This window comes from Sceloporus occidentalis, unplaced genomic scaffold, assembly GCF_023333645.1.
Source record: "Sceloporus occidentalis isolate IW3139 unplaced genomic scaffold, rSceOcc1.0.p SCAF_11, whole genome shotgun sequence".
Taxonomy (NCBI): Eukaryota; Metazoa; Chordata; class Lepidosauria; order Squamata; family Phrynosomatidae; genus Sceloporus; species Sceloporus occidentalis.
This window is the reverse complement of record NW_028316991.1, coordinates 11,607,971-11,680,059: the sequence shown is the minus strand read 5'-3', so window position 1 is coordinate 11,680,059 and position 72,089 is coordinate 11,607,971. Positions and strand designations below refer to the sequence as shown.

General features: G+C 41.1%; 3 protein-coding genes across 4 annotated transcripts; 2 read left to right on the top strand and 1 right to left on the bottom strand.

Annotated features, from left to right (window-relative positions):
* Positions 1-18,491: 18,491 nt before the first annotated feature.
* LOC149305575 (phosphatidylserine synthase 1) lies at positions 18,492-35,164 on the bottom strand. 2 transcript variants are annotated; one of them, XM_089477378.1, is made up of 13 exons: positions 34,986-35,164; positions 29,095-29,186; positions 28,694-28,738; positions 27,874-27,998; positions 27,601-27,759; positions 26,260-26,411; positions 25,714-25,855; positions 25,037-25,149; positions 24,522-24,587; positions 22,069-22,168; positions 20,987-21,055; positions 19,663-19,735; positions 18,492-18,583 (listed from the first exon to the last, which is right to left on the bottom strand). In XM_089477378.1, exons 1-13 carry the CDS (start codon positions 35,162-35,164, stop codon positions 18,492-18,494), a joined length of 1,407 nt encoding a protein of 468 aa, XP_089333504.1. The 2 variants fall into 2 exon arrangements, with proteins under 2 accessions (XP_089333504.1, XP_089333505.1); XM_089477379.1 differs by having other exon boundaries at positions 19,669-19,735.
* A 1,862-nt stretch (positions 35,165-37,026) lies between these two features.
* On the top strand, positions 37,027-56,023 carry LOC149305574 (transcription termination factor 3, mitochondrial-like). The gene is made up of 7 exons (XM_089477577.1): positions 37,027-37,336; positions 37,480-37,632; positions 39,416-39,605; positions 53,198-53,345; positions 53,582-53,653; positions 54,597-54,758; positions 55,829-56,023. Exons 1-7 carry the CDS (start codon positions 37,027-37,029, stop codon positions 56,021-56,023), a joined length of 1,230 nt encoding a protein of 409 aa, XP_089333703.1.
* Positions 56,024-57,320: 1,297 nt separating this feature from the next.
* LOC149305573 (cytochrome b-c1 complex subunit 7-like) lies at positions 57,321-61,939 on the top strand. The gene is made up of 4 exons (XM_089477458.1): positions 57,321-57,339; positions 58,424-58,495; positions 60,271-60,437; positions 61,862-61,939. The coding sequence occupies exons 1-4, from the start codon at positions 57,321-57,323 to the stop codon at positions 61,937-61,939; spliced, it is 336 nt and encodes a 111-aa protein (XP_089333584.1).
* The last annotated feature ends 10,150 nt before the right edge of the window (positions 61,940-72,089 follow it).

Below are 72,089 nucleotides of genomic sequence, written 5' to 3'. Positions count from 1 at the left end.
ATCCCCATAAAAAGAAAGAAAAAATATTGGGTGATTCCCATATTTAAATGCAGGCTTTGTAGTATGGAAATTAAAAAATAAAAATAAAAAAAAACTTGGCTCTTCATAATACACAGTGAAGTCAGAGTTCTGAATCTGCAACACATTTAAGTTAATAAAGCCTTCTGATTTGCAGTTTGTTTGTACTCATGTTTGCATGATGGTACCTTCACTTCTCCCTATTTCAAACCATTTTACATAAATGTATATTTTATTTATATTTAAATAGTTTATAGTGTGGGTCTACTGATTTTGCTGTTGGAAAATACTTTCAAAGGTTATCTAGAAATGTTCACTATTAGTAAGGCGTTAAATTTAATTCCTCTCTCCCCATATTTTGAAGTTTCATTTTGACCTTTATTTGATACTATATCTGAAGGACTTCTCATAAAACTTGCTTTAAATTATTTATTTTCACTCTGGCTTTTTTTTCTTATAACTTTAGCTATTTCCATAGCCTGGTCATTTCTATATTGACAGACTATAATTTTCCTCGCTCGAAATTTTAAAATTAACATAATCTAATAACTTTTAAATTCAGCCATTTTTGGATTTTTTGTCTGGTTTATGTAATTTTTAGTACTTTTTAAATAGGCCCTGAACCTACAATATAATGTCCCCCTGACCAGATCTCCTTGTTATTGCCATTTGGGCTCTCTCATAACCATAGACTTATTATCCATGGAGCACAAAACATTTCTTAGAGAAGAATCCTGCCTTTCCGGAATCTAACTTTATTAAAAACAAAAAAAAGCTTAAACAGTATTTCAATTTATATATTCCAATATAAAGGGAAAATTTTATATAATGTTATTATTAGCCATGGGTAAAATTGTTTAACAAAATCAGAAAGCATGTGAAAAATGGCAGTTTTCATCTTTAGTGGAATTTCCCATCGTCTCCAGAGTCAAACTGTTCTATCTGCCCAATAATATTTTCTCAGGAATCTTCTACAACAAAAAAATATATGAAATTGCTGTAATACAAAAACAACATAGGTCAGCTGCATACTATCCTAGTTTTTGCAGGACAGTCCTGAGCAATCTCTGCTGTCCCTTCTAACTGCTACGCCGTCCTGATTTTACAAGCAGTGGGGATCAGGGGCACATTTAAGATCCTCTGATTTCCTCCTCCAAAATTGATGAAGGTCTGTGCTGTTACAGCTCCCACAGGTGTGGGTTCTTCAGGTAAGGTGGGTTTAAGTCCACACTTATGGCACCACCAAGCCCACCCTGACTCTACTTCAACCTCAAGCCACACAACTTAACACAGGTTACCTGATTTGGACACCTGAAATGTTAGCAGGGCAGGGGCGGGCTGGGCCGGGGGGCACGGGGGCAATTGCCCCCCAGGCCGCCCTGAATCTGGGCCGGCAGGCTGGCCGGGCTGCCGGCAGACGACCATTCATGGCAGCCACAAAGTTAAAAACTAAGCGGCTGCCACCGGGAGTGGCCGCCGTGCCGGTAGCGTACCTGGTGGGGGGGCGGTCCGCCTGGAGTGCCGCTCACTGAGGGGTGCAGGCACGCCTCCGAAAACGATGCGCGCGGCAACTGTGGCTGTGCGTCAGGACTTGATGTCAAATCCCGGCACACAACACTGAAGCCACGCCCACCATCTTCCGCATACCGGAAGGACAGGACACAGAAGAGGAAGAAGAAGAGGAAGAATGAAGAGGAGGAAAAGTGACAGTGCCAGAGGAAAGGTAGGAAAATATTAGTAAGTGTGTGAGAGTGATGGGTGTTATGCTGTAGTTTATGATGAATGTTTGTGAATTAGGGTTTCAGATTGCATGGAAGTGTGAGGGGATAGCATGGCATAGGGAGGCTGTCTAGGCATGATAGGAGTGTGATTGCTGTTATCAATTTTTTATTTTTTTTCGTCCAATAATTCATACAGTATTAATAGATATATATATGGTTGCAAACAGCAATCACACGCCTATCATGCTAAGTCAGCCAGTACATGCTAGAACCTGGGCATGATAGGATTGTGATTGCTGTTAATTATATGTATATATGTATATATATATATATAAATATTGTTATTGATTTTTTTTTTGTCTAATTTTGGCGTGTTACTTTTAATAAAGTATTTTAAACAGTTTTTTTAACGGTTTTGGCCAAATTAATGCTGAATTTTCAGTTTAGGTCCAGAATTTTAATTTCGGTGCATCCCTACTATATACTAAGCCAGTCACTGAAGTGTTAGGCCTACACCACATCAATGTTTGGCGTAGTATATAGTGATAGGGGTTGTACTGCAGTATTGTCAGTGTCTGGCTCGAAGTATAGGCACACATTGACGGTGGTACAGCGTAATCCCTAAGTATATAATGATAACAGTTATGCTGTACCACCGTCAATGTGTGCCTCAGTATATAATGATAACAATTTTGCTGTACCCCTGTCAGTGTTTGCCTAACCATAGAAACTATGCAGTTTTAAAGTGTGTGTGTGGGGGGGGGTGCCACATACAGGATCTGCCACAGGTGCCAAATACTCTAGGTACGCCCCTGCATCATGCAGCAGTCAGACCCAATGGCCATTCCTCAGCTCTTCGTCCCACGTCTTAAAAGGGGTGGGATAAAGAACTGAGGCACGGCTATTGGGCGGCGCGGTGCGTGCACGCTGGCCGCTTTAATTTCATTAGGCGCCAGTGGAGTGACTGCTATCAATGTCGCTCGCAGCCGCTTTGGTGGCGCAATGGGCCACTTGACTAGACTTGCCCCCCCAGGCCTTAGGCTGCCAGCCCTCCACTGTAGCAGGGTATGAAACTTTAGTTATATCACGCCTATTTAAAAAAATGCCCAAGCATCATTTCCTGCATCTACTGTAAATAAATATCATATCTGTGCCTGGCTCTGGTCTCACATCCCTTATTCCTCTCCTCCTGGTCTCCATATCCCCATGTCTGCTTGAACGGGTACCATCCTCCCCCTACAGCCTCAGTCCCCAACTGCAGTCCTTTGCCATCTCCTTTCTCTCTTCTCCACACACCCCAGTCACTTAAGCCAGTCACTTTAACAAACTCTCTGTCCCAATTTATCCATCAGTCAATCTGTGTGATATGTGCAAATGTTTTATGTGTAATTACAAACGCGTCCGGTGTCTCCTTCCCTCTCACTCCCTCTCGCTCTAAACATCCTCAGCTCCTTAGCCCTGTGTTGTAGCTCAATCAAAGTCCATACACGGTTTTGTCTATTGGTTTTGCAGTTTATGTAGGTTATTTGGAAAGGTTGTTGCAAGTTTCCTATCACAGTTGGCATTATGACCACCTGCCTAATATATACGTCTAGCCATCACAATTTGGCCCTTGTCAGAGTCGCTCAAATCCTTAGGTTTGCCCAATTTTTCTTGCTTCTAACATATCAACTTTGAGGAATACTTCCTGCCTAATATATTCCCCCCACTGACAGGTGCCATGATAACAAGATTATCAGTGTTATTCACTTCACCTGTCAGTGGAAATAATGTTATGGCTGATATGAGTGTATATATATATATATATATATATATAGATTAGGGCTGAAACAACTAATCGATAAAATCGATAATAATCGATTGACAACGATTTTCATTATCGATTAGTCGAATCGATTTTTATCGATTATAAAAAGAGGTTTTTTTCAGAGCAAATGCTCTGAAAAACTCCTCTCCTTATATAATCCGACCTCAAACAGAGATCGGATTATAACACTAGAATCCAGATCCCCCGCAACGCTGCAGGGGACCAGGATTCCCCTCACTGTCAGCCGGTGGGTGTCCGTGCGATGCGCACAGACAACTTCCCCCTCTCCCCTCCACTTCCGCTGGGGCTCCTACGATGCAGCGCCAGCATCACATGATGTAGAAGCCCCAGCGTAAGTGAAGGTGAGTAACGGAGGCTGTCTGTGCACATCGTGCAGACCCCCACCGGCTGACAGAGAATCGAGGTCTCCTGCAGAGGATCATCCTCTCTGTTAGCTAGTGGGGGTCTGCACGATGTGAACAGACAGCCTCCGTTACTCACCTTCACTTACGCTGAGGCTTCTGTGAAGGTCCAGCGAAAGTGCCTGTCAGCATTGGAGGTTCGCAAAACACCAGGGAGTCGGGAGAGAGGCAGAGTGGTGTATGGGAGGGGGGAGAGAGGCAGAATGGTGTATGGGAGGGGGAGGAGGCAGAGTGGTGTATGGGAGTGGTGTATGGGAGGGTGGAGGAGGCAGAGTGGTGTATGGGGAGGGGGGAGGAGGCAGAGGGGGGAGGAGGCAGAAAGGTGTATGGGAGGGGGGAGGAGGTAGAGTGGTGAGGGGGAGGAGGCAGAAAGGTATATGGGAGGGGGGGAGGAGGCAGAGTGGTGTATAGGAGGGGGACTAGGCCAGTGATGGCGAACGCGTGGCACGCGTGCCGTTGTTGGCACGCCGAGCCGTCTCTGTGGGCACGCCGTGACTACAGTCATACACTGTAGTCACGGCGTCGGCTCCCGCGCAGGATCGGCCTTTGGGGTGTGCGACTTGTGCGACCGCACAGGGCGCCACACTCCAGGGGGCGCCGCCGCGGGGTCCGACGCCGCCGCTCATCAGGGGGGTGCCAACTTGCGGCACCCGGAACCCCTCCAGAGACGGACAGTAATGTCCGCCGCTGGAGGAGCAGCCTCGCAAGGGAGCGGTATCGAAGGTCTTTAACAGATCTCCGGCTCCCTTGAGTGATTTTAAGCCGGGTTGAACCCGTCTTAAAAGCACTCAAGGGAGCCGGAGGTCTGTTAAAGACCTCCGATACCGCTCCCTTGTGATCCGCGCGGCAACAGCTGCTGTGCGCCGGGGTTTGTTGTCAGATCCCGGCGCACAGCACTGAAGCCGCGCCCACCGCTGTCCGTGCCCTCTGACCCGGAAGAAGATAGAGAAGACAGAAGAACTGAAGAAGAGGAGCGAAGAGGAGGAAAAGAAGCTGAAAGAAGAAAGGAAAGGTAGGAAAGCATTAAGTGAGAGTGGATTGGTATGTGTGTGGATTAGTATATATGTGTGGATTAGTATATATGCGTGGATTGGTATATGTGTGGATTAGTATATATGTGTGGTTTGGTGTATATGTGTGGATTGGTGTATATGTGTGGATTGGTGTATATGTGTGGTTTGGTGTATATGTGTGGTTTGGTGTATATGTGTGGATTAGTATATATGTGTGGATTGTATGCGTGTGGATTGGTGTATATGTGTGGATTGGTGTATATGTGTGGATTAGTATATATGTGTGGATTGGTATATATGTGTGGTTTGGTGTATATGTGTGGATTAGTATATATGTGTGGATTGGTGTATATGTGTGGATTGGTGTATATGTGTGGATTAGTATATATGTGTGGATTGGTATATATGTGTGGTTTGGTATATATGTGTGGTTTGGTATATATGTGTGGATTGGTATATATGTGTGGATTGGTGTATATGTGTGGATTAGTATATATGTGTGGTTTGGTGTATATGTGTGGATGAGTATGTGTGTGGATTGGTATATGTGTGGATTGGTAAGTGTGTGAGAGTGATGGGTGTTATGCTGTACCATTTCCAATGTCTTTTTCATGATCTAATTATGCTCTAAAAGTACATCATAACTCCCATCACTCTATACTGTTCCATACAGTGGCAGATCTGGGAGGCAGAGGCCTTGCACCCCCACCGCAGGACTCCTGAAAGGTAAGTGAACTTCAAAGAGGGAGAGGGTAGATAGTTAGGAGGGGGTAGATAGGGAGAAGGGAGTGAGACGGGGGAAAGGGGGTAGATAGGGAGAAGGGAGTGAGAAGGGGTAGATAGGGGAGAAGGGAGGGAGAAGGGGTAGATAGGGCAGAAGGGAGTGAGAAGGGGTAGATAGGGCAATCATACTCCTATCATGCCAAGTCTGCGAGTACATCCTGGAATCTGGATATCCCTGGGCATGATAGGAATGTGATTGCTGTTCCGGCGCTCAGCTGTGAAGCACGCACCACGGGAAGACGGACGCCTCCCGCTCCCACCGCAGATATTGGAAAGAGCTAATACTTAATTCTCTGTTGTTATTATTTAAGCTCAATAGTTTGCATCTCTTGTTTCCCACAGTCCTCTGAAATGTCCCCTGGGTCCCACTGTCTTTCCTAAAATAATCTCTTTCTATTAATATGTTATATTGATGCATACTGTTGTGTATAGTCATTTTGTACCGAAAAAACATCCTCTCCATGTTTAATATGCAGTGTTGGCACTTTGAGGTCTGCAACTTGTTTTGATGCTCAAAAATGGGCACTCAGGCCCAAAAACGTTCGCCATCACTGGACTAGGCAGAGTGGCGTATGGGAGTGGTGTATGGGAGGGGGGAGGAGGCAGAGTGGTGTATGGGAGGGGGAAGGAAGCAGAGTGGTGTATGGAAGGGGGAGGAGGCAGAGTGGTGTATGGAAGGGGGAGGAGGCAGAGTGGTGTATGGGAGGGGGAGGAGGCAGAGTGGTGTATGGGTGAGTTATAGTGGTGTATGGGGGGTATAATGAATTTCAGGGTAGCACAGTGGTGTATGGGGGTGTAATGAATTTCAGGGAGGCAGAGTGGCATATCTGGGGGAGTTAGAGTGGTGTATAGGGGGAGGTAGAGTGGTGTATGGGGGGGTATAATGAATTTCAGAGTGGCATATCTGGGGGAGGCAGACTGGTGAATCAGGGAGTATAATGAATCTCAGGGTGGTGGAGGGCATTTATGGGGGACGGAGTGTCATATCAGGGTGCACAGTGGCATATAGGGAGGTATAAGGCATAAATGGGGCGAGTGGCATATTAGAAGTTATAAGGCATATCAGGGGGCACAGTGGCATATAGGGGGTATAAGGCATATTGATATTAGGCATATCAGCGGGGCATAAGACATATCTGGGGATAAAAGGTATATCAGGGGGCTCAGTTGCATATCACTGGCATATATGCCAGGCATAAGGCATATCGGGGGCACAGTGGCATATCAGGGGGCACAGTGGAATCTCTGGCATATAGGAGGTATAAGGCATATCTGTGGGCAGAGTGGCAAGCTGGGGGTCAGATGTGCATAACTGGGGGCAGTTTGGTAAATAAAAGAAAATATAAACAAGGCTTCTCATAGTTTTTATTAAATATGAAAAATAGTTCACATATGAATTAATATTTACTAATAACTTTTTATTAAAACCTAGTTTGAGAAACACTGTGTTTGGGTTCTTGTAGCTTTTATTATTATGTCAGTAAAATAAGAAGGTGAATAGAGAAATGCCATTGTGATAAAGAGATGAAAGTGTAAATTGTAAGTTTTTTAATTACATTATTTTAAATAAAAAAAATGTGCATTTTTTTTTGATCCGATTAATCGAAAAAATAATCGCCCAACTAATCGATTATTAAAATAATCATTAGTTGCAGCCCTAATATAGATATATAGATATATAGATACATATTGGTTACTACAAACCATTCATAAAATTTAAATATTCTCCTTGGCACATGTAAAATAAAAACTGGAATAAGGATTTAAATCCGCCCCTGCATTTTAAAGCCAGTGGCTGATAAATTAAGTATGTGCAGCAATCTTCTGGATAAACGTGGCTGCACACTGAGTTTTATACTTGTGTAGCATGCGGACACACATTAAAGTACTGGATTCGCTGTGAGAATGACAGTTCACACCCCTGCCCTATGTAGACCATGCAATAAAAAGGATTAATGGGATATGTTTTCTGCTTTCACAGATGTCTATGGGTTAAATGTTTTTAAATTGAATGAACTATAAACTAAGGCAACTAGATGAAATTGTGACTGTGTATCAGAACAGAAAAAGTGTGAGAAATCCGTTTTTCATTTTCGAAAAAGATCAAAGGCTCAAAAGACTAGAAATTTGGGCAATTAACACCATATGAATCTGAGGCAGATATAAAAAAAAATCCCAGATTATATATTGTGTTAAAGAAACAAACGTTTTCTTGCATACAAAAGATTACGAGAGCATATAAAGGCAGCAGTAAATTAACCATGTGAAATTAAAGCATAAATAATATGTAGCCAGAAAAGGGGTCATTAGTGAATCATGTTTTTATTAAAACCAAGAAGAAGACAAATATAAAAGAACCGCCGTAGGAGTTGTAGCACATCAAACATCTTGGTTAATACAAGACGTACCTACATTTTCTCTTTTGTCATAAACCAACCATGATTATATACAATGAGGTCTCAGCAGCAGTGAATAAAAATATTTCAAACTTTTTGATTAACTCTGACTTTCCAAATCATATTAATGAAGAACTGAGTGAGTGAAACGTGCCTTTTCTTAATCACGGTTTTCTTAAGCACAGATGATCATAGCGGAGAACTCTCCATGTTTCACCCCGAGACTCCGGGTGAGGTGCCACTTTTGCAGCCCCACACAAATGTGTGTTGAAATGCAATGGCTGATGGTAGCTCTAGGTCACTTTAGAGGAACTGAAACACACAGTGCTGGATAGAGATTACCGGCAGGACCAGTAAGTGTGAAGACCAAGACAGGACCAAGCACGGAGAAAGTGCCAGGCGGGTCGAACAAACTGGAAGGAGGAAGGAGGCAGACAGGACTGTAGCTGGAAAGTCCACAGAAAAAGTGTTAAGCGGCATACCCCTCGGACAGGGCGATGGGCACATGGCAGTATACCACTGGGACAGGGTGCTGGGCACATAGCAGCATACCCCCCGGACAGGGCGATGGGCACACAGCAAGATAGCCCTCGGACAGGGAGCTGGGCACACGGCTGATACAGACAGGATGCTGCAAAGAGCAACAAAACACAGCAGAATGTCACAACAGAATGCTGCAACTCACCCAACGCAAAGGCTGGATTGTAAGCTTGCAAGAGCAGAGCCCCCTTCTCCAGAAGAGTGGCCACATTAGTTTAAGAGTTTCACTTTACTTGTATACTTATTTGGATCTCCACCTGCTCAGAAATCTTACAGCATTAGCATGTTGATATGAGATTCTTAGCTTTGGGTTCTGTTCATACATGTTTTTGAGCTCTTATGCCTTTAGACTATCATTACAATGTAGTCTAGTATAACAAATTACAAGTATTCTCAGTTCTGTACATTTCCAGGTGAGTAAGTGTTAATGCTTTCCAGAAAGGGCGCACAGAAAGCGTAGAATTTTCGTGTAATATTACGGGAGCTGATGTGGGGATGTATAGGAGTCAATATGAAATGAAGCGACAATATCAAAGTCATCTTTTTAGTATGTACAAAAAAAATTGATTATCCCCTTCTCTCCCAACATATAAAGTATTCCGATAGTACAATATTGCTTTCTCAGTAGTTAACTGGGTATCACTGTTTTTTCCTGATCTAGTTTACTTTATTTACCTACCCACAAACCTAATTAATGCTAAACTATACTTTCTGTAACTATGTATAAACTATCTAGAATTCCATTTAATGATGCGTTGAAGGATTTTTGTTCCTTGGTGCATACATATGATAAAATATCTATAATAATATGATTTTGTGGAAAATATACAGTAGTAAAGTACCCATATTTTCCTCATGTTAAGGGAATATGAGTATTTATATGTTAAACAAAAGTCCCTATGTTATCCTCATAGAGTCTTCTAGAATAACAAAATTAGTTTCACTCAATAACAAACACTTATCTGGTTGTAAGTTTTCATTAATGTTTATCACAACTTGTAGAACTGGGGATATTATTGCCATGGAGTACCAAAGATCACATTCTGTGGACCTCAGAAGTTACACAAAGAAGCTGAAGAAAGGTTTGGTCTGTCTAATTAGTCAACAGACGCCAATGGTGCCAAGCAAACTTCTCACTGGCGACCATATAGAAGCCGACTGGGCATTGGGAGTCTCTGTAGACCTCTTTAATCAGTGGGCCTCATTTTTACTGTTGTGCCATTTCTTACAATTTGCCAAAATAGTCCCAAAAGTCTGATATTTTTCAATCCTGTAGAAGGATGAGGATTATAAAAACAATAATAGTAATAAAATAGTTGCGGAAGCAGAAAACATCAGATGGCAACCTTGAAGGGGATAGGTTAAAATGTAAATCTAAATATTGCCTTTGGCTTTACCATTTTTCTGTCATCTGCAATGAAAGCGTTTGAAGGTTATGCCTTACAAGTACAGATCTTTTTCATTAAAGTGTAACAATTTAAAGTGTTTTACCGAAAGCCATCTGGCATTTGAAAAATACATGAAAAAGACAAGGAGAATACAAAAAAACTAACATTTTGAAACACTGTTACAGGCACAGGTTTCTGAACTCTTGACAAATAAAATACCGTATTGGCTCGAATATAGGCCGGGCAGGCAGCGGGGTTAGGATACAGATCCCCCGCAGCGGTGCAGGGGACGTGCATCCTACTCCCCGATACGCTCAGCCTCCCCTGCCAGCACGCTGAGTGCCGGCACCGGAAGTTGTATACGCGTATTGCGTAGATGTCCCCCGCCGGCCCCGCAAGACACCCGGGAGTCTGCTCTGGTAAGCCGGGGGGGGGGCAGAGTGGCAGCATATCTCGGGGGGGGAGTAGGACAGTGGCAGCATATCTCGGGGGGGGGACAGTGGCAGCATATCTCGGGGGGGGAGGAGGAGGACAGTGGCAGCATATCTCGGGGGGGGGGACAGTGGCAGCATATCTCGGGGGGGGAGGAGGAGGACAGTGGCAGCATATCTCGGGGGGGAGGACAGTGGCAGCATATCTCGGGGGGAGAGTGGCAGCATATCTCGGGGGGGAGGACAGTGGCAGCATATCTCGGGGAGGGAGGACAGTGGCAGCATATCTCGGGGGGGGGAGGACAGTGGTAGCATATCTCGGGGGGGGAGGACAGTGGCAGCATATCTCGGGGGGGAGGACAGTGGCAGCATATCTCGGGGGGGGGTGGCAGCATATCTCGGGGGGGGGAGACAGAGTGGCAGCATGTTTTTTTGGTGCTTTTTTAAAGCAAAAAACTTTTTCTTTAAAAAAGCACCAAACTTTTAGGGTGCAGCCTATATACGGGGGTGGCCCATATCCGAGCCAATACGGTATGTATGTATGATATCCAAGATTATCACCTCGGCACATCTGTGTGGCCCAGTTTTTTCAGATCTACCACCTGCCTTCCCATTACAAGTTACTTAGCTTTTAGTTTTTCCCTTTCTTTTTCAGTAACTCAAATACCGAAGGTGCTTTTCTTAACTGGAAATATTAGCTTTAAGACAAGACTGCTTTCAGGGGCCTAAAGCAGCCCCTTTTGTCCACTGTTGGTAATGAGGTGGCATTTGGCAATTTAGTAATCCACAAAGCTAAGTGTGTAAAAAAGAATACAGGTTAACGAAAGAGATGGAGAGAGAAGAGTGAGTGCCCAAAAACTATAAAAGCCTAACTATTTAGGCATTGCCTTAAAATAATAAACACAGCTTAAAGCATGTTTGGCATTCTATGGTCTTCTTCAGCGGGTTTATAGTTGGTCAACTACTTGGCGAATGGAAAGTGTTTTATGTATTGGAGCTCCTCAAACATCTTTTGCCTAGGCGTATTTATATGAAATATGTGCACGCATACAGAATCTGCTCTCCATTGTGCTGTCTCCTTCACCTTCAGTTTGAGGCCTTTTCCCTTCTAAATCCAACTTTTGTCTTGTAGTTATGGAAGAATCAGCTAAGTTTCCCAACCTATATAAAAGGCATCATGACAATTCTTCTCCAAAACTTGGATATTTGATATGAAGCCAAAATAGTAGACAAGGCAAGGTTGGCCATAATCAGTCAAATGTGGCCTATATAGTTTGACAAGTGGAAAACTCATAATACTAATATTTTTTATTTGACTTCTTTGACCACTAAATTAATATTTTCAATCCACTCTCATGCACTAATCATAGTTTTCGTATTCCTTCCATGTGAATTATATATTTTTGTAAAATCTTGCTGCAGTGAGCACTTTCAATAGAATAATCACCATACTGCAGTCTAAGCAGACTTGGTGGTTCTACAGTGTATTTCTCTAGGGGAAATGGGTTAGAGTATCTTGACGCTAGTAGCAAAAATACTTTGGCATACAAGTTAAATATTATTATACTGAAACTGTATCTCACCTATGGCTTATTGTTTTTTAAGGAGCCAATACATATACGCTATGGAAACAAACATTTCCTTTGGAACCAAAATTCCTCCTCAGAACAGGATAAAATTCTTGAAAGAAAAACCGGATGTTATCTTTGAGGGGAAGAAAAACTTTAAAGTATGCTGCATATGGAAAACAGCTGAAGCGACTCAAAAGATTTAGTTCCACTGACTGTAAAACTGTATGGCTTATTCAGAGCCAGAAGCAATATGTGGCTCTTGACAATTTGATTACTTAAAGAGCGCCATCTGGTGGAGACGCGTCCTTTGAAAATAAATATTCATTGAACGCAACCAATGTCCACATGCAATGGTTGATCAAAGGAGTGGACGATGGCCAGTACTGGGTGACTGCCATCATATATACACAGAGACCAATGTACTGGCATGCCCGTCTTTCAATGTAATATATTGCTGATGTTTTAAGGACAGAGGAAAAGAATTTAAGTTTTCAAGTATACCATATATAAACTAGAGCAATCTGCTCCTGTGAATAAGATATCCTTGGAAAACATCTTATTCGAAGCACGATAACACGGAAATGTCCCCATTACACAGCAATAGTAAAATAGTAAAACATAAAAGCAGAATTTGATGGTAGGTGGTTTGGGATGGAGGTTTACCTCTAAAAAGCCTCCCAGATACCAAACAGAAAAACAACTCCCAGTGCACTTTGTATTTGAATAAGCTGATGCACATTTATTTAATACACTGTACAAAACAACATGCTACTGTGCGCTTCAACCCTTTAAAATCTTCATCAGGATAACAAAGGATAAAAAAAGGTCTGTTGCTAAAAAGAAGTACTTGTAGAAAGGGAGGACACGTAAAATTGGTGGGGTTAGGAGGTAGGGTGGATGGAGGGTGGACCTTGGTTGAAGACGATGGAGCTACCCTTAAGCTCCAGGCTTTTGTCTAGCGGGTAATTTGGTGGAGAAGGGAAACGTTTTGTGTACAGCAGTACTGTTATTTTCCACTATATTAAAAATGTCACCTACCATTTTCAGGATCTTTTAGAAACAAAAGACAAGCTGGCTTTCAAGTTAAAGATTTTACAAATAAATTATACATTGTCAGAAGTTTAGCAGATTGAACTTTGAAAACAGCTCCTAGATTTATAGAATGAGTACATCAGGATGAAAACTCTTTTTGATTTCAATTCAGGAATGCTATTTTTGTCTGCTGACTTTAATAAATTGTTCAAGGTCATTTTTTTTCTCTTGAATTTTACAGCTGATGATGTAAAGGTTCTGATTCACATTCATAATTACAGTCTTTTTCTAGAACACCACAATCCTGAAGCTAATGAGTCTCATGATAAAGTTGATTAGAGATGAGCTACTTCACACAATTGCAATCACACCATGCTGTGCTCTCTCTGTCTCCCTATGCACCGAGGGAACAAAATCCAAGCTCCTTTCTTCTGATATAATGGGTAATAGAAGCCTATATTCATTATTCAGTCACAGACTTCCCCATATGGAATATAAGGGACAGTCTACTGCCCCAAACATGAATATTAAAGTCCTTAGTAAACACTTTAATATACATTTTAATTGCTAAAAAACAAAGAAAAAAAACAACTTATGTTATAAAAATGCTGCATGCCGCCAATCAATGGCAGGAACAGCTTTCATTTAAATGGATGAGTCCCAAATACATATTAACTTGGGGTCCTCATGAGACCCCCTGAAAATCCTACATGAGCCAACACTGGAACGGGATAGAGGTAAGTAGTTTCCACTTATGCTATATGTTCCTGCAGGGCAAAGGACCTGGGTGTCGGAGATTCTGATGAATCCCTCTCTGCATTTGGATGTAAATATCAAGGTAACGGTCACTCAGAGTATACCTTTTGTGTTTGCTGCATCTGCTTTATATGAAACCAAGTAGTAGACACACATATACTTGCAGGTGAGGGCTAGCAAGAGGGGAATTGCCCCGTGGGTCAGTGACTACAGCGTTGTCATCTGTTTTTACCTGTAATTCCACATACAGCCAACAGGGCGGGCGTATGGATCATTTAGCACTTGGCTGCCACAAATAAATAGTAATAAGAGAAAAATATTCTCTAGCACTTTATGTGCCGTCCACACGTTTTATAATATACCGTAAAAAGGACACTTTTCTCAAAACGCCAGCTTTTGCGTACAAACCGTAATACTCACTGCCCTACAAGTGTTTGATCTCGATTCAAGAAACCTAAGAAATTCTTGTGTCTCTTTCAATCTGGCGCCCCGGTGGAGAAAGCTTTGTAATCAGTCACAGGTGGAAACATTTAAGGCTAAATATTTGGGTTTGTACGCAGCTGGCAGATAAACATGGACTACGAGGAATCCGGGAAGATTTAATATGAATCACTCCAAGTTTGGTATTATTTCTCTGCCTCACGGACTCCACTTCTATGTGATCATCTCGGCGTTACTGTGACAGCTTTATTTCTCTGCATAAATACAGTTCATTGTACATTTATGTAATTTTGTCGTATTTCAAGATGAACGCGCGAGGGTTGGTTCTGGAGGTGCCCGAATGACCACGACTTTTGAAAAATAAACACATCAGGAATATGTTCATCAAACATTCATCATAAGTGTCCCTCTTTGGCAGAGAGAATCAATTTGGCACCGATATCCATGTGTCCCCTTTTCTTCGCCCGATGCCCCTCTTTTCTAGGAGCTCATGATGTTTGCTGGTTATGAGTGTATCACAGTGTTACAATAATGCGTATAGAAACGTGTTTAGGAGCGGCATAAATACATTTTTTCTTCTAAATCCCTTAAATAATAAGAAAAAATAATGCATTTCTGGGTAAGTTATGTGAAATGAAGTAAAGCCCTGAGCTGTAGCCATGCCTCTGCCCATAACAAAATTATCACATTTGCACACTTGTTATATACAAAGCATACATGCTTAAAACATATGTGTTTGATCAAAGGGTAACTATCATTATGTGTACCAATTAATGAAGCCAGTGAATGTGCATAACGGTAGAAAACAGACGACCAGGAAACAGTAGAATAGTAACCTGGCCTGGACTGGCAAACCGGGGAAATGCCACTTTTTGCTTTAAGCCATGTTTGCCATGGCTGGATATATTTAGCCCCGCGCATACATCTTTTTATTTTACATCCAGTCTAGCTTCACCGGGGCCAACGGCAGGATCTTACAACAAAATAAAAGTAGTAAGAATTCCCCTTAAATTAATTTAGTTACCTTATATTAAAAAGTAGCTATTATCAAGTATATAAAGAGACATGGATAAATATTCAGTTTGCTGGTGAATCCCACGATCAAGTAGAAATCATCTATTTTATTTTACGTGGAAGACCGACATTCACATGACAGAGGCTCATCCTCCCCTTATGCAGGACAGCATAAAATCACAAAAAAGGGTCTGAAATATATATATATATATATATATATATATATATATATATATATATATATATATATATATATATATATATATATATATATAATGTCCAAAATTAACAATTGCACACCAATCACCACCTTTTTAGCCCGGTGCCAAGTAGCTGCAACAGCAAATCATAAAACATCCAAAATTAGTTACCGGCACTCCAGGGACTTCTTTAAAAAAATCACTCCAGAAACTGCAGTTTTCCAATCAACGTTTCAGTCTATTTATTAGACTTTCATCAGGACATCCTGGACAAAAGGGTCTGAATAATATATATATATATATATATATATATTAGAAAGACATGACATACAGGGCTATAAATAGAATTATATTTTAGAGCTTCTAGATCCAAGGAGAAATCCGATTGCCTTTTGGAGTCAAGAAGGAATTTTTCCCCCTGATGGCAGAATTCGAAGTAGCTTAATTACGTTTTTTTTTTGCCTTCTTTTGGATCAAGAATAGGAAGGTAAGGTAGAAGGGTTGAACTTCATGGGCTTAGTTCTTTTTTCAACCTTATTTACTATGTAACTATGTGAGAGTTTAACTGACCTCTGGATGACTGAACCGCCATAAAGCACAGCCCTGAGTCAGTATACCAAGGGCGATGATATCTTGTTTTCAATATCTGATCTGGGACATAGGGGAGGCATACCTTCATCAAATCGCAACATATGCTGATGGAAATGCTGTATTTTTTATCATATTATCTGCAGTATCTGCCGTTTGTGTGGGAAAATATTAACATATGGGTGGAAGAAGTTGATTCTGAGAGAAAAAAAAACAAAAAAAAAAACTAAACCTGTACCTGGATAAGCATCTGAGTATGAAGTTAAATCTTATTCCGTGTCTTTAGATAATTTAGTCACAATGCAATCCGGCACAATCAATACTCTCAGTGTAATTGCTCAGAAATCACCAGCAATTTACCTGTAAAGGAAATGGGGACTGAAGAGAACAGGAAGTAAAGATGGCCGCAACGTACATACATTGCATCATCTTTACCACTACCTAGTTTAGTGTAGTACATGCTAACACACACTTTGGAAACGTAGTTCAAAATTCATACATGGATAATCAAAGCCTCCCCTCATTCATTGCACAGACATCCTCTCTATATGTATAAATCTGTGTGTATAATATGCATAAAGACATACATGCAATACATATGATGTCTGCTGTCCCAGCCGGTGTAAAATCTGGTTTATACGGATGACTATACCACATCTAAAACTCCTATCCAGATACTCACAGGATAACGGTTTTGCATATGCCTCCATTTCCATCTTATAATCTTGGCCCCTACAGTTATGAAGCTGAAGTTATTTTGCAGAAAGCAGCTTGTATGGTCAGAGTTACCGGCTGCTTTCTCGGGGCTGCTTGTGAGGGAAGCGTCTGCGGTGAGCAGCGTCCTTTTCACCAACATTGGGGGATCAAACAAAACTGTTGGTTCTGGTTTTCTCCCTCATTGTACAAACCCTGAGGGCTCTCACACCGCAGGACTCGAAGGGTAACTCCTCCAGAGAACAGAAAACGACAACCTTTTAACAAGAACTTTCACCTTGACAGCTTTCTGCGTAATTAAATTCACTTACAAGTACCATCTAATTAATCACAACATTTTCTCTATTCCCCCTGAACAACAAGCATGACATTAACCATAGGGAAGGAATAACTTAACGAAGAGGAGATCCCGTAAATAGGAAGGTAAGATGGGCACTCCCATGGTACACATACATATTTATTTAATTTGTGAACTCTCTTACATGGTTTATATAACAAAAACTCTCTGAACTCTACCTTTAAGACATTTTTCAATACAAATGCAATCAATATCACCTAACTGGTTAAAACGTAAATAATATAAATTTTTTTTTTTTTTTTTTTAATAAGTCGATTTGGATGTTCCCCCATATTAAATAAGGCTACCAGGCATTTTTTTAAATGATAATTTATTTTTGTGCATTACATTGTAAGTTTGTCTTTTCCTGTCTACCAAAACATTGCAACCTAAAATCAAGCAGGGCAATATCAAAGTTTTTTGTTCTCTTCTATATTTTACACAGTACCATGTAGGATGTGTCCTGGCATCTGTATTATGCAGATGTGTGCGTTCTGAGTGATCACCTACCGACTCGTTCCCGTGAGCAGGTAGCAATAATAGTCAAACACAAATCTATTTACAATCAAAAAAAAAACCCAGTATGGCTGTAAACCTTGTATATACCATTTGTAGGTAGAAACACTGCTTTAACCTCTTCATTCCAATCAGAAATACATAAAACTCAATGTAACGTATGTGAACATGTATAGTACTCTTTGTAATGATTGTAAATAAAAATTTACACGAGACAGAAGGAAAACAACACATTAAAAGCCGGCCATCCTGACTATTACCTCCCGTTTCATATCTGGAATCCAGGAGGAGTAAATTATGAACAATTAAAAAAAAAATAAAGGCAGCAAACAATCCAAGTCTTAATCTTAAGAATCACAACACAATAATAAAAAAAACCAAACAATCTTAAGTGTTAGCTCTTGGCAAGAAGAAGCATTCGCATTCAACATGCTTAGCAAGAGAAGGAGACATTTTGCCAAAAATACCGCATCACCAAGGGGAGTTCGCTGCCGGTCAGTGACCTAATATTTTCAGCTGTAAGCAGCCGTTAGGTTTGCCTGAACAGCTTAATGGTGACCGCGGGTTCCAAATTCTCTAAAGATTCTATGGAGCAGATAAGATCAGGCTGTGAATCGCAAGTCAGGGTTACACAGGATCTGGCATTTAGCATGAGGTTCCCTGGAGAACCCCCGACATGAAGAAGATCTGTTTGTACCCCATGCATTCTCTACCCTTCTAAAGTTTAACAACCTCAGCAGAATATTCTCGCTGCTAGGTTCAGCCCCCGGCTTCGTTTCCAACGCTTGCTCCGAGTCTCCCACTTATTTTTTGCCAACTCCATTGGTAACTTTTGCTCTGGAGCGGTTCTTCCTCCTTGAGGTCGTGTGCTCGCTGTGCTTCACCGGGGCATCAACTGCAAATGTAAGAAAAAGAGACTAACACATTGGATCCTGAAAACCTTTTGAATGTCCTACTTTGAATGACAGAGAACATGACATAAAAATAAGCGTTCTTATGTGCCAGAACTCAATAGAATAGTCCATGGTCTCATAAGACATACCGCATGCAAGAAAACAGTCAACTAACTCATCCCTCGGGGGACTCGTGTCTGGCAAACATACTGCCCAAGTCAAAGACTGAACACGTATTTATATGAAATATATTAGGAATGCTAGACATGTGACTGCCATTGCTTTTAGTTATTGAAGGCATTAATAAGTTGCAAAATAGTTTTCAATATATTGACTTCAATGATCACCCCAACAGTAGTACTAGGGCGCCATCTTGTGGATAATATTAGAACACTTTGTAATTTGATACAAAATAAGGGGGTAGAAGTATTAATAAACACTCATCTACAGACACCAGACAAGCCAGAAGGCTTGTTTCTCCTTCAGAAATCTCATGGTGCTGCCACAACCACAAGGGATTCTGGGTAGGCGCATGCAAATAAGGCCAACAATGATCCCCTTTATCCACTTTATACATGGATCCCTTGAAAGTAATTGCCTGCTGTACAGGACAGCCTTTAGACAAAACTCGGGTAAGAGGTGCAGTAGTAGCCAGATCACCACTAATGGACAGCTGTTTCGTCCTTAAAGGGACTCGTCAACATGAGGTTGGGATACTGGCTTAATACTTGAGGTTATGGTGGGTAAAGGTGATGGAATCCCTTCCACTTAAAATTAAGGGGGTACTAATTATACTGCATAACGCTGGATCTTTTGTGAATATTAGCTAGCTTTTTTCCCTCTCTTTTTTCTTTAAGCCAGGCAACCACAGATGAAAGCCGGCATTTGGCAATATGGGTTAAAGCATAAAAAAGACCTTCTTCACAGCATACAAGCCTGTATTTAGTTGGTAAAGGCTAGCTCAATTAATTGTAAATTAAAACAAATGGTGGATGCACCCTGATCAGGACTGTCTAGTTACTGTTGCTGCAAAGAGCTAATCTCCGAATCACTGCAGTCAACTAAAAATCAAACGCTGGACACTTGCCTATTTTTTCAGAATGTTGCCAGGGGATGTCTGTATTATAAGTGCTGTCTTCACATTCTGAATACGTCTGAAAGAAGAGAAATCAAATGTTTGTTAAAAATATTTAAGGCAAATTGGAACGTATTCTGTTTAAAAACCCCAAAAAACAATTTTCCTTCAAATAAAAATACTCCACGCATAATGTTGCCCTTGACTTTCCCTACAATAAAACAAGTCCAAAAAGTCAGGCAATAAAGTCATGGTATGTTTGCTTTTTGCCAGTGGGGATGTCCACTTATTAATATATCAGGTGGTGCTTGATGTGGCTTGCTTAACGTTTAAACAAATTTGTTTGTTGTTAAGGTTTGGATATCTCATTTCCTTGGACTGTGATAAAGTTTAATTTTAGATAATAAATCACCCACAGTGTCTAGGCTGAGCAGATTATTACCTTATGAGAAAAGGTTGTAGGGCACGACTTGTTATTCTACAACATTTCAGCAGCTAGAGGGGGAGGCTCATCACGAACGGCATGGTTGACTATTAAAATAATTCTAAAATGCTGAAGGCAAAGTCTTCCTCTGTAACCGTCAGAATACACGCTGCCCCGGGTGTACGAGTACGACCCAACGTATGAGTAGATCACGTAGACTTGGACTTTGAATGGGAACTGTCGGAACACTTTAGCTTGTGCTTTTTGACTTTCCCTGGTGTAATAGATTTGGAGATGTTGCTTTAAAGGTAAGGCGCTATTGTAAACCCGAGATCTGCGGCCAAATGATCGTATCAATGAGTTTCCCTGCGCCTCCCCCACCCCTCGAAGGCTGCCTTAACCTTCCAACAACAATCACCAATGTCATAATCAAGCCGATCCAGAGACCAGCAAGTTTGTGGTTTTAAAGCCCTTTACCTTTTGGCTTCATGCTTACAGTTTCTTACACAGTTTTATTTGTATATTAGGCTAAATACACAAAGAAGCCACATAAGGAGAGGAGCCACCAACCTCAAAACCATTTGGTTGGGAACTACGTGTATACTCCATAACATGTTTTTTGTTGGAAAAGTATCTCTGTTTGACCATATAACAATATCAGATTTCTTTACTTTTAGACCCTTTACCGAATTTTCAGGGCTGGATAAACTTATTCTTGTGGCTGATGCAGGGCCCATATGTTTAGTGATGGAGGTTAAAGGAAGCCCAAAAAATCTGCTCATTTCACTCTCCCTTCTAACTTTTAAAGTACCCCCCCCCCCACAGTAATGTGCCGAAAGGTCCATGGAGCATAAACCCGTCTGCAGATAAGCATTAGATCACACAGATAAAAAAGGATAAGGTTACCTTTTGCCGTGGCTCATAGTGCTCAGCATACCACACCATGCCATACAGGCACAGGAAAGTAGTTATAGCCTGAAAGATAAAAATGATACACATATACATAAAAAATATGATTTATTAATATTAATACCCAGTTGTTAAAAATCTGACCGCTTTACGAGTATCCAAGTCTTTAGTTGAAGTTGATACCTTTTATTTGGCCAAAAAATGTAAAGCTTGCTCCATCTTCGGATGGCAGGAGAGAACTCAAGAGCTCTCATTCAGTTTCCACTTGAAGAAGAGACCCCTGAGGGCTAGAGAGCGTTTGTAACTTTACAAGTTTTTACATGGGTCCCATTAAAAGGTATTAGCTTCAGCTACATGCTCCATGTTCTCTAGAGCCGATACGGCTTTATCTATTTTCTTAACAGCATACTGACAAACCCAAAAACAATAAATGCATGCCCTATATCTATACGCTGGGGTTTTAAATGAAACCAAAATTACAAGTGGGTAGGTAGCGAGCCTCTATGTAGGTTCTAGAGCAGAAGGATGCATGGACTTACATTTCCAGTGCAATGACGTATATTTGACGTTTAAATACAACGCTGTACACAGGAATATATTATACAGCTTTACACACCAGTTAGGCCTCCTGTGTGCCATTGAAAAAGGAGAAATGAAATATGTATTCTACACCTCTCTTTAAGGACTCTTAAAATGTAACCTTCTTAAGTCAATATTTTCCTTGGTATTATTACAATACACAGGACAATGTCGAGTGAATTATACGCTCTCTAGCTGTGTGGTTAGGCAGGGGTTTTAACCTTATGTAAGACAGTCTGCAGGGTAAAGTAAATATTAGTTATCGTTTTATATAGCGCCATCATATACTGTAGCGCTGTGGGCAGGGGACTCCGCTCCGGGCAAGAGAGCCGGCAGGGAGGAGGTCCAGAGTACGCGGAGATTGGGTTGAGTCCTTGTCTCCATGTATTAAACAATATCCTTCACCCTAGTATTCTTTTTATAAGTAATTGTAATAAAGTCGTTCGTTTTTCTGCTTAAATGAGCGGTACGGTAACTCAAAATGATAATCAGCCACTTACAACACAGAGAAGCCAGAGCACCACGTACAACAAATGGGTTTTGTTGAAAAGGTCTTGGCCAAACTTGATACACACTATCGCTTCGAGGAAAGCAATTGCACTGAAAACAAGAAACAGAACCATCAGGCAAACGAATCATTGAAAATGCTTAAACATTTTTAAATTTCCTATTAAAAGCTAAACTATCAACAATAAATTATCTTCCTTTATTTGAAATCCCTCTTCACTCTTCCGTGCAATGTTTTTTGTATATCCTACTGAGGATCTCAGCAAATTTATGTCGCTTCCATAACGAACATTGGATGTTTTGTTAGTGTGTTGTAGTTTTTAGCGACAAGCAGAGGTGTAGACAAAAATGTGCTGGCATGTGGTGGGGCCCAAGTACATGTCGGTGATTTCAACTTCTTGACTTCATGAAAGTCCAACCAGAGGATTTCTCTTGGAGGAATAGCTTGGCTGCCCCATACGACATACAGTTAAATCAGCGGACTTCTGTTTCTCTAAAGTCTCCTTCCCCATTGAACTATTCATTATACAGGGTCAGCTTTATCATTAGTACCCCCAAAGACCCCAGTAGTTGGAGATACGGGCTTAATGGGCCAGGAGGTTGGCGGAAGCCCATATCTTACAAGTTTGCTCATCAATAGACATCCTTAGTACCAGCATCAAAGATTCTACTTGTGTACCAAAGGGCTTTGGGGGCTATCTGGGACCCAGGGGTCCTGCAAACAGCAGTGATTTGTTACGTCCTTGTGCAGTGATTTGTCCTTGTGTCTGTCTACAACCTAAGACATTACCAAAAACCTTTCCATGCCAAATACAGTAAATAGAGACTCCTTTTACCAGTGTGGGCCTCTGAACAACCCTGGGTTTAGGAGTAAGGATTTAACCTCAGTAACCACAGTCTGAGATTCAACTGGAAACCACTAAGCACAGAGATAACCACGTAGTAAATGCACGCTTTGTGACACGGAAGAGAACTTGTGCTCTCCGAAGAATGAATTTGACAGTAGTTCCCATTCATAAAAGGGGAGCAATAAGTGTTCCATATTCTCCGCTTTTAATGTCCTTTGTAATAAATGAACAAATAAATCTAGAATTGAGTGCTATCATGTCTGAGATAGACACATCATGTTAGAGGCATACGCTGAATTCATATCAGTTGATAAAAAAATAAAATAAAAAAAAATTAAAATGTGGAACACTTACCACTTGAGTAAAAAAACAAAAAAAATCATTTCTGAATATCAAATATTAATATACACTTTATTCCAATCTGGAAAATTGCAGTCATTGTCAAAAAAAATACAGAAAATGTTAAAATCAAGAATAGTTTCAACATTGCCCACAACAGCCATCAAAAGTTAAAAGGCATTAAACTTAAAAGGGAAAAAAAAAGCAGGAAACCAACTAAAGAAGCAAATAGAACTATTCTTATAGAGCAGGGGGGCTGTAGGTCTTGATACACAGATCAGCAATTTAACATGGGGTAGGTTTAGCAAGGCAGCAGCCTTTTCAAGGATATGTATACATTTCCCTTGTAGCTGACCAGCACGAGTGCCCTGCAGTATGTGTGATGTATAAACTCACAGAAAAGAAATCAGTCACTTTATTACAAATGCCACATACTGTAGGGGGCAGCACTTTGTATCTGCTGGTCAGCAACATGTGAAATCCATATAAAAGTCCAGAAAATAAGCTGATGCAGTCACCCTGGGAATGGCAGAATAACTACATCTATGTCAATACCAGGGCAACAGCTCTCTGTTATAGAAGAAATCTATGTGCTGGGAGCTACATGCAAAGTGCCAGACCGCTACAGCTCTGTCCTTACCTGGCTAACAGAGACTTTGCTAACGCCATCTAATTCACCCATCCGATGCCATTTTGGCAACAAAATACAACAAAAGAGAGAATAAAATGGTGCGGCTTACAGAACATCTTAAAAGCAAAGATTATGGGAAATACGATGCAGACTTGTAAGTCATACAAACAGAACACTGTAGACGGTTTATAGTACCAAGACTCGTGAAACTCAAGGGACTTAAGAATTATCATGTTGGGTTATTAATATAAGACAAATCCATTGTGTTCAGTGCCTTTTGGTTGTAGGGAACAGAGCGGTATCACAGAATGAGAGTCATCAACTGAATAACTTTTATTTATATATACATTTTCAGTGGGATTGTGGGTAGCCATCCCCTTCGGCTCTGCTAGTTTTTAACCTATAGCTAAAAGATGAGTATTTAACCCGGGCCCTATGGACAAGGCTTCCCCTACGGTGACAGATGTTTGATTATCGTTAGAAACATTCAACACCTTGGGAGATTTCTCGGGGAGGTGCCATTGTGAGCCACGTATCAGCGTTACATGGAACAATTCTGTACGCTCCAACATGGATTGCCTAAATAGGACCCTATGCAAGAAAGAAAGATGCAGCAAAAACGACTTACCCGAAAACCCAGCATTGGGTCCCAACGCGTTTGCACTGCGTGTCTGTAAGGTATGCATAGTACTGCCTGCAGAAACATTGTCCAGAATGTTTAAATAATACTACTATTAATAATAATAATTAAACTAAACAGGTAATTGAACAGCTAAAATGCAGGATTTTACCAAAGAAATACACTAAATTCACACTGCTAAGGTGTCATAGTCGCCAATTATTCTCTCCTTTTCAACATCATTAATTAGAAAGCAATCCAGGCTTGATTGCCTATTACAAGGTTTTTTGACATAAACCGGCATCTAGCTATGAAATTGGGGATTTTGGAGTTATTCAGAATCAAGAACATTTTAGACAGCGGAGAGGTGAATGTTATAACATCTTTATAATCTATATAATATAAACATCAAGTTCAAGGCAGAAATGTTATATTTCGTAACTAGACCAAAATAGCACGAGCCAACATACAAAGTTCAAATATTTTATCATTTGTTTTCAGCAGAGATCGTTGGGATTTATTACCTGACAGTGGGTGCCGTTATCACCCCAATAAAGAGAATCCGACAAAAGCTCAACGGGTGACTTGCTTGAAACACAAAGATATGCTTTAAGAAGAACGTGTTTAGTTCAGTCAGCTGGAAGAAAGATAAAAAAAATACTTTTACCGTCTGAACAAAATGTCACTCAAAGTTAAAAGTACTTCTAAAAAGATGTAAAAACACCCGGGTGTAACCTAAATTACAGAATAAAAAAGGCTCTGTGATACATTAAAGCATTGGGCAGATTTTTGGAACTATATATAGCTTTTTACAAAGTTTGCCAGAGGGACAATAAAACAGATCAGACCAGCTTGTCGGGGAAAGCAGGCTTCTTCTATGAGTGTAAATACCCAGCGCTATGGAATCCATTGGATATCATAACTTTCCGCATTACCGCCTTGTATGTGGAGATTTAAAGCGTCACATGCAGTCCGCAGGAGGTCTGCTCGGAACGGCCACCAAACCTGAACAATAGTTAAAGGAACAAAAGCCTTGCTGGTGTTGATAGAACTGCTGAAAAAGCACTGATCTCCATCTCCCAGAGGAGATCTGAGCATCTCTCTAACCAGCTCAAAAAGCAGAACAGTGCCTGCAGAGGGCGGTTCTATAAAACACAGGACTGTTGGGAGGTATACACCCCCGTCCCTTCGTCTCGGTTACCTGCCAGATTATCATGAAGAGGTACACGCCAGCTACTCTCTGAAATGACGACTTCGGGTCAAACCATCTCACGTAGATCCAGCTTGCGGGTGTGAACTGCAGAACAGCTCGTTTTATTTTCCCAGTAGTAGTATGAATGTCCCTGTTAAAAAAAATATATATATATACATACACATATATTTCTGTTTAATCCAATCTAACCAAGTAACAAAGAAAAATTATTCATTTTATGTTGCGTTTCTTCACTGAACCTGGCCAGTTACATGATCAAAAACAGTAGAAATATGTGAGATTATACACAAACGGGGATACCATTACCTTTAGATATTTGGCCAGATAAATGTCTTAAAAGGGAATGTAAAAACGTTTATTTGGTGTGTTTTGGTTAATGCTGACATTACTTTTAGAATCAATGACGATAACGATACGATAAAACTCTTATAGAACAATGAGTGTCATTTAACCATAAATATTTATAATATATTATATTAAATTCAGCCTGAAATATACACGGACGGTATCAGTGATAAATGCATATGGACGTACTTGAAGCTTGCCCAGTGATAGCTTCTCATCTCCAAAAAGCGACAGACAATCATGCCCAGCAAGATGCCACCTCCATTGCACAAAAGGATATCCAGAATGACTTGATCCCACCAGCATTCAGCAAAGTTAGGAAGAAGATGCATGAAAAAGAGCTAAATAAGAAAGGATGCACATTATAAGAGGAGGCACAGAGGAGACAAGACTTTACAGAGAATGTGACCTGCAAGTTCCTCATCCAAGCAAGTCTAATGAACAATATAAACTAGAAATGGACATCATACATTACGGCTTACAGAGTAACATGTATTCAAGTGCTTCACTAGACAGTCGTTAGAACAAGATTTTGCCTTAAAGCAACACAATCACAAGACTCCCTCAAAAGAGTAAAGTATATTTGTACACCAAGTTGGCATAGGCTTACAATATACCGCATGTTGTTCATGCCCTAGCCAGTACTGCCTGGTTGGGTACCTGCTATCACAAGCCCCATGCCTCCTGATCCAGAGCTAGAAATAATTAAATGCCCAGTCCAATGCGGTTTGTCCTAGAAATATATATATATATAAAATAAATACACACGGGATTTGAGGGACAGCAAGAGCTATTTGGCTAATCTAGTCTGTATTTTTTTTTTATCAGCTTTAAGATTTCAGACCTTAGTTGGCCATTGGTCGTCACTGACTCTTTTGTGCATCCTTATATTCCTCCCTTGTATTAACGTCAGCTTCTTCTGCCGAAGGTCTATCACATCTATCACTCTTTGGCAGGCCAGCCTTCTAAGCTTTCCTAGCACTATACGCAGACCATACGCAAACCGAGTCCCTGGAGCTCCCTGCATGCACGCAGCTGCTGGCTAACATGAGAAAGACCCACATGGCAATGCCCCTACCGGCCATGTATGAGACAGGCCTAAAGCTACCCTCAACATCAGACTAAGGCTAAGGTTCAATATATTATCTGCCATCAAATTCTATGGTTCTATATTTTTTTACGCTGCAGGGAAGCATCTAATTATTGTCCTAGCATTTCTCCACTAATGTTATTCTTCTTACTTATTTGAGTTTCTATAATATCGCTTTCCAAAGTCCTGCTATAAGGATTTTCTCAAATCTGAAGTAGAGGTTAACGGAGGTTATTAAACAAAAATAAATGAAACTTAAAAAGGTGGCTTCGTCCTGACCTTATTCACTACAGAACAATCTTGATATAATAATGTGTGATTCACGTTAATTTTTCTGATCATAGCGGTAAACTTTATTTCAAGTTGTATGTAGGATCTACCGGAGCGATTCCTGTGGTGTAATATTAATATACAGTCCAATCGTCTGTCTAGTAACACACCTCTGTCAATTCCCAAGTGATGCTGATGGTCCAACAGAGGCCATAGCTGCGGATTAGCAAAGCCTTCATGGCCCAACCCCAGAAATGGCCGAACGCAAACACGTCAAAGTGGCTGAGTATCCGCTCCCAGGTAATAACGTGGCAGTTAACAGCGTATTCCTGCAAGAGATAGGTAGTTTGCATAAAATAACTGAACAGTATGAAAAGCTTGGCCGGTCCGTCTTAAGAATCCTACCGAATACTTTGTATAGTAGGGGCCGATTTACCACCTACCATGATGTCGGCTTCTCTGGTGGCATAGCGTAGGTTGGGGTCCAGCCAGTACATAACAGCCTTCACTTGCTCAAAGTTTAAGAACAACAAGAACACAAGAAACAAGAAATAAAGTACACTGAGACCTAAAAGAAACACAGACGTATATTAGATCAGATTTAATGAAACCAGCATTTAATATATAGAATATGCAAACTTTAATGAAAAACACATCTTAATAGTGTTTTGATTTCTGCTGCTTAGGTCTACCCTGCGAGAGCTGAAATCTACAAAGTTGAATTTTTTAACCTTTTTTATTAAATAATAAAAAAGACAAAAGTTTTGTTTTTGTCTGTGCTGCCAGGGAAGGGACAGAACATTCTGCAATTTTTCCTGAAGGGCGCAGCCATACAATTTACAAACCGCAGCCAATATTACTCATGGAGTGCAGACACAAGAGCCCCGTTTCTTTGGGTGCGGATTCCATATTCATTTTTATGTTGGGCGTTCATTTGAACGGCTTTCTGTGTCATTATTGGAATTAAATTCACAAAAAAATTATTTTGAGCTGACATATAGTGCCACCTACTGGTAACTATGCTGTAAGTGCAGCATTTATCTTCCAGAATAAGGTCCGTCTGCTAATTTTTTATTTTATTTTTAAACAGTGGTCTGCACATTATTTTACAAAAGACACATTTTTAAAATACTGCTATGGGTGATAGATGTAAAATTAAGTTTTGTTAACTTTAAAAATGTAATGATCCTGCATTAATGGGTCCATTAGCTTGAGCTTTACATCACAATGCCATAATCTAAATCCCTAGTGGGGCACACTTACCAAAAACCATTCGCCAGAGAGCCGGATGTGGCCTTGTAAAGGGACCTGAAATAAGAGGGCAAGGAAAAGAAAAAGTTACAGAAAACATGCATATATCACAGATTTCCCATGACCCTCTAATAAATGCACATATGTTACAGATTATTTCCCATGACCCTCTAACACACGCCTATGTAATACAGACCATTTCCCATCATCCTATGTCATCTACAACCATCCATAATCTATAGCACTATTGAACATACACTACATCTGCCAATTTTGCCAACACCCCCCCCCCCCCACACACACACACACCTTGCTAATATCCTCCAGAAATTTTGCCAAGTTTGAAAGTTTGCTAAAAGAACTGAACCAAGTGCTTAGCATCTTCATATTAAATACACCATGTGAATAATTACCATTTGGGAAAGCCAATACGCTGATAATTAAGAAGAAAAAGATCACAGAGAGGATGCCCTTCCAAATGTTATCTTCTTGGCTGGTGTTCTCCCTGAAAACAGCACATTAGATGAGGTTACTTTGTGAACGAAGTTACAAAAGAGAGGAAAATATTCCCAGTAGACAATCGGGAAAAGACAATAAAAGGAATATACATCCCCAAAACATCAGCATACTTGCCAAAAGAACGTACGGATGGAAAGCGTGTTCCCAATGTGCACCGCAGGAGCTCCCAAAGGTCTCTGGCAATGTAGTTTGGCTTTAAAAAGCTTACAAAAGTTATTTCTAATACTAAGACTGTAAGCTCTATGGGACAGGCATCTCATTTTAATGTATTCACATCTACTGCACCCCAAATGGTCTGTAGACTACTGCACTGATAATAAGACTGCATCTATTGGGTGGAAACTGAAAGGGCTCTTTAAACGTGTTTTTTGTGATTGAACCGTGCTGCTAAGGTTCTATAGTTAACATAGCAGAAATATTGAACTATTTTAATCACAAGAGCACGAGCAGAGAACTCAAGTCATACGTTTATCTTGGGTTCCTTAAAACTCGTTACATATACAGCGTTAACTACCTACCTACCTACCGTCTGGTATAAAAGAGTGTTGGCAGCGCTCAAGGCTTTCTGGTCAGGAGGTCTTTAGACGCGGAAACCATGACTCCCAAACAAGGTGCAAAACTGGCCTTAAAGTCCAGAACGAGAAAGTATCAGAAAGGTAGAAGCCAGAAACGTTGCAGGCACGAGCTGAAGTACAGCCAGGAGCTCTCGTTATAAACATTTACGATATAAAAAAGGATATATAAAGCCTGCATTCATTCCCTATTCTCTGGGAGGACTAATTCCCGGCGCTCAAATCCAATCCTTCAATAAACACAAGGCTTTAGTACTGTATTTAGGCCAAAGCACCTGCCACGTCAAGGCCCCCCAAGACAAGTGAGTCCCAACTTCCATAGAGTTCCCTATTAAGGGTAAACGGGTGAGGTATATAAAGCCGGTCCTCTTGTTGGTTTGAAAGCCCACCTGCGGTGTCTTGATTCAGTGACACTCTATGGGGGTCCTTGACGTGGAAGGTGAGCTTACGTGCTTTGGCCAAGATTCAATACTAAAGCTTCGTGTTTATTGAAATTAGGAATTTGTACGCCGGGAATTTACAATATTATTCTGTTCCAAAAACTATAACAAAATAGTTGGAAATTGAATGGCAGGAAGGAAAAGACTTTAGTTGGTGGAGCAGCAGATAGATACGTAGACTAGTCACAGCCCTAAGAACAGATCGGAGGAAGCACCAGGAGGGGATTCTCACTTAGGCCTAGGTGGCAACCCGGTGCAGATCGGTCCATTAGGTGACCGGGCTCCCAGCTGAGTAACTTCTCCTTGGGCTAGCTGGGGAGATCTCTCTGATGCCCCTTATAACCACCCCAAACAATGGAGCATTGCACCTAACCGGCACAACCTCCTTAGTAACCTTACTGCACATGACATCATAGCTCTTAGAACGGTACCCGCTGTCCGTGGGGGTAAATGGTAGGGGGCGGCTGGAGCTACCTTATTACACGCATTTGGATACTTTCCCTTTAATGCAGAACAATCCATTTCACATAAATCCATTCCAATGTTTCTTTAACAGAACGGCATTTGATTCAGCATCTTTACAACAATGAAAAGTGCCGCTTTACATAGCGGTCTTCGCATTCTAAGGGGGGGCGCGCAATAATTTCTGTCCGATCAAACTAAGCTGTTCTAAAAGGAATACACAAATTCCGGAAGAAACGCCAACTTACTTTTCCTCCTAATATTTAAAACCTGCAGAACACCAGAAAGAAAAGCTTCTTATCGCTCAATTACATATTTCCCACGATTAGAGAGTTCAATGCTTGCCAAAACAGTCAATGAAAGCCAAACGAATAAGAACCAAAAAATACACATTTTAATCTTTGTTTTACCCCTTGTGGCTCTGCATATAAAGAAAACTAATTATATTATATAATTATATATAATATATACCTATATACACAGAGTCAACATTTGATTTGTGACTAAAAATCATTATACAATCATAAAAAAATAAAAATTGAACCCAAATCTCTGATCGGATCCTGGCATCTACAAACTAAAGCCACGCATAAAGAGAGTTAAAAATAAAAAAAAGTTGATAAACCAAATAAAACTGTATTTCAAACAATAAAACTCCCTTCAGTTTTGGTTTCAGCTAACCCTTATTTCTGACATCACAATCCTAACTCCCACCACATTCAAAATGCACTCTGATTGCCGTTTGCAGCCCCCCAATATCTCCATACACACATCGTGCGGTCAGTTAGCGAGGTATCGTAATTGGGGTCTGTAAATTTCTGCTGTATGAAAGGGAATATTCTGATGACATCAGCGACGACATCACCAGGGGTCGGCACCAACATTGCTCATGGTGGACATCTCCTGGTACCCATGGTGGACAATTTAATGATGTTCTACGGACCTTCACAAACCTTGCCACGGACACTTTGCCCACCCCTGGGTTCAGGCATGTAAATGTAAACCCGATGACACTCAGTACATCGTCACATTCAATCTGACAGCTCAGGGCCACTAATTATTTGACTCTCTGATCTCCCCTTACTGGTGTACTATTATTAACTTTTATTTTTATAGCGCCAACAATTCACACAGCTCTTCTTACAATACATACAGTACATTCAAAGGGTATGACAAAACTAGAACTCACACACTGAGACAAACTGATACATGGGGCCACGGACGGCCTGTTCAAAAAAATGGTGTGCAGAGCGTGCCACGTGCCTGGTTCTTCTGTGGTCCACAAGGGGTTAATGGGGGGCAGCATTTAGAACTCAATCACTGATCCTTGGATGCTTTGTCTAAGTGGAACTGCATCTTTAATGGTTTTGTGTGTCTAATAGAGTAAATAGAAATGGATTTATCTACCACTAACCATCCCCTAGAAGCTGGGAGACGGTGGACATGGGGCGCTCCTGTCCCCCCCGGCTGGTGCGGTCCCCCCTCTCCACCACGTCCAGGAGCCTGACGGCCTTTCAATACCAGCTTAAAACTAAAGGGCTTTTCCCGTTTTAACAAACGGTTCGGATTTTTAAAACGCATGCAGATTAACCATTTGCGTGCCAATACCTTTCACCTGACCGTGCCTTGGGTCAACACGTGTCAGGTTTCTTACGCTGGGAAGCAGCAGGTGGAAGTTAAGGTGACACGGCCCAGCGTTACGCACACAATGAATCATTCAACGCACAGCCACCGGCCTTTCTAATCGATCTATCAACCCCCGGCCGTGTCGCAGGGTACATCGTCGCCGGCTGTCTGAATGACTTCAAACTCTTCTATTACAGGCACGTTAAAAAACATTAAAGATGCTGTCCCACTTAGACAACACAGCCTTCAGTTTTGATGAAGGTCTAAAGACCCGAACTCTTGTCACTTTTCATAAAATGATCAAGATGTTGAACTTCTAGAGAGTTACTCTACTACTACTAAAATAAAGAGTATTCAGACAGCCGAACGGATCGCAACGCGTGTAGCTTGGAGAAGAGGAAGGAGAGATGCGGTAGAAACATTTTAATGCTTAAAAGGGATTTAAAGTACTGCATTTCAAAAGAGGAGAAATGTTAGAACAAGAGGCCATAGTCTAAAACAAGAGAGTCAGGTTTAGATGTCATGTAAGGAGGTTTTACTTTTACTAAGAAGGTGGTAGAAAAGTGGAAGAGCCACCCAGCAGACGTGGTGAAGGTTAACACTGTAAAGCTTTTTAAACACGCATGGGATTGGCATAAAGCCACCACGAACCCAAGTACCGATTAAGAGTCTTGCAGACTAGATGAGCCGTCAGGTTCCATGTTTAATCCGAGCGGGGATGTTTATTATGTATATACCGGTATGATATAGCGGGGCGCCTATACATATACTGTCCCGTGTGACTGTTACCATGCACTGAAACTACACACAGCATCCGGGGGATTAAAAGGAAGTTATTATATGGCACTAACGTCACGTGAAAGCTTCCTTGTACAACAAATACTGTATAATAAAGATACTACAATTGTTTGCCTTTTAAATAAATATTACAATAACTAAAATATTTATCTACAATCAGTTATTAAAGAGAGGAGATGATGTCAAATAAACATTAAACTAAGTTTACAACAAAAAACAAATGCGGATTATAGATGAAAGTCAGACCCCCCCCCCCGAAATGGTGTCTCGCTGAGGGGAGCTCTCCAGCTCGTATCAGCAACTACAACTCCCACGATGCTCAGACATCACCGCGCCTTTCTTTTTAGAACATGACTAGACCATTGTGGGAATCGCAGTCTGACAGGAAGCTGCGTATAGAAGACGAAATACTTAAATTCGCACAGAATTATAAAATACAGGCAATTTTCATGGTGGCAAAACATGACAAGCGGGATCCCCGTTTCTGTTCACTGTAGATAAAGCACTTGGAGCGAGAGGATAAAACGGATTCCCGTTAGTCATTAAGAATAAAGGAATTAAGAGGAATCTTAAAGATTTGGTTTTAACCCTTTAAACACAAATGATTATGTTAAGTAATGTACAGTTACTTGCCGATACGGTGTATGCACCCCTAAACGAGACACGGTAACCCCCTGGTATCACTTTGCTTACATTTTGAAAGACAATCCAGTGATTTTTTTCTGCATACAGGAATATGTGTATTAAAAGAGAGCACCATTTAGACATTATGGTCCTCATACGGTAATGGATTTCTCGTATATCTAAGCCTGCAGTATATCGCACCTCCTCACCAGAGTAGTTTTAGGACAAGTATTATTATCTTTTATCCACGTCGCACCCGCAACATACGTAGCGCTCCTTACAATACATACATTCATAAAATGACACACTGAGACGAACTAACAGATTAGGTACAGAGGGCTCCGCTCATAAGCTTACAATCTAGAGGGGGTTCTTGTAGTTATAGGAAGGCATCTCCACTGGGTGGGTTATATAGATGCATCGAGCAGTCATCGGAGCAGACATGTTTATAGGGCGGCATTCAGCCTCCTGCACAAGGGCTGACCCCGGAGCATCTCCTCGCAAGCAGCTGCTTATATGGGATGGACGCTGCATGACCTGCAGGTCACTTGAGGACACCTGCTGACCCTTGGAGGATCCGCTGCATTCGCCTTCTAGTAGAACGGTACCGATTTAGGATCAACATTTAACCCTAACACTGCTGGGGTGCACGTTTGCTAATGTAGAGAAGAGATGTATATAGAACCACGCACCATTAAAATATAATATATATATATTTATATCTCACACACATACATGTATACTAGTGTTCAAAAGTTTGAGATCACTTCGATATATCCCTGTTTTTGAAAGAAAATCCGATTTTTTAAATTAAACCATGAAATGGATGAGAAATCCAGCTCAGACGGTGTTACTGTTATAAATGACTATTGCAGCTGGAAATGGCTGATTTCTAATGGGATATCGTCATAGGCGTACAGCGGCCCTTTATCACTCCCATCACTCCTGTGTTCCAATGGCCAAGTTGAAGGTTAAAAGGCTAATTGCTCGTTAGAAAACCCTTTTGCAATTACATTACAGCTGGAAATGTCCTTGTATTCCATGAAAACAGCTGTGACCCCGAACATTCGAACGGTAACGTATATCTACAGTATATAAAACACACATCTCTCTCCCTGTCATAGATAGATGCATTTCTATCGCGCTGTTTGTCGCTCCAGCAGGGAAGAGGTTAATTAGAATCGCCCATCCGAACACTAGCAATCATTTGTAACGGTCGGGCTGCTCTGCGAGGAAATGACATCGTCTCCCAGCGACACTTACCGCGTGAAGGCGAAGTACATAAGGCTGATGGTGGAGAAGGTCAGCAGAGTGATGGTGTGGGGCTTGTAGAAGAAGTCGATGGTGATGTCCTCCACTTGCTGCTCGTTGATCATCCTGAAATGCAGCTTATAGTTCACATCATCCTTGCTGAGCGTCCTGGATCTCATACAGGACGCCATGTCCCTGCAATCGCCCTCTCATACCGAGCCCAGGAAGCGAATGCTGTCACAGGCACCCGCGCACACCCCCCCGAGCCTACCATTCCTTCACAGGGGGGGTGGGGCGGCGATACCATGTACGAAGTACAAAAATATATCTAAAACATAGAGATTAACTATACGAAAAAATATAAATATCATAATAATGCAGTTTCATGGAAAAGGAAGGACTCCCGGTATTCATGTCGCAGCCATAGACGGTGAAACAGTAGGTGTCACCCCCCTGTATATGGAAAGTGGAGCCGTCCGTAAAGGAAGTGCGCTTGTGTGCTATACACCCACGTGGGTTAAAGCTGCGGATGGGGTTACTGTTGTGACATTGGTAAGTCTAGATAATTCCCGATAAATCCCGGTCTTTTCCTGTACCCCGTGTTATTGCAGCCACCCGGGAAGTTTTACCTTACTAAGAGGGTGGTAGATAAGTGGAATAGCCATCCGACTAAAGTGGTAGAGGTTAATACAGAGAGGGTATCTCAGAATGCATTGAACAGGCATAAAGTTGTCATGAATACAACACAAGACAAAGCAGAACATGAGGTTTGGGTCATGCAGCATGAGGATAAATGGACAGACTAGAATGGTTCATATCTGCTGAAAATGTCAGTTTTTTGCTACTGCTCGTTAGGCTTTATTTATATTGTTACCTGCAGTTTTGGGTTTTTTACATAAAAAGTTGGTGTTTTACATAAAAAGTGACTGGTGCAAAGTCCTAAAACTGGTCTTTTTCTCATATGTACATTTGTATGTTTTTATTTATTAAGGGTAGCAGATGTAATATGAATAATAATAATAATGAAATGCTGCAGGTAGCTGGAGCCGGTAGTTCCCAGCTATTCCCACGAGCTTATAGTGTAAGTAACCGATGCAGTGGACCTGTCAGCAGGAACAACCTCTTGGTTGCTATGGTGATAAGTCCACTTTAAACTTTGCACCACAATCATCATCATTTTTCTACATAAACCAAATGATTTGATTATTTGTGTAACGACAGACTACCCGTTATCGTGTTACAGGCATAATGCGGTTTAACCGGATTGCAAAAACATTAATATATATATATTTGCTTGATTCATTCAAACTAAAGCTCCTCGCTTGTACTTTGCCAGCCCAAAATAACACGATTGTTTATGTGTTATATAAAATATGTTATATGGATACTGAATAAATACATTAAGTAAAAAAAAAAAAAAAAGCACCCGCTTCTCTTATGGTAGAACGTACAGAATGGGGCCTATTCACTAAATGAGGACTTGCGCTGCAGGATGATCTTGGTTGGCCCTGTATAATGCATAGTTAAATAAGTGTGATTTCTCCACAGTCACCTATTGAATTATTTATTATACAAGGCTAGCTCGGTCCTTCTTTCTGGAGAAACTTGACAGTGTTTGACCCTTGAATTGTAAAATAAGGAAACTGTAACCACACTCCCCTGTTAACTCTCCCCTTAGTGAATAAACCCCAGTAGGAGCTGCCATCTTTATCATGGCATACAGTGCTCACTTACATTAATCCTGGAATTATTTCCGTATATACAGCCGTATATGTAAAATGTTACATATTGTCTAATATTACAGCTCTGTTACCTCCAATCTTCAGTCCTCTCTATTCTAAGATCCTGTGCCACAGACGTTTTACAGATCTGCTAAATGGCATGTATCCTACATTTTGGACTTCTATCTGTCAAAGTTACAAGAAGAACTTCATAACTGACCTCAAAAGCCATTAAATGTCTACATTTAAGACAAAAGACATTGCAAACATTTTAGCGATACAGATAACACTATGCTTTTTTTTCTCCTTTAGATTGGCTGAGATATTGAAAGATGACCCTTGCGGTTTGTCGAATAGGAAGAAGATGTCGGCTTTTAAATCTTACGAATTGTGTACGTTTTTCCAACACTCTAAAAGACCCAAAGGAAGTATCACAGATCTTGCTAAGGAGAACTGAAATAGCTGGGACTCGGCAGCTTGCCTTTGATGTGACGCGTAGCTGCATTTTGTTGCCTGGTGGAAGAACTGCTCGATACAGCACGACGGTAACGCAACCACACAGCGATTTGCCTTCTGTCACCTCCGATCAGCAACAGGAGAAAGCCGTGATACTCAATACAGATATCGAAGCTGATCTGCAAGGTATAAACTGTAAATGTAATAACCCCTTTAAAACTCTTTTTGGTATTTCATTAATAAATACACAAAGCATGAGTTGAACTATATTTTGAAACTGGCCAATTTTCATGTTTATTTTGTTTCCTAACCTATTTTTCAATGACAAGATCTGGAAAGTCTTCCTCCCTTGTCTCCGCTGGAAGAAATTAGTGAAAATGAAGCTGTTCAGATTGATGCAGATCCTCCAATATCCCCTGCATCTTTCTCCCTTAAAGATTACGTGGACCGATCGGAGACCTTACAGAAACTTGTGAACCTTGGTGAGTGAAATGCCTGGGAATGACCATTTAGAGTGTTTGTTTCTGAACCCTCTTCCAGAATTCTTTGTTTATAGGCTTTGTTTGGACTGAGAACATGTTTTGTAAGGAGTGGGTGAAGGCCTTTTCCAACACTATTAGGACATCATGTTAATCCATCTAGTCTTTCCTACTGGTCCAAGTGGACCATACCATATTGTCAAGAAATGGTAGCCTGTTTTCCTTGAAGAAAATGGTATAAGTATGGTATACTTTCATACAACTAGTACAGGCATTCTATGGTGGAGTCTTTTCTTGTATTTTGAACAAAAAAAAAAGGTGATTACCACTGGTTAAAATGACATGGGCTATCCAGGACATACAATGAGACACATTTTGAGGATTACCTCAAGTAGAAGAGTGGGCAGACTAGTTCTTCTTTGCCACCAAAACCTATACTTCTGAAGAAGAGACAGATGATGTCCCCAAAGCTTATGTGACTTTACATGTTTTTCTATAAAACAAAAATAAACATACCAAATTATCACAACGATAAATTCTTGCTATGATGATTAGGAAAAGTTTTATGACCCATTAACCCCTTCCGTACCGCAGACGTACCACCTGGTACTTCCTGGTTGGGTGTCACCCACAGACTGGGACGTACCAGGTACGTCATCGATGATGCAAATTCCAGCGTCGCTATGGACCCTGGGATCGCGAGGGGCGGCTGCTACTGACCGCTGGGTGTCCCCAGCGATCCGTAGCAGCCACTCCCCCTCAATTACGTACACGTGATCGCTTTGAAGCGAATCACGAGCACGGAATTAAAATATTTAAATAAAACTGCAGTCTTCAAGGGAAGACGCAGTACAAGAACGCCGGTCCTGAAGGGGTTAAAACTTTTTTTCCTGCTGAGGAAAGGCCATTGTTTCTCTAACAAAGCAAACATTGAAGTTGTTTTTAGGGACATTTCCAGTGAAGCTATCGCCTTATTAGTAGAAAATCACTCTCAAATGTCACTTAATGAGGAACTGACAGAGCTAAGATAAAACCATAACCACATAATCACTTTCTGCACTGAAAACATCTATAACATATAACTGCGCTTATACTTTAATGTTCCGTTATTCAGATGTATATTATCAATCTGAGACTGTATACAACCATATGGTTCCTCTTATTCTAACATCAACAGAGGTCACTTGTATATACCCCTCTCCTATAGGAACATATCAAATATAAACATTCTTTTAAAATGTAAATGTGAATAACTTATATGAATATTTTGTGTATTAAAGAAAAATGCACTGTATGCCTGCCCATCCTGCCTCCAATAATGCATATAGAATACAGTGTTGACTTAATGGATGCCAACACTTTTAGCCCCTGTTAGCCATACAGTTTACAACAGACTCTCCCAAAAATGTCTCAGACGCCCCTGCAATACCTGGGTAGAAAATATTTATGGTATTCTTGACATTTTGTTCCATGCTACCAGGCCCGAATGTAGCAAGATTATATTTTCACAACGTAAAACGAGTTGTGACGTTGTGCCTCGGTCCTGTCTATATTATGCATGTTCGGCCATCAGACTACTCAGTTTATCAGGAATGTGCTGACCAAACTGGGACAATTGGAAGATGTTCATCATTGGAGGTGTAGTTGCTCTAGTAGAGACTTCCCTGGTTTCAATTGCATAGCGTTAGGGTGATAAAATCTAATTGTTATCAAATGCCTTACTGCCTGATGTACAATTCTATTAGTTTGCTTTTGAATTCATTGTAAAATATATTTGTTGTTTCAGGTGTTGATTTGTCAAAGATAGAAAAACGTCCCAATGTGGCAAATGTTCTTCTTCGGTTAGATTTTGAGAAAGATGTGAGCAAAATTCTCCTTTTCCTGAAGGATGTGGGTTTGGAAGACCATCAGCTCGGGCCATATTTGACAAAGAATCCTTTTATTCTAAGTGAGGATCTGGAAAGCCTACAGACAAGGTACTAGAATGCAGGAGCTATGATACATAGTAAAAACATAATTTGGGTTGAAAAAACAAAGAGTTCTGCCTTGCTGTTAATCCAGAAGGTGGCCGCAAAATCCAAATTGAAGCCTAAAAAGGGTGGAAATCCTTTTTGATTCCAAAATCCGATTTCTCACTGGATCAACAACCTACAACTAATCCTGTCCTTATTACCAATTATATTGCTGTATATTCTTATTGCTAAAAAAATTGTCTAGCCCATATTTAACCCCTTGATGACAATTGCCGGTCCGGGCACGTCACGGAAAAACATGTCGTTAACGACAAATGACGTGCCAGGACCGTCATTTGTTAAAACGGGTAAAAAAAAATCGATCCGTGATCGATTTTTTTTTTTTTTTTTTTTACCCAAACGGCGTTGCTGTAATGCCTCGACCTCGAGGCATTCAGCAACGCCATGATCGGAATCAGGGGCCATGTCTGGCCCCTCCCCTGGGCGTCAACATCCGCCATACAATGTATGGCGGCGGACGCCGTTTTAAAAGCGTTTAGGAGGCGATCAACGATCACCTCCTAAACTTAAATGGTGTCGCTGGAATGCCTCGATCAGGAGGCATCCAGCGACACCAAACACTTACCTCTTGATGGACTTTGACCGCTCCGGAGAGCGGTCACAGCCGCAGCTGCCGGTGATCTTCGCCATCAGCAAGATGGCGGGGACCCGGGAAAAAAAATAATAGACGAAAAAGTTCGCTAGACGGTCTCCAGACCCTCTAGAGAACTCTGGCTCCACTTGCAGGTTGAATACAGGTACTGCATTCAACCATGCAAGTCAATGGAGCTCAGCTTTCTAATCACAGTGTGATTAGAAAAAAATAAATTAAAAATAAAATAAAATTAATAATCATTAGAAAAAAAATAGTAAAAAAACAGTAAAATGTAAAAATAATTTCCCTCTGATGTCACTATCAGGGGAACCTTCAAGTTGAAAAAAAATCTTAAAACTGTTTTAAAAAAGGCAAAAAAATATTTAAATATATATATAAAAAATATATTTTTGTGAGCAAGTCCTAAAATTAGCACATTAGCTTAAAACAATTCTCACATGGAAAGAGTCTACTTTTAAAAAATGTATGATTTGATGGGGTAAATTGAATTGGCCGGATTCAACAATGTCCCAAATAACACGGGGGGAAGGAAGGCCACACACCTAATTTCCAATTAGAAAAATGCACACGTACCAAATGTGGCCTTTTAGTTCCCCCCAAAAATGACACACCCATGCATGTGGGGTATCACTGTACTCAGGAGATGTTGCTGAACACATATTGGGGTGTCGTGTGACAGCGGCATATACCAGGAGCTGTAAATTCATACATAAAGTAGGTGTGTGTGGGAAAAATACACACACAAAAATACTACTGCAAACTTTGAAAAAATGCTGGTGGTAAAATGTGTGCATGCAAAGAGTTAAAATACCAGCATTTAAAATACTCTGGGGTGTCTAGTTTTCAAAAATATATGGCTTTATTGGGCACACTGAAATGGCCCGGCTCAAAGATGTACCAAATAGGGCATGGGCAGTGGATCCCCAAATGCCAAAGTTCCACATTGAAAAATGTGCACGCTCCAAATGTGGCCCTTTTGCCCCCAAACAGCCAGGCAAAATCATTCATGTGGGGTATCACTGCGCTCAGGAGATGTTGCTGAACACATATTGGGGTGTTTTGTGATAGTGACATATACGAGAACTTTTTAATTCATACCTGAAGTAAAATGTGTGTGACAAAACAAATGCAAAAAAATGACTACCACAAAGTTTGACAAAGACTGGTGGTAAATATGGTGCATGGAAAGAGTTAAAATACTAGCATTTGAAATACCCTGGGGTGTCTAGTTTTCAAAAATATATGGCTTTATTGGGCACACTGAAATGGCCCGGCTCAAAGATGTGCCAAATAGGGCATGGGCAGTGGATCCCCAAATGCCAAAGTTCAACATTGAAAATGCGCATGCCCCAAATGTGGCCCTTTTGCCCCCAAACACCCAGGCAAAATCATTCATGTGAGGTATCGCTGTACTCAGGAGATGTTGCTAAACACATATTGGGGTGTTTTATGATAGTGACATATACCAGAACCTGTTTATTCATACCTAAAGTAAAGTGTGAAAAAACAAATGCAAAAAAAATGACTACCATAAAGTTTGACAAAGGCTGATGGTAGAATTAGTGCTTGGAAAGGGTTAAAATACTAGCACTTGGAATACCCTGGCCAAATTGCATTGGCCGGCTTCAAAGATACCCGAAATGGCACATGGGGGGAAGAATTACCAGATTTGGAAAAAAAGGCTTTGAAATAACAAAACGCTACCTGTACTTTTTACCCCATAATGTGTAGAAAAAAGCAAAAAAACATAAAAACATTGGGTATTTCTAAACTCAGGACAAATAGTAGAATCTATTTAGCAGGTTTTTTCATTACCTTTTATAGATGAGTAAAAGATTTTTCAACTAAAAGTTAGAAACAGTCATTTTTTTCTAAATTTTTCACCATATTTTATACTTTTTTTAATAGTAAATAATATGATACAATCAAAACAATGTCATCTAAAGAAAGCCCTTCTTGTCCTGAAAAAAACAATATCTAATGTGTGTGGGTTCAGTAAACGGGAAAGAAGAAAATTACAACTAAACACGAGCAGCGCAGAAATGTTAAAACGGCCATTGTCACGAAGGGTACAAAAAGTAGAATCAGCCTTTGTCACGAAGGGGTTGACTCTGTTTGTAGGCAGTGAATTCCATGTTTTTATTGTTACTACTGTAAAGACTCCTTTTCGCTGCTTGAAGTGAATATTCCTGTTTTCAAGTCCGAATAGGTGACTTTTTGTTCTTTGTACAGTCACATTAATGATCAGGTCATCGGCGAGCATCTTGTGTTGTCTCTGTATGTATTTGTATAATGATATCATATCCCCTCTAAAACGCATTTTTTCTAATCTAAACAAATGTAGCCTTTCTTCATAACTAGGGTGTTCCATTCCTCTTATCAACATTGTAGCTGCCTCTGTACTTTTTTAATCTCCATGTCCTTTTTAAGGTTGGGTCTTTTAAGGTTGGGTCTTTCCGTTAACCTATACAGAGGCAAATTATATTTTCATCCCGTGAGTCAATACGTTTTATTTTTGTGCATCCCAATATCTTACTGGCCCTTGCGGCAGCTCACCGGCATTGAACACTTTTGCTAAGGTTATTGTCTACAGTTACTCCAGAGTGATTTTCATGTAATGATTTTGTTAACACAACTCCATATATAGCATAATTTACAAATTTATTTATTTTTCCAAAATGCATAGCATGCATTTGTCAACATTAAATCTCATCTGCCACTTGGTCATCAAGTCCTCCAATTTCACCAACTGTCCTTGCAGGGAAGTAATGTCTAGTTTAAACTTTATTAAGTTACCTAGTTCTCTTCTGCTAATGCATGTGGCTTTCAGTACCCACCACAAGATAAGTAATAAACACATCAAATAGAAGTGGTTTTCCTCAGGGTTCTGTCCTAGACTCACTTACCCCTTTTGTCCAGTTAGAGAATTTTTAATTAACAAAAACTCTCTCAACTCCATCTTTGTTGCCTAAAGCTATCTCACTTAATTGGTACAGTAACCTTTTTATAAGGTGCTAATCCAGATGCTTTAGCCATCTACTGAAAGCCATCTACTGAAAGAGCCTGGTCTATATTTTTGCTAACTTCTTTATAGAATAGTTGACATGGATCTGTCCTTCATGAAAGTGTGTTAATCTTATGTAATCTGTTATTAATCATATTTGACTATTACGGGCATACTCTGCTGCAGGCTACCTGTGCTTTATGCATTGGCAGTTTGGGCAGGCTCTTCTTCATCTTCCTTTGCCGCCAGTTGGGGTGGAGGTGATAGACCTTGGCAGGCTGTACATTCTATGCAGCCTGGAGGAGAAACGTTCCCTGAATTTTGATTTCCTTCGTCATTGGGCAGCCTTCTGTCGATTTAGAGCACATGCACACCAAGTGACGTCACCTGCTGTCAGCATCTGTCATGCGCGTTAAGTTAATGCCTAGTACCAGATCCATATTTTTAATTTAATGAACTCATTACTGGTCCTGAACTTCTGGGACCAGCCTCACAGAGACTTACACCTTAACTGTTTTTTTTTTTTTAAAAAAAGATCTATTTGAGTATATTTTTCTGTAATATGATACATTTTTATTCTGGCTGAGGCTCTGCGGCGATTGCAGCTGACATGACCTAAACTGAAGAGAACAGCCAAACAATGTAGTGAGCGCATCTACCTTTTTTGGCAGGCAACGGTTGCTAGGCCAGGAGTGTCACGCACTTAATGTTTAGGAATTTGGAAGGGAATGCTGCGTTGCACATGTTAAGTGTTACACACCCTGTTTTTGTTTTTTTAGGGGAGGGTACCACAGTGGTGTACTAGCTTACAATATAGGTTCCTAAACATTTTTGTGCAACAGGGCCACCTTTCACCGCTGGATATTCCATGGGCCTTATTATAGAAAGTGTTTATAAAAGAGCAGACTATACTCACTGGCCACTTTATTAGGTACACCTTGCTAGCACCGGGTTGGGACCACCTTTTGCCTTCATTTTTTATGGCATACGTTCTACGAGGTGCTGGAAACATTCCTCAGAAACATTCCTGCATATTTGTCGGCTGCACATCCATGATGCAAATCTCTCTGTTCCACCACAATTTTGGTGAGCCTGTGCGAATTGTAGCCTCAGTTTCTTAGGTGAAAGAAGGGGCACCCGGTGTGGTCTTCTGCTGCTGTAGCCCATCTCCTTGAAGGTTCGACGTGTTGTGCGTTCAGAGATAATATTCTGCATACCTTGGTTGTAACGAGTTATTTAAGTTACTGTTGCCATTCTGTCATCTCGAACCAGTCTGCCCATTCTGACATCAACAAGGCATTTTCGTCCATACAACTGCCACTCACTGGATATTTTCTCTTTTTTCGGACCATTCTCTGTAAACCCTATAGACGGTTGTGCGTAAGAATCCCAATAGATCAGCAGTTTCTGAAATACTCAGACCGGCCCGTCTGGCACCAACAACCATGTCACGTTCAAAGTCACTTTCACCACGTCTACGTGCCTAAATGCATTGGGTTGCTGTCATGTGATTGGCTGAATAGCTATTTGTGTTAACAAGCAATTGAACAGGTGTACCTAATAAAGTGGCCAGTGAGACAATTTTCTGCCATCGCAATCAATGTTTTTTTTTAAGCAGAACTGGCACTTAGGTACAGAGAGCCCCTGTAGCATTAATACTTGGGCTGGGACACGGTGAGCCCCTAGAATTAATAATAGGTCTTTCCCTGTCTCTGTTCCTCATCTGCTGCTCCCCTGTGCCAGTCACTCCATTCGCTCCCCATACCCTTCAGAATCAACTTCAAACTCGTGACCTACAGAGCCCTTACCCTCTTATCCAAATACACCCCACCACTCTCTTCATTCCTCTCATGACCTTCGTCTCCCTTCTAAGCCATTATCTCTTCCCACTCATATATTCATGACTTCCCCCACGCTGTACTCCCTTCCCCGTTCCATCCGACTTTCTCCCTCGTCCTCAACTTTCCAAAGCTATCTAAAAACCCACCTTTTTCAAGAAGCGTAATTCTTTATAACACACTCAGCCATCAGTCTAATGAAGCCATCTGAACGATCAACAACCTCTACAGATCATCCTGACTTGACCAAATGATCCCCATAAAAGCAGCCCTCTCCTACTGCTTCACTTCCCCCCTCATTCACCGACTAGATTGTAAACTTGCAACAGCAGGGCCCTCTTCTCCTTTGTACCAGTTTGTTATTATTTGTGGTTTTAAAGTACCGTATTGGCTCGGATATAGGCCGCCCCCATATATAGGCCGCACCCTAAAAGTTTGGTGCTTTTTTAAAGAAAAAGTTTTTTTCTTTAAAAAAGCAGCAAAAAAACATGCTGCCACTCTGTCTCCCCCCCCCCCCCGAGATATGCTGCCACTCTGTCTCTCCCTCCCCCGAGATATGCTGCCACTGTCCTCCCCCCCGAGATATGCTGCCACTGTCTTCCTCCCCCCCCGAGATATGCTGCCACTGTCCTCCTCCCCCCTCGAGATATGCTGCCACTGTCCCCCCCCCCCCCCGAGATATGCTGCCACTGTCCTCCTCCCCCCTCCGAGATATGCTGCCACTCTGCCCCCCCCGACTTACCAGAGGAGACTCCCAGGTGTCTTGCGGGGCTGGCGGGGGACATCTACGCAATACGCGTACACAACTTCCGGTGCCGGCACTCAGCTGATGTGCCGGCACCGGAAGTTGTGTATGCGTATTGCGTAGATGTCCCCCGCCAGCCCCGCAAGACACCTGGGAGTCTCCTCTGGTAAGTCTTGGGGGCAGAGGTAAAACGCATCGTGCGGACGGTCACCGGCTGCGGCGATGCGGGTAAACAACCTCCGCAGCCGGTGACCATCCGCACGATGCGCTTAGACAACCTCCCGTGCCGACACCCCCCCCCCCCGTGGAAAGTGCTGGCAGGGGAGGCTGTCTGAGCGTATCGGGGAGTAGGATGCAGGTCCCCTGCACCGCTGCGGGGGATCTGTATCCTAACCCTGCCTGGCGCCCGGGACTGCATGTCCTGGGTGTCGGGCGCTAGACCCCGAATATAGGCCGCAAAAAGTGCGGCCTATATTCGAGCCAATATGGTATTTCACATCACTAAGGAATCTGCTTGCAGGTAATTAAGGTAATGTAATGTAATGGCATAGGCAGCCCCTAGAATTAATAATGGGGCCGGAGCGCAGGGAGCCTGTAGAATTAATAATGGGACTGGAGCACAGGGAGCCCCTAGAATTAATAATGGGACCAGAGCGCAGGGAGCCTGTAGAATTAATAATGATGAAAAAAGTAAGAATTCACATGTACCCTTAGGGCATTTGTTATTCCATTATATGCACTTTTATCCACTTTGCTCTGCAAACCAGAGTTTCTTTTAGATAAGGAAACTAAAGTATTTCCAGCCCTAAACAGCAGTAAACGATGCAAAATAGTACAGCGCCACTTTCCTACTGGTTTTCACGGAAAAACAAAAACATCCATTACTGCATGAAGAATGCAGAGATAAAACATTGCAAAATACAGACAGACTGCTTTCTAAGTCACTTGAAAATGAATCAGCCTTCCACAACGGAAACTTCCATTTAAAGTTCTGGAATCAGTTTATCAGTTAACCTTGATGAACGAGGCGTACAGAATTCCATTTTCCGCCTCTCTGTTAGGGCCGATTATTTATTTTTTATTTTTTGTGTGTGTGTGTAATACAGCAGCTAACGTTTTATGCATTGCTATGTCTTATCTGAGTTGCCGTTTCGGCAGGATCTCAATATTCTTTTAGAGAGTGGAATCAGATAGAATAATCCTTTTCTTGATTTCCATCGCTATCTCTCATATGACTGCTGTAGCTATCTTGTAATATCCCTGCTTGCCATAAAACACATTAGCCCTGGTGTCCTGCACATGATTTTTCTTTTCATTCCTATACGTTTTAGTATTACTGTGACTGTTGAATTATGCTTATCCATCTTTGGAAATAAGAATCTGGAACACCTAGGGACATATCCATTCTTATACTCATCTCGGGTAGTAAAAAGAATGAGCCCTTGCTTTTGCCAGTCTGAATGACCTCGATCTAATTTCTTCTAGCTTTTTTTCCCTCTTCAACTATTGGCAGCTTGCTTTTTTGTTTTTTTAGATTCTTATTGCTCGTGTATGGGGTGGGGGAGTTGGAAAACAAATTTAAAGTCTGAAACTGATTTTTAAATGTGTACGTAAAAAGTTTCAATTTGTCGCTGGTAGAAATACCCTAATAAGGCTTATAAAGAATTAGTTTTTGGGAGACATGAGTGGTAATTTGTCCAAGAGCTGGGCAAAAATTAGATTTTCTTCTTGCTGTTTGTTCTTGCCACATTCATAGTAACTCCCACGGAAACATTATACCTTCTATGCAGAGTTAGTATATTTGCTACTCAATGTGGTATATAGGCTATACCATTCTGTTGCTGAAAGCACCTACTATGGTCTGAAAACAATATTTTTTCCCCTATATTAATGTCTGCCTTGGCTGGATGTTAAATCTTTAATCAAAGAGTGGCTACAAGGGCAGCCATTTATTCAGTAAGAGCCCTGATTTTACAGAATTTTGTTTTCTTTTGCATAATGTTACATTGCAATACAGGTAACAGATGTCATACTTATTAATCAATGGGGAAAGTGAATCTATGTGATTTTTTTTTTTTTTTTATTATAGAGTAAGTAGCACTTGCACTTTCCCTTTAATTCTCATATTTTGGGCATGGTGACCTACAAATGGCTTCTCTTAATATTTCTGGACTTTGTCTTACAAATTCACTTCCTTTTGAAGCATTTGGTAGGTAACCGAATCCACACTTCTGTGTTGCATTTAAAAGGACGCTCCAGTAATCAAATGCATATGATAGCTGTGTGGGCCCTTTCAATAATAATTGTTCCCACTTAGAAATGCATGGAGGGATTCATGAGAGTCGCCCGATACGTTTCTCATTTTTTTCCTCCCCTCAAGGGCTTGCAGAAAATGTATTCGACTGATCACTTCTCCTGCCTACTAGTATATTTGTATGCCATAATCGCCACCGGCCAGTTCCTCTACTGGCTTGGGCAAAAGTTCCAGGGGGCCTAACAACTGCCGAACACATCACCTGACATGTGAAATACGTGCCGCCGGTCAGCTCCCGCACTGGCTCAGTGAGTATTCCAGGGGGTCTCTTGAATTTAAGAAGGCATGCTTTCCTGTCGCTGACTGGCTGCTTTAAGCAGATCGTCAGACCACAGAGTGGTGGGTGGCTGCAGGCTTAATTAATCCATGTTAATATAGTTTTGAATGCATTAGTTGTTTAGGGGGCTTCCCGGGAGATTGTAGTGTTCCTTTTAAATGCCACTGGTTCTAAAAGCCACTATTTGCACATAAAGATACCACACGGTAGTGTGAGAGTGGCATTGGAGATCATATTTATATTCTTTACACCATCAAACATACACCATATGACCAGAAGTATTGGGGAAACCCTACTAATTGAGTTTATGTGTTTCAGCCATATCCAATGCTGACAGGTATATAAAATGAAGCACACACTGGCATTAGAATGGGTCGTACTGAAGAGCTCAGTGACTTTTAACCGTGGCACTGTCATAGGATGCTCCCTTTGCCTTAAGTCAATTTGTGAAATATCTGCCCTGCTAAATCTTCCTGCTATTATTGTGAAGTGGAAATGTGTAGAAGTAACCCCTTTAGCCATGAAGCAGCGGACCACACAAACTCACAGGGCTGATGAGTGCTGAAGTGTGTAGCACGTAAAGTCTTCTGCAGCATCACTCACTACAGCGTTCCAAACTGCCTCTGGGAGCAACATCAGCACAAGCACTGTGGGCCAGAGTGGTGTAAAGCACACCATCAATGCACTCTGGAGCAGTGAAAATGTGTTCTCTTGAGTCATGTTTCACACTTCACTATCTGGAAGTCTGACGGACCAATCTCGGTTTGGTGGACGCCGGGAGAACGCTACCAACCGGAATGCATAGCGCCTACTGTAAAGTTTAGTGGAGAAGGGATAATGGTGTGGGGCTGTTTTTCAGGGTTTGGGCCCTTTATTTGAAGTGAAGGCTAATATTAATGCTACAGCATACCCAGTTTGGGGAAGGCCCTTTTCTATTCTAGCATGACTGTACCCCAGTGCACAAAGCAAGCTCCATAAAGACATGGTTGGATGAATTTGGTGTGGAAGAACTTGACCGGCCGCACAGAGTCCTGACCTCAACCCCATCGAACACCTTTGGGATGAACTGAAACATAGATTGTGAGCCAGTCCTTCTTGTCCAACATCAGTGTCTGACCTCACAAATGCTCTACTGAATGAATGGGCTAAAATTCCCACAGCAGAAACCCTCCAAAATCTTGTGGAAAGCCTTCCCAGGAGAGTGGAAGCCCTTTATAGCTGCAAAGGGGGACCAACTTCATATTAATGCCCATGGTTTTGGAATAGGATGTCCAACAAGTTCATATAGGTGTTAGGTGTCCACATAGTTTAAGTCATGTAGCGTACCTAATGCTAAAATGTAAGTTCTTATTATGATTTATTATTGTTAACATTAGGAACACAAAAGAAAAATAGCAATTCCCAGAAGAAATATTGTCTTTTATGGACATTACTAAGACTTTTAGCCTTTTACCTACATACACCAAAAGTCCCTGTTTTTGTGAGACAGTCCTAATTACGCAGGCCTTTGCTGCTATGCTGCCCAACTGTTTTTGCATATGGTGGTACTCATGGGCCAATTGGGGAGATTCTCTGATCTCTTCTGACCTGCTGACCGTGCTGTGGAATCAATAGAGGTCTGGGCTGTTGCTCTCATGTGGCCACCTTTCAATGCCTTAAAGCTAAGTGCCAGGCATCTGACCTGCCCATGGCCCCACCTGTATGCTGATTGGGACACCAAAATTGTTGGGGATTTACAATAAATTACATTGGGTATTTTTTTTGTGTGTGATTATCTTGACATAGCACTTATAACCTGGGTAATTCTAAAACGTATACGTGTTGCAGTCATAAAGGTAAAAACGTATAATGTTCTTATATTTCCTTATAGGAGCCTACATTAAAAAACAAACAGAAGCCAGGAGGAATCATTTCTGGTGCCATAACTACTTGGCTCTGGGAACTTCTTGAGGTCTAGGGAAATGGAATTTGTTAGCAGATAAGAACCATTCCTTGTCTATTTTTACATATTGTAAAACCTTGAGCCTTACTTCTTGAGTCCTTGCGTTGTCAAGATTACCTATCTCGCTGTATTAACCTCTACCATGTCTGCTGGAAGCAGATTAGTTCTCTCATAAACTGAGTGATTACTGATTTAACCACTTACCTTCTCTCACGTTCCATCTTTCCGTTAGCTTGCCTGGAAGGAATATTGAACTTGCTCATCCCTTAACTATATTCCTTAAGTGCATTTCAGTTGTAGGATATATAATATAGGGTCTGTAACACAAAAACATTGCCTTTTTATAGTTAATAATTCATGCAGACCCGTCCAACAAGATACTTCCTGTGTTTTGCTTTTCAAAATGTTATAGTAAATATATTATATTACTACCATCATATGCTTGTAGCAGTTACAAGATTTGTTTGAAGATATTTAACAAAGACAATTAAAAATTGACAATAACTTTAGGAAACGTTAAAACATATACTGGTATAGAAGGAGACATTGACAGTCTGGTCTCCCTTATGCTAGCTGGGGCCGGAATTTTTGGTCCTGAGCTGAGCGATTGAATGTGACAGCGCTCTAAGTGAATGCTGTCCCATTGAGGGAATTTAAACGCCCAAACAGCAATGACCTCACCGGGGGATCTCCTCACTTTAACTGTAGAGACCCCAGCCGGGTTTCCTAATGTGTTTTTCCCTCCTGCTGATTAGACTTTTCGCTGTAATGAGGGCGATGGCGATGGTCGGGCAGCCCTGGCACTTTAAGTTTGGGCATCTCAAATCACTGGCCGCACGCTGCAGCATAAAGTGATGTCGGCCAGTGGCCCATCAGACATTTGCCCGGCGTGCCAGATGATCAGCCCGGACCTGACAGGCTGTCACAGCAGCCTCCAGGAGTATGGAAGGAGGGAGAGAAATTACGTAAGGGTATGGTGGAACCTTGGCGGAAGAGATTACAGATCTCCACGAGCAACGACTCTGTACCCTTTAAATAAAGATGGTAGAAACATTCCCAGCCTTCATTACTATTCATTTTCTGTTAGCAAATGGAAAAACACAAGTTTTATATTTTTAAATATAATTTATTCAAAGACGTATATTTATTAGACCAAGCATGGGATGCAAAGGCAAAAGTTTAGTACTAGTGCAAAGAGATGCAACATTCTATAGTCTTACTCAAATTCTGCGCCTGGAAGAAGCAACAGTCCAAACAGCAACAACCTGAGGGACTGGCCAGTTTCCCAGACAGCTTGTAAATATTGGTTGATTAAAATAGCTTTTTATGGTTCTCTGTGATACGAACTATTATCTGCTTCATTTTAACCATTGCATCCCCCAGTCCCTTTGATTAGCCTAAAAATATGACCTTCTTGTGCAATCAAGTCACCTACGCAGCCCTAAACGTACCTGGTGGTGATCGCATGTCCTCTCCCGATGACCCCTTTTGGGATCCTATCCTGTAGTGTTGTGTGTTTTTGTGCTCTGGCAGGATGTACAGAGCGTTCTCCACCCAGGTAGTACAACCAGTTGTTTTTCTTTTTTTTTTTTTTTTTTAATAGCTCTAATCACGTGCCAAAATGTGTACAAAGCTGTTATTTGTACGGAGCGCTGATAATTTTATACAACACTTTTTTCACAGGGTTACAAAAAACCAGGTGTGGTGATGGCGGTTATAGATTTGGTATCTCGTACCGGCTGGAAACGCTAAAAAAAAAAGCAATCTATGTTCCATATGCAGAACTCTGCACCTTATACAAATATTTCTCTATATACAGAACAGAGAATTTCAAATTAATTACTCAAAGCTGGAAATGCATGGGGTTCATCGCAACAAGGCATAGTTTCTGAAAGACCCGCAGCCTACACGCTGTTAATGAATGAATTCCAAGCTTTCTTCCCTATTTTTAGATCCGACAAATGGGGAAAAGCACACGAGCCAAGAGAACTATTTTACTTTTATATATTTTCTACCCTTTCAGTTGCATATCACTCAGTTATTAGAACTGTGACGTTTTCCATTAGACCATTATTTTTTTTATCTTTGCTCTTTTCATGCCATGTATATCTTTTTTTTTTTTTTTTGCTACAATATAATCATGGATGGGGTTTTGGTAATGAAAGGTTAAATAAATTCTGCAAGGGTATTTATCATTTTGGTAATGAGGCTCTGTGCAGGAACATAAGACGTTCCCCAAAATAGTAATCTGTTAAGCCTTTGATAACTTTCATTCAGTGATGGCCAAATTGGCAGAAAGTAGAAAACAAGATAAGTGATTTACCTTGCAGCCAATGAGCTGGTTTTCCCGATAAATGGCTGGTGCAAGTAAGCTTTAGCCGCTACACACTTGTAAGCCACATAAAGTATTTAGAAGCAGTTGACGAGATATCAGACCCTAAGATCTCTACAGGTACATCTCTACCTGTAATGCAATTGTAGTCAGAAATCTGATCCACTTTCATTTAGGGGGGGGAATTTGGAATAATCCGTATTCTTCTATTTATTTATTTTTTGTAACCATAGCTTCACATCAGCTGGTACTTTATAAATAACATTTATATATTTTTTATATATATAAAAAGAAAAATGCATTGAATTAATTTCAAGGGATGCCTCATCTAAGGCAGACAATTGGGCTTTAAACTGTGTCCTATTTATTGATGTATCTAGTCTTGCTCACCTTTGTGCCTCGGCTTTTGGCATTTCATGTGCGGCGCCGTCACACTTTCTTAGTTCAGTAAACTGAAATGTCGTCTTTATGTGGCATTAACATTTCAGGGTGGCTTACCTGAGCAGGAAAAAATTCGGCAAAGAAGCAATTACTCGGATGGTCTCGAGAGCTCCCTATCTGCTGAACTTTTCGGTGGAGAGACTGGATAATCGTCTGGGCTTCTTTCAGAAGGAGCTTGGGCTCAGTGCAGAGAAGGTGAGACTGATTTGTTTTTGCTGCCTAATGTGGGATAGTCTGCGTACATAGCACCATCTAGAGCACATTCTGACTACTTCCAAAATATCACTTTCTGCATACTGTATGTTCTATACTTGTTTGTTCCATCATACGAATTACAGGTTTGTTTTCTAAGAAATCATAACTTAAATAACATCTACATATTTTTAAGTCTATAATAAATATTTGGGTTTTTTTTATTATTTGTATTTTAGACAAGGGATCTTGTTACTCGTTTTCCAAGGATGGTGACCGGCAGCCTGGAGCCTGTTAGGGAAAATCTTAAGGTATGATTATGGAGATACACTGTGACAGAGCTTACGATAGTTTCAGCAGCTCGTGAGATATTTTTGAGTATTAAGTCACTCTTGCTGTCTTTTTAGATTTCATGTTCTATTGCACCTAGCATCATCACTATCCCAAAATCCTTAAAACCACCACCCCACCCCCTTGGTTCTGATTCTTTAATCATTTCTATTTATTTTACAAAATATCAATGATCACCTGTCCATATTAGGGTGGCCACATTTATTTTCTGCCACTCAGGGACACACTATGAAGCAGATGAGATCACACACACAGGTGTGTGTGTGTGTGTGTGTGTATATATATATATATATATATATATATATATATATATGTGATATACACTGATTCACATATGCACATACACATAAAATACATTTTATATATTGTATATATATATGTGTATGTATATATATATTTACCAGACACACACACAGTCTCACAAACAGACAAACACAGTCAAACATACCTGGTGCTGGCTTCAGCTTACTCTGAGTTGGTATGAAGGAGGGACTCAGCCTATCAGGAGAGGCTTCTGAACTCTTAAGAAATTAGGAGAGTTGAAAAGTCTTTCCTGATTGGCTGAGTCCTCCTTTACTCAGACTCCTCATTCCGGCCAATCCGGGCCATGTGGTCACCCTAGTCCGTATATCCCTTACGAAAAATTATTGCACTTTTTTTTATATTGCAAGCCTACAGTTGTACTTCAATGTACTGCAGCTTTATTGCATTTGTTCTTCCTTACAAATAAAACTGCAGTACAGTGAAGTACAAATGCAGTAATACTGCGTAAGGGATAATAAAACATATAACTTTTCAGTCTTCTTTATATCATCACTTTATGAAGAAATCTTGTACCATTTTTAACACGTGCTCTGCTTTTGTGAGTAGCGTTGTGGTTAAAGTTATGGTTTTGCTTTCTAGGTGTGTGAGATTGAACTTGGATTCCGTAAAAATGAAATACAACACATCGCACTGAGAGTTCCCAAGCTATTAACCTCCAACAAGATGAAGCTCACAGAAACGTTTGATTATGTGCACAATAAAATGGGAATTCCTCACCATATTATTATAAAATTCCCACAGGTATTTTACTTTGATGTCACCAAGGAACATTACTGAATATGTATGTATGTATGTGTGTATATATATATATATATAAGGTAATATTTAAAATATTAGTGAAATTCCTAAAAGCAAAACTTTTAAAAAAATTATTTAGCGGCTATAAATTTTACAATGTGTTTTATGTGTTATTATAATAATTATAACGTATGGAAATGGAATTTGCCACATGTCTGATTTTCTGCATTGTTAAATATTTTGGAACTGAGCCTAATACTAGATAAAATGGAACCTGAGCAAAATAATGATACTTATGTTGTTTATTAAGGAAGATTCTGCAATACCCATAAATGTGTGAAAAAGTAATGGGCTCTTAGACTCAGAACTTGGTTATGCCACATTTAGGAACAATAGTTGCACTAAAATGCTTGGTAAAGTTATTGAACATTCTCTGTCACCACTTTGGAGGAGTATATGCCCACTAGTCATGCCCAGCTCTGCCAGCATTGACCTGGGCCGCTATATCAAATCAAATTTAGGGTAGGTCTTTCTGTTTGAAAGTTTGGGGTCACTTAGAAATGTCCTTATTTTTAATAGAAACGCACATTTTATCAATTAAAATAACATGAAATGGATCAGAGATACAGTGTTAATATTGTAAATGTCTATTGCAGCTGGAACCAGCTGATTTTTAATAGAATATCTTCATAGGGGTACAGAGGCCCTTTATCACTCCCATCACTCCTGTGTTCCAATCGGACATTGTGTTTGCTAATCCAAGTTGAAGCTTAAACGGTGAATTGAGCATTAGAAAACCCTTTTGCAATTATGTATTACAGCTAGAAATGTCATTGATTTCCATGAAAACCACAATGTGACCCCAAACTTATGATCTGTAGTGTATGTAGTAAGTAACGTGAAGTGCATTATTATCCGGTAAAATCAGTAAATAAAAATAGACACACGGTTCCATGCTCTCATCTCTTTATTACATTCTTTTTATTTATGAAAATTCTTCAAATAAAAGACTTCAGATGAATTATTGAAGCTACTACAAGTCTTCTCAGTCTTACATTTTTTTTTGTCTGCAGGTTTTCAATACAAATCTGTTGCGGTTGAAGGAGAGACACCAGTATCTGACTTTTCTCGGACGAGCGGTGTATGACCCAACACAACCAAACTACGTGTCTTTAGATAAGATCGCTTCCTTGCCTAATGATTGTTTTTGTGATGAGGTCGCCAAGACATCCGTACAAGAATTTGAACACTTCCTAAAAACACTTTAATAAAATAATTAAAAAAAAAAATATTGTGTGATGCTTGAAAAATGCCTTTGGTTTCATACTGCTATGCAAATATATTTCTATATTATGTTATTCTAACACTTTAATAAATACGCATATGTCTCAATATGATCAGAATGCCCCTATAAAGAGACTAATAGAACTTGACGCCATTAAGGAGGATTAGGTTATTGAAACTGCTTATCGAGATTACATTTTTAATGAGCTTCAGCTGGTAAAATGAAATTTGATTATTTTGTAGATAAATGGTTCTGTAATAAAATATAGTAGAGTGTAAATTAGATAATAAATATGATGGATATACAAATAGTCGCATCAAAGTATACTTTCACTCCTTTGCACACGGCTTCACATGGGGCCACCTGTCGTTGTTGTGCCTACTAGCTTGTTTCTAAACCCAGGTAGACCCTGTAGGATACTGGGCATTATGGGAATTGTAGTTCCATAGATTGATAGCTACAGTTAGCTTGTTTCTAAACCCGGTTAGACCCTGTGGGACACTGAGCATTATAGGAATTGTAGTTCCATAGATTGACAGCTACATGTAGCTTGTTTGTAAACCCGTGTAGGATTATGGGAATTGTAGTTTCATAGATTGATTGTTACAGCTAACTAACCGCTGAGTAAATATAATATTTGGGATTGGCCTATATACGGTATACTGGATTATAAGAGATAATTGGTAATGCGGATGCAGAGTGTATTCAGAGGAAGTGATAATAATATTTAAACATGTGAAAGCTTGCCAATCACCGGAACGAAAAGAATAAATGAAGAGTTTAAGGCAAACGCTAAAATGCAAGACGCATACTAGATAAAAAGACTGCATAGTAAGTTAGGTGTGGTTTTAAAAAAAATAATACTATTGCATTGGTAATTATCACAGAATAGTGTCAATTACATGTAAGTTTCACCACAGGAAGTGCACAATACGGACAGGATTTTAAATAAAGCATTCTTGTTCATAGAAGACTATAACTTCTAAAAACCAAATCAAATGTGTTTGAAAAGACACTGATCGTTACATGAATTACATTCACTATGAAATGGCCTGAAATATTTTCCAAAACGTTATTTTAATAATAAAACAAATACCAAATAGCATTGGTTTTTTGTGACCAGACTTCCCTGAGCTGAGCTTGAATGTGGCACCTACATTGCCCACCAAAAACATGTCTCCGTTTCCGCTACTAGTTCCATCTACTTCCGCCCTGGTTACGTATAACGACTCGCGTGTTAAAGTACGTCAAGACGTTGTTCCTGCAGTGGTTTCGCAGCTATGGCGGCTCGGGCACCGGGTAAGGACTGGGTTAGCGGTTACGCTTTGTATGTGGCTTGTGTTTGAAGATGAGGCTTTAATGTTCGATGGTCACGATATTGCTGCTTTCGGTAACGCGGCTCATCTGTCTCCCTTGTATTTGTGAGCCTGGGAGCCAGGCTATCCGCCATGCCCTCTATGTGACCCAGCCTGTGCTGTGACATGCAGGCCGCTTGTTGCTGTGTCCTGTCTGTAGTGGTTTACCAATTTAATGTTATAATGTTGAGTAAAATGAAGACATAAACATTTTGTCATTAACCATTGCCATCCCGGAGAAGCTGAAGTCCTCGGGTACCACCTTCCTGTCATTGGTTTGATTTCAATGTTATACTGTCAGATCTGAAGGGCTATTGTATTATACATTATTGTGTGTATATATATATATATATATATATATATATATATCATACACAATGTGTCTTGTATGTAGGTAAAGTTGATGCAGTTTGAGGTGTAGAAAGCTCTTTAGTCTAAATAACTGCTCCTAATAATGTGTTTTCAGGGCTGATTTTTTTATTTTTATGATTCTTGTTCTTTAATACTAAAGCTGATTACAATAAAATTTCTTCTTCCCACTGCGAGCGGTGCTTTATTATCATTGCCTACAACACACCTACTGGGTGACCCTGGTGTCTAGTGGGGGCAGCAAGTGGACGTCTGAGCTATGCATGTAAGCAACCTCTGCTGCTGCTGAGGCTTCTATGATTGAGCACTGGAAGGTCACGTCATGCCGGGGCTCTGTCATAGAAGCCCCCGGCGGAAGTGACGGGAAGCAGCAGAGGTTGTCTATGTGCATCACGCAGATGTCCACCGGGCTGACAGAGAGGAGGATCCAGGTCCCTTGCAGCGCTGCGGAGGAACTGGATCTTGGTCTTATAGTCCGACTTCTATTTGAGGTCGGGTTATAAGACGACCCCGAATATAAGATGAGGGGTATTTTTCAAAGCATTTGCTTTGAAAAGGCTTCTCTTGTGTTCGGGTAAACAAAGGCAATGCATTAAGAGAAACTTGGAACAATTTCTCAACGTTCTGACGCTCATTATTTTGTATATTTTTTTTTTTAGTTGCAGCATCTGGGCGTTTTCTGGACAGCCTGCGCAAGTGGTACTACGGTGCTGCAGGATTCAATAAACTTGGTAAGGTTAAAATAGCTAGCGTACCAAAACATCTGTCGCAATGCTATATGGCTTAGGAACTACCAGTAGTTGTGTTCTAACTTTCTTGCTGCTGACTAACCATTATGGATGAATCCCCTCCTGGTTTTTAACAAGTAAACCAATCAAGTTCAGGGGACCAGATCCCTACTCTGTTTCCAGTTAGCATTCTGTCCATCATACCTCCACTAAAGAAGCATGTACATTAAACTACTCCGTGGACGGGTGATGCTACAAAAGTTAAAGTGCATTTGATGGCCGTTGTTTTCCTTTTCAGCTTATTATTTTATTAAAATATAATAAACAAAAAAAAATAAAATTATATTTGGGGAAACCTGAAAAACAACTTTTTTTAATCGTTTCATTGAATGTTTGTATCCGCAAACTAACATTGACATTGTATTGCTTGTCAAGTACCTGTGTTGCTGTCATAAATAGGGTTGATTTCTTCAGATGTGTGTTTTTTGATGAGGAAAATGTTTGGTGGAAATTAAGGATAAACTGGAGAAAAAAAATGTCTTTCCCCTACATGCTAGACATCTTGTTTGTGTGCTCAGCGTCAATACTGTATTTGCTCAATTATAAGACGACCCTGATTATAAGATGACCCCCCAAATCTGAATATTAATTTAGGAAAAAAAAGAAAAAGCCTGAATATAAGACGACCCTAAAGGAAACATTTTTTACCAGTAAATGTTAATTCATCTAAACTATTTTTTTTTTTTTTTTTAATAAAAGCTATGATTGAGAAAAATATTTGTTTTTATTTCCTTCTGTTTTCCAACCTGCCCCCCAGTTATGCACATCTTCCCCAGAAATGCCTTATACCCCCTATATGCCACTGTGCCCCATGATGTCTTTTAACCCTCTAAATGCCACTGTGCCCCATGATATGCCTTTTGACCCCCTATGTGCCACTCTGCCTCCAGAAATGCCTTATACCCCTATATGCCACTCTGGCATTTAGAGGGTTAAAAGGCATATTATGGGGAAGAGTGGCATATAGGAGGGTTTAAGGCATTCAGGAGGCGGAGTGGCGTATAGAGGGTTAAAATGCATTTCTGTAGGCAGAGTGGCATTAAGGGGGTTAAAAGGCGTTTCACAGAGCACTCTGCCTCCAGAAATGCCTTATGCCCCCCATTTAACACTCCCCTGCGCCCCCCCCCCCAACTTACCGGTGCTTCTGACTTCCCTGTCATGTAGCCGGGGCAGCGTGTAGATCCCACGCATTTATGCTGCAGCCGGAAGGAGGTGTGGCTAGCAGCGGGGGTTGTCTGCCTCCATCGCGCAGACCTTCCCCGACTGTCAGAGATCAGAGTTCCCCGCACCGGGGGGACATCTACACGCTGCCCTAGCTACACACCGGGGACTCAGAAGTACCGGTAAGTGGGACGGGGGGGAGACAGGAGGATCCAGGTCCCCTGCAGCTGTGGGGGATCTGGATCTTAGTCGTCTCACAGTCAGACCTATTTGACGTCTGATTATAAGACGACTCCGATTATAAGACGAGGGGTATCTTTCAGAGCATTTGCTCTGAAAAAAACCTTGTCTTATAATCGAGCAAATACGGTAATTAGCTTAATTTGTGGCTAGAAGTAAAATACTGCTTTCTTGCAGTATTCCAGATGGAGATGAAGTAACTGATCCCATCAGTTACTTGCTGCCAGTACTTATCTTGGCCAAAATCAAGACTATAACTGTATCGCTCAGATTTTTTTTATATATATAATCACTTTATACCTTCTTTTTACACATAGGTTTAATGAGAGATGACACAATCTTTGAAGATGATGATGTAAAAGAAGCAATACGGAGACTTCCAGAAAATCTTTATAATGACAGAATGTTTCGCATTAAGAGGGCTCTTGATCTTAGCCTTAGACAGCAAAACCTACCAAAACAACAGTGGACAAAATATGAAGAGGTATGTTACGCATTCTAGAAACATGAAGTATGACCAATGTGGGATCAAAAAAAGGTGATTTTGCTGGAAAGTTCTAAAAACATTCTAGCAGAAACATTTTATAAGTAAGCCCTACTGATTATTTACAGGCAAATGTCTGAAGATCATCCTTGCGTTAAATATAAAGTCCTACCAAATACTCTGCTAGTTGAAAAACTAATGCACGATTCTTGCAGACTGCTGTGTCTTATGTTATTGGCTGTGTAATCATGTAGAGACTGGGGGAGTTGATTTCAAAGTACCGGATTTGCTCGATTATAAGACGAGGTTTTTTTCAGAGCAAATGCTCTGAAAAATACCCCTCGTCTTCTAATCGGGGTCGTCTTATAATCAGACCTCAAATAGAGGTCTGACTATGAGACTAAGATCCAGATCCCCCCACCCCACACACACTTACCGGTGCTTCCAATTTCCTGCTGTATACCGGGGCAGCGGGTTGACGTCCACTCGATCCGCGTAGACAACTTCCGCTGCAGCCGGATGGAGGTGTGGCTAGCACCCGGGGTTGTCTGCGTCCATCGCGCAGTCCTTCCCCGGCTTTCAGAGTTCCCGGTGCGGGGAACTCTGATCTCTGACAGCCGGGGAAGGTCTGCGCGATGACGCTGACAACCCCCGGTGCTAGCCACACCTCCTTCCGGCTGCAGGGTAAGGAAGACTGCTGCCCGGGTATACAGCAGGAAATTGGAAGCACCGGTAAGTGTGTGTGGGGTGGGGGGGAGTGTTAAATGGGGGGGAGACAGAAGGAAGACTGCTGCCCCGGTATACAGCAGGAAATTGGAAGCACCGGTAAGTGTGTGTGTGGGGGGGGGGGGGAGTGTTAAATGGGGGCATAGGGCATTTCTGGAGGCAGAGTGCTCTATGAAATGCCTTTTAACCCCCTGAACGCCACTCTGCCTCCTGAAATGCCTTATACCTCCCTATATGCCACTCTGCCCCATAATGTCCCTATTAACCCCCTAAATGCCAGAGTGGCATATAGGGGTATAAGGCATTTCTGGAGGCAGAATGGCACATAGGGGGTTAAAAGGCATATCATGGGCCACAGTGCCATATAGAGGGTTAAAAGGCATATCATGGGCCACAGTGCCATATTGGAGTGGCAAGCCTGGGGGCAGATGTGCGTAACTGGGGGGCAGGTTGGAAAATACAAGGAAATAAAAACAAAAAAATATTTTTCTCAATCATAGCTTTTATTAAAAAATATAGTTTAGATGAATTAACATTTACTGGTAACTTTTTTCCTATAGGGTCGTCTTATATTCAGGCTTTTCCTTTTTTTCCTAAATTAATATTCAGATTTTGGGGGGTCGTCTTATAATCGAGCAAATACGGTAATTAGTTTACTATTGCCTCTAAGCACTAATTCGAAATGTTCTTTTTACTAGGATGTCCATTACCTTGAACCCTACCTGAAAGAAGTTATCCGTGAAAGAAAAGAAAAAGAAGAATGGCAGAAGAAATAAGGCGTCTTTTCATGCCAGCAATGTACAGTGAAACTCATTATTCGAAAACCTAACCCAATATCCGTCTCTGGAGCTGACCAATAATAAATGTTCAAGAAAACTTCTAGTTTGTTCTCCATTCTGGTTAATAGTGTAATTTTTGTAGTCTGAATTTATTTGGTCTGTTTTTGGACAGTAAAATCGGGGGGCTTTCTACATTTGAGAACAAAATTCATTATAATTCGCTCTCTGGATATCACCTTACCTTTTCCCCTGACAGCTTCCATGTCCATGTCTCCGTGCTCTGCAACTCCACATTCAGAAGACGACTTCTTGGACTGCTGTTCTGTGGACAACAGGACATGAACTCTGATAAACGTCTGCAAAATGACAGAGCTTCCAAGCCAATACAACCCAAAGCCCCCCCCCCCCCGATTGGTGGAATGGAAAGAGGATGTGCCTGAAGGCTCCGCCCTTTTGCGGAAGTTCATTGGAGATCGTTTCCTGTTCTCTGAGAAGCAGACAAAGAATGAAGACTTTGAAGCAGCAGATGAAGAAAGATAAGAAGCGGAGTTGCACAGAGACAGGGGTATGGAAGTGGTTGGTGGAGAAGGAGAGACATTCAGAGAGGACGTGAGCCCGAAAGAACCAATGTAATTCAAATGAAAATTTGGAGCTCTTTGCTTTGTATTTGTTTCCTTGGGAGTCCGTCCTCGTTTTCTGAGATTTGTACGAATTGAGGAAAATGGCAAATTTTGCTAAAATTGCAGACCCTCTTCGTGACTGAGCTGCTGTTACCCCTACACAATGGCAAGGGAGTGGGAGATGTGGAGAGAGCAGGGGAAGATACTGAGAAATATGAAATGGGGAGAGACAAAGGGGAGGCATAAAAAAGAAAGAAATAAGATAGAGGTAAACGCGATAGATAGGGAAAAGGGTGAGGTAAAGTAAATGGAAATAGGAGATACAAAGAGTAGAGGGAATGTCAAAGATGAGAGATGGGAAAAGAGATTTTGAATGAGATAGAGAAAAAGATAATGAGAAGGGGGAAGAAATAATGAAATGAAAGGGTGAGAGGGTAAGGAGAGAAGATGGATAAAGAGGTAACTCATGCGGATGCAATCGGGGTTCTTTGGGGTGTATGACTAGTCATCTATGCCTGCAATTTAGGGTTTACATGCGCAATTTGATCTATACCTTCAATGCAAATGCATAGTTGGCAGATTTTTCAGTTGATCTATGCATGCCATAGGTAGCTTCAAGCTTAAAAAAACAGGTGTCAATAACAGAGCAGAGAGGATGGTATGCTGTAGAGCCCTGCGCGGGCCTGCTTTTTTAAATCCCACTCCTGCCCGCTCCCGCTGATTATTTTTTTTTACCAATCTCGCCGGCTCCCGCAATGTGGGTGTTCCGCTCCCGCCACATTTGTGACCAATTAAGCCCACCTCCTTACCTGAACTGCAGATTTCCCGCACAGTGCCGCAAGGCTGCCCTCGAGTTGCTCCCTCACAGCATCTCTTCTCTTGCGCCGCCCAGGAACAAGGCGGAGTCACGGGAAGTGACGTCACATCACGTGACCCCGTTTTGTTCTTGGGTGGAGCAAGAGAGGAGACACTGTAAGGGAGAAGTGAGAAGGCAGCCTTGCGGGACTGCGCGGAATTACCGGGACCCGCAGGTACAGTGCCTGACTGCCCGCTCCTGCCTGCAACCCCAGCAAGACCGCCTGCGTCCGCAACTTTCTTGGCGAGTCCTGTGGGACCCTCCCAATGCAGTCCTCTAGAATGCTGCAGCTCTGGGGGTCCCCTCTTTTCTTGCAGTAGAGAAATACATAGTTGCAAAGTAATTCATGGTTGTTCAGTCAGTTTGGGCCGGTAGATTGTGCCTTGGCACACTGGTTAATGCTGGCAGATCAAATGAGTCACCAATAATTGATTATGAATTTGGGAACTTTTTATAACACTTTATTGGCAATTTGTATCTGATTATGACCTAAGCATCCTCAAGGGGTTGATTAACTTGACCTCATGCTGACAATTAAAATTACATGCTAAGATTTCAAGCTATAGTTACACATTAGCAATTCAACTTCGAGGACACCAATCCAATAAACATTTGCTAACTGTTTTAAACACACAGCAAGCAGACCTCATTACCACATTCAATCATGTTACAGCAGAAGCGCTTTACAGCCAATGTAGTACACATACTCTGCTGATGTTTGTTTTAATGTTTATTTACAGAGTTAAGCATGTTTGTTTTGCTTTCAAGGGTTATAATGTGTGTAACCCATCTAGTAAGATTCTAAAAATATAACAATTCTGAAGGGTATACTAGTATACATACACCTAACTCTTCTCCAGAATCCCTTGTTGATACTACACTGGTCTCTGGTAAGAGATAAAAACATGCGCCAATTGCACGTCTTGAGAAATGTATGATTTCAAGCTCTGGTGAATCACCATACACAGACTATTCATGAGTATAAATGAGTGAATTCATGTGTTTGTGTATTATAGCATGGATGTGAAAGTGGGGGGGGGGGCAAGCATGGCACAGAGAGGCTGCTTGGGGCAAAGGTGGCACAGACATGATGTTTGGGGACAAAAATGCATTCTATCTGGGTGTTAGGCAGGTCCTATGTGTGCAATCTGGGTGCCAGACCTGTGATCTGCCTCTGAATTGTACCGTTACCTCCAATGGGTCTATAGTTAGGAAACATGATTTACAGTTGTACAAATGAATGCTGAGAGGAGAATGCTGATTCCTAGTGTATTTTTGTTTTGTTTTGTCTTTTCAAAACAAGTAACTGCACTATTGGCTGTGCCCTGAGGTCGCTCTTTAAGAAGGGGTCCTGTCACGGTTCCACCCTGCTTGCCAGACCCCTGTATGTATTATACCGGTGAAGGTGCTATTTCTCTAGTGGCGACTCCACTGGGTTTGGGAACTCTGGCTATGATCTAATTGTGTCAACTGGGCCTTGTTAACCTCATTATCTGGTGCAGCCCAGCAAACAATGTCAAAGATCAGAAATGCACTCAGCAGCTCAATGGTTAAACACACCAAGCAAACACTATAATGGTGCTAAAGCCCCCAAAAAGTGCCTCCAAGCACTTTGTAAATACTATAAAACATATATGGTTAGCACTCAAAAGAATACACAGGAAAATATTTTTTCAGATCCTGCACGCCACCATCAAGTCACCTTCACCCAAGCAGTCTTCCCCTTCAATCACTCAATAGATTGCAAGCTCATCAATGCAGGATCCTCCTCTCCTGTATGAATGTTTTTTTTTATTTTAAGTTGTCTTTGTTAAATATTTTCACTTCGCAATTGTGCTACGGAATCTGCTGATGCTTTATAACTATATGTAATTATTATTATCTTTTATTTATAAAGCATAATGTAATGTAACTGTCAGGCAAAAACTGATTTCTATGAAAGAAGAGTCAGATGGTAGTTTCCTCTGTCAATAATTTTCTATCGAAATAAGTCTGCATTATTTCATGATGCACAGTCCTCATAATTAAGAAAACGTATGCGTCTACAACTAGGATTGTAGTTCCATGACACTTAAAGGAATGGTATCTACAAAAGAACAGCAGGTTTTTTCTACGCTCAGCTTTATTGCAGCACTTATCTTTATACCCAAAGGCATGTAGCATATGGTCTGGGCTGTGGTTTTATGGTCAGTGCAAATAAATATTTCACTTATATTCTTTTGTTTTATGGTTTTTCTGATGAAAAACCAAAAGTGTATTTTACGGAACCAATAAACGTTCGCATTTAATTCTAGATATTTTGTAAATATGTGTATCACCATCCAAATGCTGCTTTTGTGTGTAGCTATAAGAGGGTGAAACTTGGTGACAACTAAGCAACTGGTAGAGTCACACAGCAAAGTTCCTGCAGTGTTCTGCAGGGTTGAGTCCCTATATATTTGCTGTTATGATGTTAACTAATGTTTGGGAGAGAAAGCCACCCTTTATCTTGGAGTGCCAAAACACTGTGTGATAGGCATGTTTAGGGAATTCAAGTGATTCTGTAACTAGAGGCACATGGCTATCTATATGTTAACCTGATGGATTTCCAAGAAATAATTATTCTTTTTGACAGAGGTCAACAAAACATCAATATTTCGCTTTGGACTTTTGTTGACAGCCATCCATCTACATGTCCATCCAGCCAACCATCTTTATACTTGTTTAGTATTCCATGAATCTATAAATAACAATACATCATTGGATTTCTCTTTTATTTTCTGTACATTATCCTCTTTTCTTTTGGAATCCTTTTTTTTTTTTTTGAATGTCCACTTTTCAACCCAACTGGTATTTATTCTACCCTAAATACAACCATAAAGTTCTCTACACACCATGTTGAATTGATTCCACTCACCCTGTAGGCATGGTTTCAGAAGTCTGACATAACACTTCACAGACAGTTTATAAAAAGCTACGGATGACATAATCACTTTGAGCCGGCCAGATTCCAATACGGGAAATGTAGCACTTACTGAAGGCCCAAGGACTTGGGAATCCCATGAAACAGCTGAACACTAAAACATTCTGGACAAATTCCCCATGTTGCCCAAAACAAGCTAGCGGGTAATATATCACAGAAAAAATCCACACAATAATATTCAAGCTGCAGAAAAATTCAAAATACTGAGGTTAGTTGGTGCGAGAGAATCCAATTAAGAAGATGATATCTCCCTGCTGGCTCAGGGATGCCACCTACTGTTTCTCTTGAAGAGAAACATCCAATAATTCTAATAACTACTCAAGACAGTAGGTGTCCTGCGCATAATGGATCCCTGCAGACAAGATGATAGGGGAATCCTTTTCTGAATGGTAGACAAACTTGAAATGGTTGCACAATGAAGTGGTACACTATGTTTCTTGGGAGCCGTAAAACAAGATAGGTCACAGCTATTATTTGTTAATTAGGTAAAATTAGCAACGCTTCTTACAATGGCATGCCGAATTAGGCAGCTGTGTGTGGGAACCGGCCAAATACTTTTTTTGCAAGGAGGCAGCCAAGCAACGCATGTACCCTCAGGGTATGTATCAAAGTTTCAGTTGTACCAACCTGGCCCTCAAAATGAAATAACTTTTCAGAAAGGAAAACGCTGTGTGTGGAATTGATGGGATTTGTTAAAGCATTACACGTTCCTTTTAACTCTTCCAGACATTGGGAAATACCCAACAATAGACCCAAATGCCGTTTTTATAAAACCGCTTGTAAGCGATGCTGCTAATTCAGAAAAAAGTTAAGCCTTTCAAAGAACATGTTTTATTTTTTAATAGATTTTTAAAGAGTTCACCCAATAAGATAACCTAGAAGCTTTTTAGATCTTATATTAGATTTTTTGTTATGTCTCAAATTTACTAAACTAATCAATTCTACAGCAAATCTGTCACTTTAACCAAATTCCATATTGTTACAGTTCCATACACCAAACAAGCAATGTAATTGAATAGCAACAGCCCACAAAATATATAGCAGTACCAGACCCTTATGGTCTATTTAGTAAATCAAATTATTTATCAATAATGTCCAATAGACTTGCACATTCGTTTTCGGACTTTATTTTTAATGAAAATTGCCTATTTCATGCATTTTAAGGAATCAATGAAAATTAAAATGAATTGCAAAAGTTCAGACAATTTGTTAGGATTCGTCCATTCCTTGCCTCATTTAGCCGCCATTACAAGCCTTTTTGGCGCACGTTGGTGAGGTAAAGTGGGAGGGACTGGCAGAAGTAGCCAAAACAATGGGGGAGTGGTCTCAGTGATGGTTATGGCTGTGATTGATAGGTCCAACAACCTGTGGGAGTTCTTCATTACTTTTTTTTTCCACTCTGGCCAATCAGCATTTACAAGGGGAGGGGACAAGCATTAGATATATAAGTGAGCTGATGCCATTTTAACTTGTCAGTAGCAGCAGTTACAGAGTGATGAGAGTTGGAGTGTGAGACAATGACAATTACCAAAGGCTGGGATTGTGCTCAGTACTCATATACAATACTACAAGTTAATTAATAGTTTATTTTAGTGCAGAAAATGTACTGTTGTAGGCTGGATTGGAGAAGCTGTAGCGACTACTGTAGTGTATGTATTTAATTTATACATCACTTACAGGGACTACAGTTGCCCCTTTACACTACCAGCCAAACCTGTAATTTGTGGACAAGTTAATTTTTTATCATATCATTCTTCATTGATAAATAACTATTGGTGACAAAGCCAGTCATTATGATATATAATATTGAGGAAATTCAGTCCTGCTCTACGGGGCTGCATGTGACTATGATGTGCCAGTGTCTGCCTGCCCAGGCCCAGCGCTCTAACACTGCTGCTGCACCTCTTTGACTGTTCTAACTCTGGGGAACCTTTTTTCTGTAATTTCTAAAATGAAAGGTGTCAGGAACCTCCTTCTTTGGGAACGCCCCCCAAATGTCGCTCCGAATCAAAAAATTCCCTGAATCTGGTCTCCCTGAAACTAAATTTTCCTGAAATTCCCAAAACTAAGTTTGTTGCATGAAAATGAATGCCGCACAAAGGAAACTAAATTTTCATCAGAATGGATTTTGCTTGCCGTGCACAAGTCTAATGTCCAATCAGAAACAGACTAGGGGTAACCTATATGTGTATCTAACAAGCAACAAAAAGCAATTGTAATCCTTACAAAAATCTAATATATAAAACATAACTTTTAATAATTTATCTAAAATAATTAAAGAACAAAAATAATCCTACCAAATGATGGATGCCGGCAGTGAAAAGAATGGAATTCCTACACTTTTTATTCATAGAAAGATCAGATAATTAACCCCTTAAGGACCAGGCTGTGTTTTACCTTTTGTACCATTGGGACCGAGGCTGTTTTAACACTTTTGCGGTGTTCATGTTTAGATGTAATTTTCTCTTCACTCATTTAGTGAACCCACACAAATTATATGTTGTTTTTTTCAGGACAAGAAGGGCTTTCTTCAGATACCATTGTTTTAATCATATTATCTAATTTCCCATAATAAAAATAATAAAATATGATGAAAAATGTAAAAAAACCCCACATTTTCTGACCTTTACCCCAAAAATCTTTTACTCATCCAAAAAAGCTAATGAAAAAACCTACTAAATATATTCTACCATTTGTCCTGAGTTTAGAAATACCCAATGTTTATTACGTTGGTACAGGTGAGGAAACCAGGATGCAGGAGAGCGCGGTCACAAGGCAAGCAGAGGTCGGCACCGGGTATCAGGCAGAGAAGGGTCAGGCAAACCGGGTCAGGAGCAGAGAGGTCAACAAGGTCACAAGGCAAGCAGAGGTCGGCACCGGGTATCAGGCAGAGAAGGTTTTGGCAACAGGTAAACATACAGCTAGTTGTAAGAACAACTGAGCACTGAACAGGTATCAGTGCTCAGTTTTTAAACCAGCCGCCCTTCTAAGTCCCGCCCCCATCAGTGATGCCATCCAATGGACGTTCCGTCTCCTCCATTGGAGACTAGAAGCTGAAGGGGGGCGTGGTGTATGATGCCGTGGGTGTCTATCATTGTGCGGCGATTCTTTCACACCGTTGCGGCATCGGTCCTCGAGGGGTAAGTACTGAGTACCCGCTACTCGTGGGTACTCGGGAGAAGCACTCCTCACCGGAGCGAGACGCCACGAGCACCCGGGCGACGTGTCCCGGACGGGACCATCACGCCGCGGGTACTCGGGCGACACGCTCCGTATGAGATCCCGTCGCAACGGGTACTCGGGCGACGCGCTCCGAACGGGAGCGCGACGCTGCGAGCACCCTTGCGATGCACGCCGGCCGGGATCGTGACAATGTTTTTATGTTTTTTTGCTTTTTTCTGCACGTTATGGAGCATTAAGTACAAGTAACGTTTTGCTATTTCAAAACCATTTTTTCCAAATCTGGTAATTCTTCCCCCCATGTGCCATTTCGGGTATCTTTGAAGCCGGCCAATGCAATTTACCCCATCAAATCATATATTTTTGAAAATTAGACACCCCAAGGTATTTCAAAGTCGAGTACAGTCATACCCCCCATGCATGGGTTTGTCGGGTTGTTTGGGAGGTAAAACACATTTAGGAAGTGCGCATTTTTTAACTTGGAACTTTTACATCTGGTCATTCTGCCCCCATGTCCTAATAGGACCATCTTTGAAGCTGGCTAATTCAATTTACCCCATCAAACCATATATTTTTGAAAACTAGACACCCCAAGGTATTTCAAATGCTAGTATTTTAACCCTTTCCATGCATGAGATTCTACCACCAGCCTTTGCCACACTTTGTGTTAGTATTTTTTTTGGTATTTTTTTTTACACAAATTGTACTTTGGGTATACATTTATAGCTCCAGGTATACGTCACTATCAAACAACACCCTAATATGTGTTCAACAACATCTCTCGAGTACAGTGATACCACCCATGCATGGGTTTGACTGCTGTTTGGGGTTAAAAGGCCACATTTGACAAGTGCGCTTTTTTTTCCCTATTTTGGTCAGTCTGTGCCTATGCCCTATCTCTGAGCCTGGCCACTACAATTTACCTCATAAAACCATTTATTTTTGAAAACTAGACACCCCAAGGTACTTAAAATGGTAGTATTTAACCCTTTCCATGCATCAGATGCTACCACCAGCCTTTGCCACACTTTGTGGTAGTATTTTTTTTGTATTTTTTTCACACAAATTGTACTTTGGGTATAAATTTATAGCTCCAGGTATACGTCACTATCAAACAACACCCTAATATGTGTTCAGGAACATCTCCCGAGTTCAGTCATACCCCACATGTATGGGTTTGTCTGGTGTTTGGGGTTAAAATGCCACATTTTGGAACTGCGCTTTCCCCCCCCCCATTTCGGTCAGTCTGTGCCTATGCCCTATCTTTGAGCCCGGCCACTCCAATTTACCCCATCAAACCATTCATTTTTTTTAACTAGACACCCCTTGGGTAATTGAAATGCTTTTATTTAAATTTTGCCACGTCAGGATTTTTGGGAAGATACAGCGCTAATTTTAGCACTTGCTCATAATAATAATAAACTTTATTTTTTTATTTTACTCTTTTTTTTTTTTTTTTTTTAAATATTTTACTAATCACATAGTGATTAGAAAGCTGGGCTCCATTGACTTGTATGGTTGAATGCAGTACCTGTATTCAACCTGCAAGTGGAGCCAGAGTTCTCTAGAGGGTCTGGAGACCGTCTAGCGAACTTTTTCAACTTTATTATTTTTTTTCCCGGGCCGCCGCCATCTTGCGGATGGCAAAGACTGTGTGCAGAAGCGGCTGTGACCGCTCTCCGGAGCGGTCACAGCCCACCCTGGGGTAAGTATTTGGTGTCGCTGGATGCCTCCTGATCGAGGCATTCCAGCGACACCATTGAAGTTTAGGAGGTGATCGTTGATCGCCTCCTAAACGCTTTTAAAACGGGCGTCCGCCGCCATACAATGTATGGCGGATGTTGACGCCCCGGGGAGGGGCCAGACATGGCCCATCATGCCGATCTCGGTGTTGCTGAATGCCTCGATATCGAGGCATTACAGCAACACCGTTTAAGCTTAGAAAGTGATCGTGGATCACTTTCTAAGCTTGTTTAAGTCTCACATCATAGGTCGTTAAATGACCGTTTTGCATGACGTGCCTGACCCGGCAATGGACGTTAAGGGGTTAAATAAACCGCCAGTGATTCAGAAAAGCGAGGCTATTTGGCAGACCCTCAGTCCCAAGGTGAGGGAGAGAGTACTTGGTAAAAGATAAATAAACTTTGCAATAGGTGACCCTGCTACGTTCGGGGGGCTTTGTGAAGAATTTCGGACCAGCCAGGGGCAGACAGCCCCTGTGCCAGCGTTGTACTCTTGATGAGAGCAACCTGGGAGGGACTGCCCCCTCAAGCACGTCACTGCTCCTGGAGCACTTCTGCAAAAGGGCGGAGCTTCCCAGGACACCTTCTCCCCTCGATTGGAGGACGAGGGGGAAGAGGCTGTCCCTGTGGCTTTGCCTTTTTGCGGAAGTGCACCAAGTGGCCAGTAAGGCAGATAGATTTGTGGAGAAAGAGGTGCAGAAACGTTTCTCTATCCGGAAAGAACACCCCGGACACGTGGGTAGGGGTAGGGGGTGTCTGAGCGGGCAGTGGGTCACCAGAATGAGGA

What these genes read in the sequence shown, in the direction of transcription:
- LOC149305574 (XM_089477577.1), top strand. Translation starts at nt 37,027, where the DNA reads ATGACCCTTGCGGTTTGTCGAATAGGAAGAAGATGTCGGCTTTTAAAT. An exon ending in CTGGAAAGCCTACAGACAAG is followed by an intron (nt 39,606 to 53,197) that starts GTACTAGAATGC and finishes TTAACATTTCAG; the next exon opens with GGTGGCTTACCTGAGCAGGA. An exon ending in TTATTATAAAATTCCCACAG is followed by an intron (nt 54,759 to 55,828) that starts GTATTTTACTTT and finishes TTTTGTCTGCAG; the next exon opens with GTTTTCAATACAAATCTGTT.
- LOC149305575 (XM_089477378.1), bottom strand. Translation starts at nt 35,164, where the DNA reads ATGGCGTCCTGTATGAGATCCAGGACGCTCAGCAAGGATGATGTGAAC. An exon ending in ACCCAATGCTGGGTTTTCGG is followed by an intron (nt 22,169 to 24,521) that starts GTAAGTCGTTTT and finishes TCTTGTTTTCAG; the next exon opens with TGCAATTGCTTTCCTCGAAG. An exon ending in TTCTGAAAAAATAGGCAAGT is followed by an intron (nt 18,584 to 19,662) that starts GTCCAGCGTTTG and finishes TTACATTTGCAG; the next exon opens with TTGATGCCCCGGTGAAGCAC.
- LOC149305573 (XM_089477458.1), top strand. An exon ending in TGCAGGATTCAATAAACTTG is followed by an intron (nt 58,496 to 60,270) that starts GTAAGGTTAAAA and finishes TTTTACACATAG; the next exon opens with GTTTAATGAGAGATGACACA. An exon ending in AGTGGACAAAATATGAAGAG is followed by an intron (nt 60,438 to 61,861) that starts GTATGTTACGCA and finishes TCTTTTTACTAG; the next exon opens with GATGTCCATTACCTTGAACC.